The sequence below is a fragment of the Eurytemora carolleeae genome, unplaced genomic scaffold (assembly GCF_000591075.1).
Source record: "Eurytemora carolleeae unplaced genomic scaffold, Eaff_2.0 scaffold1724, whole genome shotgun sequence".
Taxonomy (NCBI): Eukaryota; Metazoa; Arthropoda; class Copepoda; order Calanoida; family Temoridae; genus Eurytemora; species Eurytemora carolleeae.
In genome coordinates, this window is record NW_019397610.1 from 1 (window position 1) to 53,476 (window position 53,476).

Sequence of the window (53,476 nt, forward strand, 5' to 3'; positions counted from 1 at the left end):
ATACCTAAGAGACATTTTTCCAAATTTCATCTCTTGCCCTAAAACAGTTAAAAATATTTGAAATTAGATTCATAACATTTCAAACCTTCTTCAATACTTGACTTTTAAGTAACATCATCATAAGAAGTGTTAAAATAATATTGTAAACATAACATTGTACTTAAGCATATCATTAGTTTCAATAGAAGTAAATATTTCCATTTACTGATAGCGCCGATTGAATGATTTATAACTCTAATTTGATGATGAGCTAGATGGAAAGATAGATGTTACCACCATACTATTTCTATTGGTTCAGAATAGACAACACATGACTGAACCCTGATTGGATCAGGCGCTAATGGAGTCGGCATACAGGAGTGGTTATTATAATTCGTTAATCTTTTATCAATAAATTAGTCTTGTTCGTTACCTGGTTTGTAATCTTCAGCGGCTGTACACTCAAGTCGTATAACACAAGACGCCTAAAATATATTTCTTGTACATTTTTGTATCAGAATCAGAATATGATAAAACCCATTACAATTTTTTCGATGCAATACTTCTAAACTTATTAAAGTGAAATTTCGTCCTCATTTAGATAATATAATTCTTTAAAAGCACAGCGAAAGCAAATTTTTCACGTTTGATACTTACTTTAATATCTAATTTTTTTATTAAACGAATTAAGTCTTTGTCACAAACTATAATATTCTAATCCTATATCTTTGCAACCTTTTTGTGTAAACCATTTAAATACTGAAAATTATGTGAATTCCACCTTAGACTGAGAAGCCATTTGCCAGAATCGTTCTGTAGATCCCGGTATGTGAGGAGAGGGTCCTTGGCTTATTATCACATCGGGAACATAAAAATTCTCAAATCTGAAATAAGATGAATTATTAAAATTATGCAATTAAAGGGACTGTACGCTCACTTTCAATTGACCCTCCATCCATAGATGTCAATGCCCGATTTACAACGGTACATATGACCAATAATATGGAAGATATTGTTGTGTTTCTAGGTTTAAAAAAGTTTTATTCTAATAATTATTTTATGTTTTCCTGCAATAGAAATGCGCAAGTCAATTTTGTAGAGACGCCACAATTGAAAATAATCAGTATTCAAAATTATTACCATTGATATATAATTTATACTTGATCAGACAAAGCTTTTAAGAGTACGCTAGTGAATCAGGCATTGACATCTTTGCATGGATGTTTACTTGAAATAACAGTTACAGTCCTTTTAATATAGAAAATGGATAAGTAACTGATGACAACCTGAATTTGTTCTGATATATCTTAGTGTATGTACATAGTACATGTACAATGTACATGTACTATGTACATACACTAAGACAATGTACAAATCTAAATTTCCGAGGGGAACGGATAAAGCAATGTTTACTCATTTGATACTTATTTAAAAATCTTATTTTTTCCAAGAAATTGAGTATTTGTCAAAAACTCAAATTCTCAAATTCCTATATCTTTGCAACCCACTGTCGTGTACCTTAGACATTTCAAACTATGAGTTTTGTTAGATCAAATAAGCTAAGTTTAAAATGCCAAAGGTTTACAGTTTACACCATCAGGTAAAACAAGTTATAGAGATTGGTACATTTGAGTTTGTGACAAATGCTCAATTCTTTTAACTTACATGTTTTTCCTGAAAGAAAATAAGTAATTTTAATTTCCTAAACTCATTTTGTGAGGTCAGGAATTCACTCAGGAACCATTTTATATATAAATTTCAATTCCTGAAAAAAATTATAAAATCCAATAAAAAACCTGAAATATGAGGCATTGATGTAATCACTTCTATTATCACTTTTCCACATAATAACTCTGTTAAAATCATAAGGCAAAACTTCTTGATCCCTAGATTGTGGAATTAATACAAAAAACGTTGAATGTTAAAAATTTCGTATTTTTCTGTATTAAAATGTGTTAAATTCTTAAATCTCCTTCATTTTTCTGCATCAAAAAGTATTAAAATCTCATCCTGTATTCATCTTCAATCAGACAAAGATTTACAGGGTACCGTTGTGAATCGGAGTCAGTTTAAAAAAGGAGAATTGCTTTAAATTACGTTTAGAATCTCTTTTAGGGATGAATAACAAGAATATCATCATTTATTTTACCAAGGTTCCTAAAACCAAGACTCGGAAAACATGTGATTTTTTTTCAAATTGATTGAGAAAGCCATGATCAAATAAAATGTTCAGGTATCTTATTATGTAACTTGAGATTTCGTAATTTGAGAGTGTCATGAAAATGCTATGTTGGTTCTTTTAAAAATATTACCAATTCCACTTTTGATTCTCTTCCTTTTCTCCAATAGATTTGGGTGACATAACAGCCTTCTCTGCTTCAAGTAGCTTAAACTCCTCCACAACTTTGTCTGATATAACATTAAAAAAGTGTCATCATTATCATCATTATCATAGTTACTATGATGTGTGCTATTGTTCAGAACTTAACCCTTCTCACTTTTTTTTTGGGGGGGGGGGTCCAATTCACCCTCATTTTTGTTTCATTAAAAACGTTTTGACGTTTATTGGATACAAACAAACAGACAGACAGACAAGCTAAATTTATATATTATAGATGGTGTTAAATGTTCATCATTAGCTTACTAAGACGAATTTTAAAAAAATGAGTTTCTTTAGAATATTTGTTAGAATCTAAAATTAGAGAAGATCTTAAACATATTGAACTTACCTTTTTCATAATGAGACTTGACTCTTCTCATGAATTTGCCGCTTATTCGTCTAACTTCTGAATTTTAATAATTTTCATATTATTTAATTAAACATTTTTTCAGAAAAAAGATGAGACCTGAAAGGTTTTCTACTGAGAGGAAATTCTTGTTTGAGGATAATTCCTTAACCCTTGAATAGTGACCCAGAGCATCATATAGAAACTTATAGTCCTCCACAGAAGGAATCTTAATTAAAACTAAATTAATTTATCAATCTGATGCGAAAGTACGAGTACATTCTTAATTTAAAGCCTAGGTATGCAAAAAGTAAATTTCTTTGGTTACATAAAAATAGTTAAAACTTTTTTGTTCTTGTCAAAAAATATATACATACCATGTTCATCCTATCCTTTCGTAAACTAAAATAGAAACATTAACTAATAAGAAATATTTTTTTAAGTTTTTAAAAGTTGTCCTTACCCCATAACCAACTTGGGAATGTTGACTTCATTCTTTTTTTCATTTTCCTGGAAATTATTTCCAATCAATAACGAATTTACATTGGACTGTATGTAAAGTGTTAAATTCAGTAAATTACATTCTTCTAAAATCTGCAAGACAGTTTTACAGCGAACATGGATATTTTTAATAATTTTTGCTACTACAAAAGTTTTAAAGGGTTCGGTTGTGAATCGGAAATGTCATGTTTTTTTTTTGCTACAAAGGGTCACTTGATCAAAATTACGCTTACAATCCCTTTTAAAGGGTTTATGCTTACCGCAATTAAAGCTATAAGAGCAATCATAACAGCTGAGTGTTTTATACCCAAATCACTGACAAAAGCAATTGCACTTTTATTGAGGTCATCTGCAGATATATTTCTCCAAACTTCTTGCACACATTCTTCAAATATAGATCACAAATTTAATATTTTCATTTTTTTTGTTTCGTTGAAATATTTTTACCTAAATATGCGGCTGTCCCTTTGATTTCTTTATAATCAGGTAAAGTTTTGAATTGGTGGATTTTCACTGCAAAATAGCACATCCTTTTTGTTTACTGACTCATGAGTCATGAACTCATGTTTTTAAAAGATTTCAATTCTAATAAAACAGATTCCAGTTTACCAGAAAGGATTGTTATTTATTGCAAGAAAAAGATTGCAGTTTTAAATTTTTTTTTAAATGTTTTTTTAAATTGCCTTTATTCTCATCTTAAATTTTTGGCCTGCAAATTGATAAGCAGGGTATTAATACTGCTTCATAATAACAAAACATAAAAAAAATAAGGACTAATAGAATATTTTCCTTTATGCATTTCCACCAGATCCGAATTTGAAGATCTCAGAGAAAAAAATGCTTAATTTTAAAATTTTACACAAGAGCTATTTTTTATCTTATATTTCTGTAAAAAAAAAACTAAAATTTTTTAAATAGTTGTTTCCTCAAACTTTTCAGTTCAACAGAAAAGCACATTTTGTCTTTATGTCGTTTTACAGCATTTTTGTTCCTGTTGGTTTGAATTCTAATATCAAAGTAATCCACAAGTTCTGCAGTTTTGGATTTTTCAGTCAGGGTCAGAGATAACTCCGGGTAGATTGAGCTCATAATATCAAGACTATTTTCAGTTCCTTTTTCTAATTCATTCATAAATAAAAAAACATTGTTATTTTTTAAATTTTGTATAATTATTTGCAACAATTTTTATTTCTTTTCCAAAACCTTAAAACCAATTAGTTCAAGAAACAAAATTATTAGCAAAAAATGTTAAATTCATTTAACAAATAATGTGAAATTTTACCATCTGGAAAAAACACTGAATGTTCTGCTTTTCTTGTATCAACGAACAAAACAATATGATTCACCTTAACAAACATAAACAATATGATTCACCTTAACAAACATAAACAATATGATTCACCTTAACAAACATAAACAATATGATTCACCTTAACAAATATAAACAATATGATTCATCTTAACAAACATAAACAATATGATTCACCTTAACAAATTTAAACAATATGATTCACCTAAACAAATATAAACAATATGATTCACCTTAACAAACATAAACAATATGATTCACCTTAACAAACATAAACAATAAGATTCACCTTAACAAACATANCAAATATAAACAATATGATTCACATTAACAAATAAAAGCATGTTTTTCATAATTCTAATTTCCAACTTGTAAATTGTCCCACCTTGTAATCCCTGATCATTTTCCAGAATACAGGAAGGGTTTCAGGGTTCTCTCTGGTAGGTAATCCAGTTATTATCAGTTCAGTGTCAAGGTTTGCATGTCTTTACAAATAAATATTTAAGTTTTCAACAATGAAAGGAACTATAGTTGTAATTCACAACGGTACCCTTTAAAGTCCTGTCTGATCAGGAATGAATGATATTTACATATTTATTTTACTTAGAATTTATTTTTTTCAATTGTGTTTTTTTTAGAAAAGTCACTTGCGCATTTTCGCTAAGGAAACATGATAGAAATTAGAAACTTTTCAAGCTAGAGAAATAACAATCTTCTTTACGTGAAAAAAAAATTTGCTGTGTTGTATAAGAAAAGAGTGAAAATTCAGTAGAAAATTATGCTGCCTATATTGCTCTGATTGAATATGAATAAGAAAATGTTATAGAATTCCTTATTACCTGACCCAAGAAGCATTCACATAATCCCCTATATCCGTATTTTCTATAAAAAAAACAGAAGTTTTGGTCTTTTTTTTGTACTTTTACGAAAACCAAATTTTAACTTATGTTCTCAAAATCATTGTTGTAATTTTGCAGTAGGAACAATTAGAGATGGGCACGACGTTCGTTCATCTTTCGTGAACAACCCATTTTGTTCGTTATTTTCGTTCGTTCATAAAAAACGATATTTTTTTTCAAAAAAAAATCGTACAAATCGTTTGTTTACAGAAAAACTATCGTTTTTCAAAAGTTTTTTTAAAAGAAATCGTTCGTTGGTAAAAAAAAAAAAAACACTGTTTTTTCCAAAGCTTTGTAAAAATTTGTTTGTTCAGTTCAGTTCGAGCGATTTTTCTGAAGGATCGATTGTGTTTGTCCTTCCTTTTATTCACAAAAATTTTGTTCGTTCAAAAAAGTATGCCCAACTCTAGGATAGGGAAATGGCGCCACTACAGTTCACATAAAACATGGTCTTAAAAAAAGTAAAGAATCTGACAACCACTTACCTGAACCTGGGTTTAGAACCACCCTATTACTGTCGTACGGAAGAAGATCAGGATCAGGATTTTTATTCTGGTTTCCGGGTTTATTTCCGTGTCTAAAATCCATTCATCATTTTAAAAAATGTTAGGTATTTTCCCAAAGGCTTTTTCCCAAGCGCCAACTTCCCAAGGGTATTTTCCCAACTGGGACTTTTCTAAATGTTCAATTTCCCAAGCGGCTACTTCCCAAGTCTGTCCTAGCCACAGCTCTCAGCAACCTTAGTTAGTGGCAGCACCTGGCCCCATTGCAGCCTACAGCGTGATGCCTCAAAGGGCCTAACCTGACCTTTGGGAAATTGAACATTTGGGAAGTTGTTATTGGGAAGTGCACTCGGAAAAATTTAGGAAAATACCTTACATCTTTTAAAAAACATCGATATGAAGAAGCTTGTATTTATTAAAAATCCTACTTAAACATTTCTTTAAGTTGGTCTGCTGTACTGGCAATGGTGTAAAACTCCTTTTCAGCATTTTTAAACAGTGCTTCTCCATCCACTTTAATCTAAACAGGTTTTATAAACAGTGTTTCTCCATCCTCTTTAATCTAAACATGTTTTATAAACAGTGCTTCTCCATCCTCTTTCATCTAAACATGTTTTATAAACAGTGCTTCTCCATCCTCTTTCATCTAAACATGTTTTATAAACAGTGCTTCTCCATCCTCTTTCATCTAAACATGTTTTATAAACAGTACTTCTCCATCCTCTTTCAACTAAACATGTTTTATAAACAGTGCTTCTCTATCCTCTTTAATATAAACAGGTTTTATAAAGACTGCTTCTCTATCCTCTTTAATATAAAATTGTTTTTAAAACAAAACAAAAATATTAAATTAAAATCCAACTATACATATACATCAATTTGGCTTAATAGTGCATCTCTTTTTTGTCACGAAAATGTTGATAAACCATAATTTTTTTATATAAATTTCTTACGTATACGAAGGTTCGTATCCTGTGTTACCGAGGGAAGCGAATTCAATATTTATATTTGTGTTACTACTCCCAAAGGTAAACAAACCAATGCTCACATAGTCACGATTCAGTAAAATTAATTGCCTAAGCTCTGCTCTTTATTCATTAAACGTTCATTCAGGTACAGAGAGAGTCAGGAAGTTAATCAAAGTTTAAATAATTCAAAGTTGTACAGTGAGAACCAGATAACAGAAAATACAATTAAAAATGACAAAATCCAAGCAACATTTCTTTAGTAAACTAATGAACACAGACGTCGTTCATTGTATAGTTTTCTGGTTCTCACAATCTCACAATAAGATACCTGTGAGCTTATTTCTACCAGAGTCAAGGGGTTTGATAAAGAAACCATATGTGGGTTTGAAGATTCCTTTAATTCCAGTTTCTTTTGATGACAAGGAGTCATCTCTACTACTCGTGAAGAACCTGGATTTTACACTTTCTTAAAGGGACTGTAAGTGTAATTTCAAGTGACCCTCCATACAAAGATGACAATGCCCGGTTTACAACGATACCTTTTAAAGCTTGTCTGAATAAGTATGAATTAGATATTCATGATTTTGTTTCTTTACACTTTTCATTTTCATTTGCGGTTTCTTTGCGAAGTGACTTGTTTAAGGGAATTCTTTGATCACCATTTCAAGAATTTCTTTACCAAATTCCAATAATATAACAAAAAAATACCCCCGACCGTGGTAAAGGAACAAATGAAAGTTGATAAATGGGGGGGGGGGGGTGTTTGAACTGTGAATATGCAGAAGAGATCTTAGTATTTTTGAAGCCCCCTGTATTGCATGCAGTAGGCTGTGTACCAAGGCAGATTCTCAAAAGTAAACCTGTCTATTTCAGGGATGAATTTCTATCCCAAGTATTTGTAAAACATGTACATGGTATGGTAAAGGACATAGTAAGCTTATGAAGAGATTATTTACATCTACATATAGTATTCCTTTTGCTAAAAGTTTTCATATAATAGTTTAGTCTTATCCAAACTCAAGTATTATAATGTTTCATCTCATTCCAGTATATGCCAAACAATTAGGTTAAAAGTTGATAAATATTATCGTTACCATGATTATGAGTCTATTGACATTTCTACAGGTATCCTTTGTATTTTTAGTTCAATAATCAACTTTAGTGTCATATAGAATGTGCTGAAGCTGAATTATTGTATGAAATGAAAGTGAATAAATGTTGTTATTATACAATTGTGTTCAACAAATAAGTGAGCTTTTAAAGGGGGGGGGGGAATTACCTTTAAGTTTACGGACATATTTTGAAGCAATGAAGAGAAATCCAAGGAAAATAAGACATCCTCCTATCCCTGTGATCACCAAACATGATTCGAAACTCACCACTGTTCCTATAATTAAAAAACCACTAAACCACTGTAAATACTCTAAACCACTACCAGAAATATAAAGGAAAAGTTGCACTGTAAAATACTCTAAAACGCTGCCAGAAATATATAAGAAATGTTACTTTAAAATACACTAGAACACAATCAGAAATATAAGGGAAAATTTGCACTGATATATGTTAGAATCACACACTAGAATCCTATCAGAAATGTAATGGAAAAGTTTAACTGTTAGAAAGCATTCAAAATTACAAACATTCAGTTAGAATGTAGGGTTTCCACTGCAAGTGGATTTTACTTGTGCAATTGTGAGCCCAATAATTTTGCGCAACTCCACATAATTCCGATTCCGACTGGAAACCCTATTTATGTGAGAAAACAAAATTTCACAACTTTTAAGTTGTACAGAAATTAGTGTCTTGGAAAATTGTTGCAATTATTATCTCAGCTTTTTTAGAATTATATAGATTAAAATAGTCTCAAGTTCGATAAAAATGCTTTATTATGGTGACTGTAACAGAATTTCAGCTAATTTCTAGCTTTATTAACAAAAGGAGTTCGAGAGACAATATAAAACGATTAAATTTCACCGCTTTTACAGAAGTAATTTTTCTCTTCCGTTGGCATTGTTCGTCCTCTCCCTAGGATGTTGACCTGAATAAAATTTCAAACAAACTTTAAAATTGAAAAGTAATAAAATTTCAGTTCTCACCCTGCTACATTCTTCTTCAGATTCAAAACATTCCTTCCAGACCACATCCTGAAAACAGAATTACAGTCATTTCAATCAATCTTCATTTTTTAAAAGAGAAAAAAAAATTAATAAAGGGTATGCCGGATTCACAATGGTACCTTTAAACCTTTATAGTGAATTTAGTCTGTAGAAAAGAGAACAAGGATAACTCTTTCATTGTTTGGTTGCAATTAAGGTTATTTTACCTTTGAGTTTACTGTGTAAAGGGTGTAGTATATAGTTCACCTGTACTTTTCATTAATAAATTAAACCTAAAAATCAGGAATCTTATATTGATGATGGCATAATAAACAGATGAAGATAACAGTAATAATCCTTGCTCTAACAACTCTGAAGAGAAGCATTGCTTTAAAGAAGAAGGAGATGGGCGCAAATAAGAACCTCACATGTAGAGCGTAGAAGGTAGATAGAGTCTATGTAATGCCTACTGTCCCGCTAGCTGGCAGCTGCAATTTGCAACGTCAGGTCGTAGATGACTTAAAACAACTACTAAACCATTTTCAAATCAGATTATTTTGCATGGACTATTTTTATTCACAATTGCTTGTATTGCCAATATAAAGAGTTCTAGAGTTTAAAATGTAAGTGGGAACCTTTAGATAAATAAAAGAAAACAAATGTATCTCTAGGTAAAATGGCTAAGAAATCAACTATAAGAGTTATACACAAAAATAAACCCATAAGGAACTGTTTAGTTTAATTTTTTACCTGTAAAAAATCACCAAATTAATCAGCTTATACAATTAAGGAGTTTTTTGTTTAATCATATCCTCTAGCAGATATGAATGATAAGGCCATACAGGTTACAGCTGAAAGACTCAAGGCGAAGCTATAAAGCTGCTATAATTGCATAAGCGCAACAGGCCAATCATTATATGTCAAAAACAATGCTAGTTCTGAATAAATATAGGTTTTAAGGGAAAAAATTTGAATTGGGATTTGCCATCTTTGCATTGAGAATCACTTAAAATTACTCCTGCATTCCCTATTATATTTGAACCCCCCCCCCCCATACCTTCCTCTCCCTTGGTCTGTAAGAGGTAACCAGCTGGTTTAGTGTTTTATCACATTTCAAAGATGATGTTGCATAGATGACCCCTCAGCCAACAGTATAAAAGGAAATATTGAACCAGGATTACTCAGTTGATATTGAAGTTCAAGGTAGAGGTTATCAACTCCATTCTACGCCTTCTACTCCAGGAAGGAGCAAGGCTGGGTCAGGAGGATAACATCAACCATCTCTGGGACTTGACCCCTGAGAGAGAGAACCCATAGTCTGCAATCTATGTAGTGGTTAGAGGCGTCTGTCTAGAGCGGTAAGAAGCAAGACCAGAGGCCAGAGATAGTCTTAAGTCTGCAAAAGAGTTGGTGTAAGGCAGGTTCCAGTGCTTATTGACGAGACCAGAGGCCAGGGTCAAGCAATGAGTCCTCCAATTGACCTAGTAAGTAGAATTGTCAATGTATTAATCTTGACAGACAGTAAATAAGAGGCGATGTTATTTTAAGATTATATTGAAATAACATGTAAAAAAAGGGGGTAAATGTTACAATTCTACTTAAAAGGTCAATTGGAGGACTTGCTACTTGACCATGGCCTCTGGTCTTGCTTCTTACGGCTCTGGACAGAGGCTATCTCTCAGGGGTCAAGTCCCAGTGATGGTTGATGTTATCCTCCTGACCCATCCTTCCTACATCCTGGAGTAGAAGGCATAGAATGGAGTTCATACCCTCTACCTCAGACTTTAATATCAACTGAGTAATCCTGGTTCAATATTTCCTTGAGCGGTCATCTATAACAATATCTGTACCTGTGGACAGATGTTGGTTGCTGTGCTAATCCAATAAGTATCCTTGGAGTTGTTATCTATTCTCCAGTAGAAAATTCCATCAGAGGGATTCAAAAATATCAGACGGCAATCCGAAGAGCTCTTGAAAGAAATTAATTATAACATCTTACACGTTTAAAAATCAGCTTGTTGGGATCATGGATTGGTGTTGGATTGTTTTTTTTCTATTAAACGTGTGAAAATTTTGTTTGAAAATTAAAACAAACAAAAAAATTCTCAAAAATCTCAAACATCAGCATCTGTAATTCAATGTAATTGAAGTAAAAAATGTTGATTCAATAAAACTGGAAATTAATATTCCTAAAACGTGTAATATTTACCTCATATGACATTGTCTCCTCATTGTAGGAAAATGTACAGTTAAACTTGTTGATAGGTTGAGTACAGATGTACGGATTAAAACCAGTTATAAAAACTAGTTCTTCAAGTAAAATAACTATGATGGGTAGCCAAAGCAGCATAGTGACAGACTGTACTAGTTTGATAAGAAAGCCAGGCCCTTGGAACTTATCAAAACTTGAAATATCCTTGAATAGTTTTAATATTCAAGGATCTTCGTAATTTCAAGGGACACTCCATTTGTAAAGTGACATGTCCGATTCACAAAAGCAAGATATTCATAATTTCCTCCATTTTGAATTTGGATTTCTTTTTAAAGTCACTTGTGGATTTCTGCTGAAGGGGGAATGGGAAAATTGTGATGGTTTAAATCAAGCTAGAAAATTGACGATATCTTCTACTTTACTGATCAAGTCAAACATTTCTTTATTTTCTACAGATGCTACTTTGAGAGTTTGGGAGCCCTTCATAACTTCTTGAATTGCACCTAAATATGAGACATCATTTATCCCAAGGTTATAATGCAAGGAAAGTTAATTGCAGTTGCGTATACTCTGCGTACATATTGAAACCAGTTCTCTCTGGGCGTAATTTGTAAACAAGAATAGATGTATCAGTGTTTGTTTAGTTTCCGAGGAGGTTAAAAGCATTACATTTTGAAAATTTGATAATTCACATATTGATTTCCTACGGCCAGAATATTTCATTGATTTTTTATGTGAAAGATTGATCCCATGTCAGGCTTCGACATCCGTCTTGTGTTTACATTACAGCCCAGAGACAGTATACTGCAGTACATCTCTGAAATAACTTAATCCTTGCATAACCTTGATTTATCCCCTGTGTGTTTAACCCTGTCAGATGAAACGTAAAATATCATATTTTTTTACATAAATCTTTCATACATTACTGGATGATGATAACCTTTACTTGTTCTCACATCTCCACCCCTCCTCCCCCCGTACATCCCCCTTTGCCCTTCCCATAAATCATCACTCCCCCCCCTTTCCTTTCCATTTCTACCGTATCTTTTTCTTGATAAATTATCTAGGGTGTCTAACCCCTTGTGACAAAAGAAAACACCTTCATTGCACATATTGCAGATGTCACTCTCCACTAAAACCTGATATTTCTTTGGCCACTGTACTGCAAAACATTGCAGTACACACCAAAACATAGTTGAGGGCAAGGAGATATTGAGTAGAAGGAGGGGGCGATAGGGTTTCCGTACACTTTGCTGTGACGTTTTAGGACTACTGAAGAACTAATTTTTGCGTAACAACAATAACAAAGGCAACCGATCTAATGTAAACAAACATGAGTTAGTAATAACAACAATAACAAAGGCAGCCGATCTAATGTAAACAAACATGAGTTAGTATACGGTGAATCTTCTAGAGATGCACCAATGTCTGTTTATCATTTGTGTTATTGTTTACAATCTTTATTATTGTTGTTACGCAAAAACTAGTTCTCCAGCAGTCCAAAAACGTCACAGCAAAGTGTACGGAAACCCTATCGCCCCCTCCTTGTATTCAATTCTCCTTGACTGGTACAACGTTGTGACCGTATAGCTCTCTAGTTTTGATTTTATGCACAAGTGTGGAATTTGTCCAGACACAGTTTAGAAATTCAATATATATTTGTTCTTCTCAATAGCTCTTGGAAAAGAGTAGCCAATAAGATTTACCTAAGTATAACGTGAGTCGTGACATATACGGATATATAAACGGTAAAATAAAATTCACTTAGATTAAAATCATTTAAAATCTTATTTATACACTATACATATTTTTGCAACCCAATGATGAAATCCTTTTATTTTTATACTTAAGAGGTGACATGAGAATTAGATAAAATAGAGTTTAAAGCGAGAAGCCGGCCAGTTACTTTAAACATTTAAAAAACAATTTCTGTCTCTACTCATTTTTCTCGCCTGCTAAGGGCTGGAACCGGTGCCATATTTTGTCCCCGAAAGTTCCCCAATATAGAGAATATTACGCTGACCCTAGGACCCCCCCCCCCACCATATCTCAAATTCCACTTCCCATATCCTAGAAAACTCTTCATAACCCAGGGTTGGCCCGTCCTTACAAATATTAAGAGAAAAGAATTGTTTTCTAAATTTTTAAAAGAAATTCTTTGAATGATTTTTTAAGATTTAAAAAAAACCGTTAATCCCTTAGTTTTTCCAATATTGAGAGATATTTTGACCAAATTCATTATGTTCATATATTGGATATTTCAGTCACAACTCTCAAATCATTTCTCACACATTTCAAATTTACATATATTCATCCACACTCATTCACACACTCCTTGATCCAGAAGAAAGGGAGATTGACCCCCCCCCCCCCAGACAACCCTCCCATGTAATGTTTACTAATAGTTTTCTGTCTGTATTTTTGTAAATCTTCTAATTAGCTATCTTTCTAGACATCTTTCTATCTATCTCTGTCTGTTTGTCTGTATACTATTGGTCTACTTGTCTAAATCTAGTAATCTATTAATACATATCTATCTATCTCGGTCTGATTGTCTACTATTTTTCTATGTACTTGTCTATTTATCTAATTATCTATATATCTATCTATCTACCTATCTATATGTCTACTTATCTATCTATCTATATGTATATCATAGAAAAATGAGGTAGGATGGACAGCAAAGCATTTCATTAATTCTATCCCATAGAATTGCTGACAAATCTATGTTATGTCTACCTATAACATGTTTTTACCTAGAATGATATGTAACTAATTATTTCTTAATTCACCTATCAATCTACTTATCTAATCATACATCCCTACTAAGTGTTGTCGGAAAAATTAAAGTCTTTTTGAAATTGTATACATTATTTGTTTGTGTTTACTCTACACGATCCTTATGTACAGTACATTACAGTTTTGTACATCAGGTGATTCCGTGCAGTGCCGTGGTTTGTCTGTTTGGTGGATTTTCAGGAAATTGGCTCTTAAAAGTGACATTGTGAGAAAAGTGGGGTTTAGAAAAAAAAATGGCCGATGTATTGGGTTGAGGGGGGGGGGGCCAGTAGTTCCTTTAATAAGGTGAAGAAGGGAGGGAATGGGAGGGGGGGGGAGTAGTCACCTGTAAATTATTGTCTCCATCCTTTCCAAGTCTAATTATAACAATTAGAAAACATTTTCAAGTTTTTACAGTTTTCAACTCAAACCAAGATTCTCTCTAGCTCACAACTTATCCTAGAACAGTTAAACAGATCCAGACTTTTACAATCGTTGGCGGGGATACAGGGAAACAGGGATACAGGGATTCAGGGATACAGGGATACAGGGATACAGGGATACAGGGATACAGGGATACAGGGATACAGTTCCAGCCTTGCAGGATACAGGGATACAGGGGTAACAGGGATACAGGGATACAGGGATACAGGGATACAGGGATACTGGGATACAGGGATACAGGGATACTTAAATACAGAGATACATAGATATGATACTCAGATAAATGGATACTCAGATACATGGATACTTAGATACAGGGAGACTTAGATACAGGAATACTCAGATACAGGGATACTCGGATACATGGATACTTATATACAGGGATACTCTAATACAGGGATACTCTGATACAGGTATACTCTGATACAGGGATACTCAGATACAGGGATACTCTGATACAGGTATACTCTGATACAGGGATACTCAGATACAGGAATACTTAGATACACGGATACTCAGATACAGGGATACTTAGATACAGGGATTCTTAGGTACAGGGATACTTAGATACAGGGATACTTAGATACAGGGATACTTAGATACAGGGATACTCTGATACAGGTATACTCTGATACAGGGATACTCAGATACAGGGATACTTAGATACAAGGATACTTAGGTACAGGGATACTTAGATACAGGGATACTTAGATACAGGGATACTTAGATACAGGGATACTTAGGTACAGGGATACTTATTTACAGGGATACTTAGATACAGGGATACTTAGTTACAGGGATACTTAGATACACGGATACTCAGTTACAAGGATACATAGATTCAGGGATACTCAGAGACAGGGGTACTTAAATACAGGGATACAGGGATACTCTGATACAGGGATACTTAGATACAGGGATACTTAGATACAGGGATACTTAGATACCGGGATACTCAGATACAGGGATACTCAAATACAGAGATACTCAGTTACAGGGATACTTATTTACGGGGATACTTAGATACAGGGATACAGATAAACTAAGAATTCATGAAAAAAAAATGAAAAAAATTAAAACCATATATTTTAATGACAATATAATATGAAAAAAGGATTAAAATCTTTTATTTCTTATTTGACCTCAGAAATTTTGAAAATCCTTTCTAGTCCCGGTTTTTAACACAGAACTAAAGAAGGACTATTATTGAGGACTGTTCTTTGAAACAGTTAAGATCTAATGTGGAGGGNCCTAAGGTAACCAGAGAAACTAACAGTTAACAGTGTAATATACATCGATAGATTGATATGTTCTGTGTTCTCAGATACTTCAATTGAGTTTAATATTCTGAGCCCTAAGGATACAAAAATTTAAGTTTTTTTTGCACCGTTTGATACTTTTTGGCAGGTTTAACTAACGAGTGATCCAATTTACTTAAATTATTAGTATCAAAATGACACTGGTGAAATTTTAGTCGAAAACAGATTTTTGCACAAAAATCTGACTTAGTTTTTACTTTAACACACTCCACACACACCCCGTCACACGCACACACAACTGCTTATTTCTGAAGGACACAAAATACGAGAAATTTAATCCTTGATCAGATTCAATCTTGAATTCAATTCACACCCTTTGAGAAAGGAGAAGGGTCATAGTCCCCTTTTTTAACAATGCTTTAAAGAAAATGAACTTTCTTGTGTCTTGATCAAAACAATATTTGAAATAGTAAACGTTTTAAATTAGATCAAGACAAGAGACTAGAGAGTGGAGTCTAGTGAGGCTTGAGAGACTAGAGAGTGGAGACTAGTGAGGCTTGAGAGACTAGAGAGTGGAGACTAGTGAGGCTTGAGAGACTAGAGAGTGGAGACTAGTGAGGCTATGAGAGACTAGAGAGTGGAGATTATTGAGGCTTGAGAGACTAGAGAGTGAAGACTAGTGAGGCTTGAGAGACTTAGAGAGTGTAGACTACTTAGGCTTGAGAAACTAGAGAGTGAAGACTAGTGAGGCTTAAGAGACTAGAGAGGGAAGACTAGTGAGGCTTGAGAGACTAGAGAGCGAAGACTAGTGAGGCTTGAGAGACTAGAGAGTGGAGACTAGTGAGGCTTGAGGGACTAGAGATTAAAGAAAAAAGACTTGAAACTTGAAAATAGAGATTTGAGACTTAAGACTTGAGACTTGAGGCTAGAGACTATAAGATAGGGACTTCAGACTAGAGACTACAGACTAGAGAGAAGGGACTTGAGACTATAGGCTAAAGACGAAGACTTTAGAATAAGGACTTTATACTTAAGACTACAGACTTAATACTTAAGACTACAGACTTAATACTTAAGACTACAGACTTAATACTTAAGACTACAGACTTATTACTTAGGACTACAGACTTAATACTTAAGACTACAGACTTAATACTTAGGACTACAGTTGTAATACTTAAGACTACAGACTTAATACTTAAGACTACAGACTTAATACTTAAGACTTAATTCTTAAGACTTAAAACTTAAGATTTAAGACTAAAGACTTAGGAATACAGACTTAATACTTAAGACTGAAGACTTAAATCTTAAGACTTAATTCTTAAGACTTAAAACTTAAGACTTAAAACTAAAGACTTAAGACTACAACTGCATACTATAACGAGACTTACCTAAGTTCTAAAGATGAGAGAAAATAACTGTTTAGATCACACCAAGGTGTAAAGCACTGATTACTTCTATTAAGTTTAATCTTCTGCTCACTGTAATTAAACACACCGTTTCCATTTGTCATTATTTCAACAATACAATATTCTGATTCAGCTTTATTCCAGCTAAAGGAATAAAAGGCGTAGTTTAATGTGAACCCCCATTGAAAGAATGGAATTTCCAATTCACAACAGTACCTCTAAAAGCATATGATCAAGAATGCATGAAATATCCGACATTTTCTCGTTCGAAAATTGATAATTTTCATTTGAGGTTTCTCTTTAAAGTGACTTGCGAGTTTCTTCATCATAAAAAATTTAGAACATGTGAAGAATTTTAAACTTTTCCATCTGAAAAAAACGACGTTTTCTCACCCATTATTGCTCTGATAAATGTTTAGATGGTACCATTGTGAATAGGGTTTCCACGAAATGACCATACTTTTGCGCAAAATTTGCGTAATTTTCACTCAAATTTTGTTTGTAAACTTTGGTGCGGTTTTGCACATTTTTTTTCGTAATTTGCGAAAAACAAGAAGTGTTGCCGGTTGCGCAAAATGTAAATTTTAAGCAATAACATATTTTAAAGCAAATTGACCAAAATTGATAGTTTCAGCACGAAATTGAACAGTTGGATTTTTATTCAAGTATTTAAATGCAAAAAAATATGATTCTGCCACTTTCAATTGGTTACTTTCAGTTATAAAGAATTCAAATTTGCGGGACAAAAATAGAATTTAAAATTTAAAATTTATGCATAGTTTTTATAGATGACTGAATCTTTGATATTTTAAATCTTGACTACTTCGTCGAATTCATATGATTGAAATATCAAAGGAATATGCACACTGAGATAAAGAAAACTCAGAAACTTGGTCATCACTGAGATATAGACAACTCAGAAACTTGGTCATCACTGAGATATAGATAACTCAGAAACTTGGTCATCACTGAGATATAGACAACTCAGAAACTTGGTCATCACTGAGATATAGACAACTCAGAAACTTGGTCATCACTGAGATTTAAACAACTCTGAAAGTCAAAGTTTTATAAAGCCTCGACTTAGAAGTGTGGCAACGCCGTGGTTTTTGGTTTTACCTCGCCAACTCACGGATACGTTTTTGTAGGTCTATACATTTTAAGAAAGCTAACTTAATTAAGTTTAAAAGCAGTAATACACAAAATACTGCTCGATTTTTGTGAAAGAGCGTGATTTGCAGTGTTCCATTATGCATCAGGTTGCAAAGTAGAATTTTAGACAAATAATCTTTTTTTAAGCATTGTAATTGTATGCAAACAAATGCAATCTCATAGATAACTAATTTATACAGTTTGCACCTTTAATCAACCCTTCAATAAGATTTTTTCCCTCAAAATTGCGCAAAAAGAAGAACGCAATAGCGGAATAGCGTATTTTTGCGCAAAATCAAGGTTGCGAATGATTGTGCAAAGTGCTATTTTTTCGCACAAGAATGTAGCGCAACGAATAATTTGTTCTTTCTTTTGCAAAAATTGCAAAAAAAATTTACAAATGGAAACCCAAATTGTGAATGGGGTATGCCTCTCTTTAAATAAAGTATTATTTGAAATAACGTCAGCAGTTCCTTTAAACAGAGGAAAACATTCAATTTATTAATTATATGTTTGTTGTTGTTCATTCTCCTAAATACATATTTATAATCTTTTATTCATTGAACATTAATAGGCAAAGCTATTGACACGAAAATATTTTTAAAACTTTTTATTCAGAACATTTTTGCAAAACATAATTAAAGTTTGAATGGGATAAACATGTATATTGTACAATATTTAAAAAAAATGTTATTTAAAAAATATTTTTATTTTAAATTTGTGTTTTCTTTAAACTAAAACCATGTAAAAAAATCATATAAATAAAATGAAAAATATTTAAATATAACAATCTATTGCTTATTCTGTTCATTTCAATATAAGTTTATAAATGTTTAATTATAATCAATTCACGACTAACATGTTGCATTGTGGACGAATAAATTAAAGCCAAAAGTTTTTGCAAAACATCAATTAAATTGTTGGTTCAGTTGAACTACAGACACTCACATTAAAACACATGAATCTTTTTAAAAATCTTTTTTTTTAAAGAAATTTGAAAATGAAAATCTAATGTCTATTTTATGATCTGATGTCTATTTTATGATCTAATGTCTATTTTATGAATGATCTAATGTCTATTTTATGATCTGATGTCTATTTTATGATCTCATGTCTATTTTATGATCTCATGTCTATTTTATGATCTAATGTCTATTTTATGATCTAGGGAGAAGTCAAAAAAATATTAATTTTTAGATAAGATATGTCTCTAACAAAATCAGAGAACGCCTTTTCTAAACCTCAAAATATAGAAAAACTGAGTTCTAAGCCAAAAAACACTCTGAAGTGGTTTAAATTTTTCTATAAACAAAAATCGTTAAAGGAAATTTTGCTAAATTTAATTAAAACAAAAAAATAGCTAGTAAAATTTTATAATTGTTTTTTTAATGCTTTGATTTAAAACTTTACTGATGTTTTTAATAAAAATAATAAAAAATTATCTAAAATTATTTCAAAAATTTGCCAAAAATTGAAGGAATCTGTGTTGAGTAGAGAAACCTTGGCAAAAAGAACACTCCAGGAACTTCTAATTTATTGGTATCATTTTAAACAAATCTATGAAAGACTGAAAAACGATTTATTTTAGAATACAAATAAATTGAAGGGTTACATCCGTTATATCCGTTTCATGAAATTTTAACGATGAGCTAAGATAATATGCATTACTTAAATTATCAATCACACTAAATTAAGTTAGTGGGTTAGGTCAAATAGGCCTATGGTAGGCCGGGTAGTGTGGCCACGCCATAAAAGTTCAAACCGAGCCGGCAAAGATATATGGGTCGGGGCGGTACTTGCCACCCGTCACTAATACCGGTAAAAAGGGATCGGGCCGGTCAGAATTCAGATTGATAATAATCTACTATGCAATACGTGATCATTTTTGTCCGTAACCAAAGTTTGATATTTTCAGCATATTCTTGTCCGTAAACCAAAGTTTGATATTTTCAGCATATTTTTGACACAATTGGTTTTTATCAACTATGAGAGGAGTAATACAAATGCTGCAGGTGAAGAATATGTATGGTTCTTTTGTAATAATCCTTGATATTCGGAGATTTTTCAAAAAAAACGCAGATTTTCCTAATTTCTCAAAATTTTCCAAATTCGAGTAAAAAAAATGTTGGGAAAAAATTGTTCTATTTTGAACCACCGTTTTTAAACAAGCAGACTGAAATCTGAAAATAAATGTTTAACATTGGCAAGAAACTATTTTAATAGGAGTTGTCAATTTAGGTTTGGACAATCAATGGAAAACATTATTCAATAGAATTGAAAAAGTGACATCTATTTATGATTTTTGGAACTTCATGGAAAATGATTTGATCGAAGGTTAGTAAGCTTACGAAGTTTTAATACTTCATCATATAAAATCCAATAATAGGAGGCAATGAATTACTGGTATTTTATATTTTTTGGATAAAAAATCTATTTCTTTAATTTAAGATATATTTTTCCGTCTTCAAACATAAAGTCAGGTTTAACATTGAGAACCTTGGTCTGGGGAACCCAAGTTCATTAATTTTAAATACATTATTCGCAATATTTTTTTCAGAAATATTATTTCAAAATTAGTTCTTTCAGAATTATGATTTCGTTTACTACAGTGCAGTGATAACCAGAAAACTCTGAAATAGGAAGACGACTTTGAAAATCAAGTTTAAAATGTCCAATGAGCATAAAGCTCAGCAATTGTGCAGTGTAAACAGACCCATTTTACTAAATTAGAGATTCAAAAAGAGTCTAGTAAAACTATTTGCTTTGTAACACATCAAATACACTTAAGTATTGCTATACTGTCGTCTTCCTATTCCATTGGTATCTGGTTATCACTGAACTTAAATAAAAAGAAAACTCGGCTGCCCAAACAGGGTTTAGTTAATCAGTATATTTAACTTTACAGCTATGTTAACTTTATCTCTAAAACAGAATATTTTTTAAAAATCTTATTTTGGTATTAATTTCTGTATTATTCGAAACTGTTTTGTTATTTCTCATGCACAAACTCCAGGCTTGCACTGGGAAACTCAATATAATGAAGGAAGCAAAAAAGCAAAGCACAGGTAAAACAAATTTAATTTTGTTATTTTTTAGGTTTCTTCATGAGGGAATGGTTATTTAAGTTTAAATGACCCTTTGTTTAAAACAATATTCCTAACCCTATCCCGATTGGGCTATTTTTGCCTAACATAGATGGCGTAGTGTGATACATGCCCCTAGTCCATCTTTTCAAGGCATGCTCATTAACCCTATAAAGGCTGGGGGGTCTGAATCTATGTAAGGCCTTAGAGAATAGGTATAGGTTTGAAATGCATGTTCGTAGCCTATTTTTTCAAGGTCAGCTCATTGAAAAAAAAATTAGATCGATAACTTTTATAGTTTGGGCGCTAGGGAGGGTTGAAAAAAATGCCAAAACAAGGTCAAAAAAAATATTTTCTTTGTTATCAAAGTGTGACACATTTTCTACATTAATTTTTTAAAGGCTTTTCAAAAAAAATAATATTTATATCTGTAGCTTTAGTCACAAAAAAGGTGTGCGCTATTTTAGATCACAGACCGGACTTTTTATCGCACTTTGCATAAAAGAAAAATTTTACAGAAAAATCCGTTAAGTTTCTATTTATTAAAAGTCAAAACATTTCACTGTGATAGTGTCAAAAATGAGAGTGCTAGGGCAAATTAGCTCTTGAAAAATATTAACATTAGCATTAGCAGACATCTGTACAAGATATCTTTACATTTTCATCTGAAGAAAATAGCAAATATTTGTCCCATCACAGAGATAAACTCTGTTTCATTATATATATTTATAATCGATGCTATTCATGGTACTTTTCAGACATCATTTTATTGAGGAACTAAACACTTGCCACAAACTCTGATTGACTAATACCTATATCTTTGCAACTTGAAGTCAGAACTTTGGTGTTGTGAATCACGGGATGAAGCATTTTCTTCATCTCAAACAAATCTTCGGATTAATTTAATTCCTCTCTAGTATGCGGTGGAGGTCGTAATTGGTAATTGAGGAATAAAAGATTAATCTTCAAATTTAATACTACCCAAATTGAATATCGTGATTTAGCGTTCAAGATTAACGTACTGACCACAAAAAATTAGTTGAAGTTTGAAAAGTCAAAGATTTACATCACCAGGTTGCAAAAATAATAAAAAATTTTGTCCTAGGTGTCCTAATGGTGAGCCGGCTATAAAACCATGTATCCTTCCTCTACCCGATCAGCTGATTATGTACAATAATATGATGTTGGGTGTACCAAGAATTAAACAAAATAAGGTGATAAAACCATGATAATAAATTCATCTTCTTTTTATTTATTTATTCCTAAATGATTGTAATTTCAAGTGACCCTCCATGCAAAGATGATAATTCACAACGTTACCCTTGAAACCTTTATCTGATCAATATGTAGAATATTTCTTCTCAAATACTTTATTAAAAACAAAAGAACACTTATACACTTAGAATATAATTATAGTTATTATAGTGCCTTGTTCTCCCTCTATAGTTTCAGATAAAATAACAAACGTGATTTCAAATATTCCATGAAAGAAGAAATAGAGATAAACTTTTAATAAATCTGCAAAAATTATGGATTTATGAATTTGTAAAGTGGCTTGGTCGCCCTTTTATTTTAGCAAAGATAATATATTCAATAAAAGAAAAACGAGAGAAAAAAAAACTTTAAAAATCAGCAAAAATTATTGATAAGGGCGTAAATGCATAAACGCCTAGAGCTAAAATGCATAAGTGCTTATCGCACAGCTCTGGATCAAGTATTATTCTCTTAGTTTTCAACAAAAACAACAGGGTTTGGCTAGCTTGGATTCAGCAAGTTGAATGTTTTAATTAATTTAGATACGGGATTCATTTCGGATGATGATCTTGTAGATGTACATGAAGTACTTGAGGCAGGATTTCCCCATGTCTAACCTCTTTTTATCACTGATATGTAGCATGTTGCAGGTTTTATCTTCTCTGTAATGAGTTTTCCTGACTCCTACCTTGGAGGCCAGCCTTTCTCTTGGACCTATCTTTACTCCTTTCTTGTTCTTAACAAGAAAGGAGTAAAGATAGGGAGATATATAGAATATATTGCAGTTTTTCTAGGTTTCAAAGTGTTTGATTCTGGTAATTCCTTTAATATTTTCCTATAGTGGAAATGCGCAAGTCCTTATTGTAAAGAACCCACAAATGAAAATAATCAGTTTTCAAACCTAGACGCAGCGCTCGGCCCCCATTGCAGCCTGTGGCGCCTCAGAGGGCCTAACTAACCTTTTGGATGTTGCCGCTTGAGAAATTGCCCAATTGAGAAGTTGCCACTTGGGAAATTGTCACTTGGGAAGTCGCCCTTGGGAAAATGTCTTTGGGAAGGTACCTAAAACCTTGCCATCTTTGCATGGAGAGTCACTCAAAATTACGCTTACAAAAATGTGTGTATTTTTCAACCGCAAATAGAGCCCTTCGTTTCTTCAATCTATGTTTTATTGTTTTTAAATAACGCGTGCATTGAAATTACAATACATTTTAGATATTGTAACCTCCAATATTATCAATATCAAAATGTTGATATTTAGGTGACAAATGATTCATGCTTAAGCTCTGTTCCTTTAGACTTTTCGGGAGCCATTAAAGTTTGCTACGCTCCATATCAAGTGATGTAAGTTTTTTTATTTCAAAACAATTATTTCGATTTTGAAATTCTAATGTTTCAGACATGAAGAGAAGCTCAGTTTTCCTCCAATAAACAGGTTATATTTTAGATCTTAAAATGTTATGTATAATGTGTGATAAAAATTCTCCTTCATGATTTAGAGTGTATACTGAGCTTAGTGTTTGGGAATATCAAGATCTGATTCAAGGAATTCCGTTTCAGGGGCAGGTATTGACTCTCTGTTTACCTTGAGTCAAAACCACCGAAATATGTTTGTTTTTAAAACGAATAATACCATTTCTTTGTTTATTATGATGGTTGGATAGAAAAATTAAAACCTGGAGCACAATTTTCCCCTCCAACCTTCATTCTGAACAAAACAAATGATACAATGATAACCAGAAAACTCTAAAATAGGCAGACGACTATTAGAATTAAGTCATGACTTGAAAAAGTCCAATGAGCATGAGATACAGCTATTGTACAGAGTAAAATGGCCCATTTCACTAAATTATTGATTTAATAAGTGTCACGTAAAACTATTTGCTTTGTTATTGTTATAATGTCGTCTTCCTGTTCAATTGTTTTCTGGTTAGAACTGTATTTCGGGGGTTTAGACCTTCTTCAAAATCCTCAGGGTATTGAACTTTTGATCAGGGACCAAAGGACTTGAGTTTTTGCCCAATTTCTGATTTTCTTCTCCCCTTATTTTTGCAACCTGATGTTGTACTTTTGATATTTCAAACTATTAATCAAGTTAGATCAAGAAGTCTAAGTTTGAAATATTAAAGTTTTACACCATCAGGTGGCAAAGATATAGGTTTAACAAATTTGAGTTTTGTGGCAACAACTCAGTTCCTTTAATGAAAAGAGAGACGAGTTGGATTAAGAATATCTTCAAAGAAGTGGTTCAACTTACTCTACGTAGTTCAACTACATCTCGTATTTATCAAATTTGGTTCGGCAACATACCTGCAGGCAAAAGTTTTACCCTCAGGTTGAAAAGATAAAGGGATTTAAAAAAAAGAATTAAAGCAGGTAATTGATTTTTTTATACAGTTTGGCAATATAATAAATTATTTTCCTTTTTAAATTAATCTTGTTTTGAATTATGTTAAGCTAACTACATATGGACAAGGGGGATATTCCCAAAATTTGAGCTTTAACAAAAGTATCAACATTTACATCATCAAAGAGTTGAAATCCTTTCGATGGATTAACCAAGGAACACGTCTGGTCACCATAGGTCAGTTTAAAAAAAATATTTAATTTTAACAAAAACAAAAACATTAAAAAAACGATACTTTTTAATCCAGAATTTTCTACTTACAATGCAAATGTAAATCTGTTCTCGTTTATTACTATAGCATGTGAATTCCCTGCAACAGGTAAAAAAAGTGTTAAATATACAATTTTTTTATTAATTTGTCTTTCAATCTATATTCTATATGCATTATTTGTCATCTTATTTTTACAAGGGTTCTCAATCAATTATAAAAGGATCAAATTGTGATTCGATTGGTTCTACTTTTATATCTATCTTATGCTTTTGTCAAGTGGTGGATCAGTCAGTTTAATTGCAAATAGCTTAGATTTTAGAACTTTTGAAAATGAATTCAATCCCTTCGGAAAGCACTGATCCCTATCTGTGTTAGTCCGACGCCAATGGATTAGGATAATTCCATTTTACGGATTAAGTACTTAATAGCATCAAATCAAAACACACCTCAGATCGCTTCATAATTGAATTATAAGATTACTTTTTCACCAAAATTTTCCTACAAGGTGGGGTCATGGGAGGAATTGATATAGAGGTAATTTTCTATTAAAATACCTTCAAATTAAATGCTAGTTTACCATCAACAAAAAAAGATTCTGAGACGACCTACCGAACTTTTGCTGACTTTGTCCTGTGGTTTTAATCATTAAGTAGATGATTAAAAGGCCAGATTTATGAACCAATGGTAACTTCAGATCTTTATATTTTATGAGCTATAGGTCGTCATTTAAGTTTTATCTTCAGTGGACTACTCTGCTATAAATTATTTTTCAATTTTAATTAATTATATTAAATTTATCTATATTCATGTTATTTTGCTCCGATTTCTTCAAATACTATGAATTAAAAGATATTAATGTTTTCTCTAAAGTGTATAATAAAGGTTATGAGTCCTCTCCATTATACCTCCACTTTGGATTTTGTACGAATGGGAGTCGAAATTCTATTTTGTTTGTTTACCATTTATTATATTTGGGAGGAAATACAAGACTTCAGGTATTCAATTCTTTAAACAGACGGAAGATGTTAATTCAAGTAACCCTCCCCTCCATTCAAAGCGTGGCAGGTTCGATTCACAATATAATCAACAATGAGGATGATGAGGATGATAGCGTCGTTTCTAAATTCGTTTTGAATTCTAACGTGTTCCCTCATTTTCTGTGTAGATTAAATCCGCAATCTATCGAAAAAGCTGAAATGAGAATATAATTTTTTTATTTAGATTTCTTATTTATTTTGATAAAATGTCAAAGAGTACTGTTGTGTATTTCACATGCAAATCTACAAATGGAGCCTCACTTGAACTTACGTCCTGATTCCCTTTAAGTATAGATTTAGTTTGCTTATCTGAAATATCTGATTTTAGAGTTTCTGGTTTGAAATACTTTGTGAACGTTGGAAACATTTTGGATATTGGAGTTACAGTGCTTTCTCTAATATATATTGTCTTAAATATTTTCCTACTTACAGGTCAGTTTGCTACTTTCTAAATTCTTTAATGCTCTGAAAAATATTCGTTTTCTGATAAAATTTAACAAACTAGGCAGCCTCAAATCAATGAATAACCCTTCAGATTTTATTTCTTGAACCCTTTTTATTTTTGCCAAATGATTGCAATTTCCTATGCCATCAAAAGGCTGGTAATCCCTTAAAATAAGTTGGCACTTTAATTGTCTTGCCAATTACTGGTCTTATTTTTTGGCATTAAACGAGCTACATAGAGCTGCTGCAATATTGATTTTTCATTTTTTAACCCCGTTGAATAAATTGCATTGTTTTAGCCCCGTTAAATAAATTGTATTGTTTTAGCCCCGTTAAATAAATTGTATTGTTTTAGCCCCGTTGAATAAATTGTATTGTTTTAGCCCTGTTGAATTAATTATTTTGTTTTAGCCCCGTTGAATGAATTGTATTGTTTCAGCCCTGTTCAATGCATTGTTTTGTTTTAGCCCCGTTGAATGCATTATTTTGTTTTAGCCCCATTAAATGAATTGTATTGTTTTAGCCCTGTTGAATGAATTGTATTGTTTTAGCCCTGTTGAACGAAATGCTAGGATTACTGGAAAGACCGTGGGAATATGTGGATATGTCTTATATAAGGAATATCAAACCGTTTGAGGCTGTTATTCATAAGAAAAAATACTTTTTGAGGGCAATTCTCTCCACTTTCAATAAAAATATTCATTTTAAAATTTTGCTTTTCAAGCCATTTTTTACATTTTAAAACTAAAAAAATTCCAGACATTCTGTTTTAAACCTAAAAAATTTGCAGACGTTCTGTTTTGTTGATAGATTTCCAAAAATAAATAATAACTTTTCATCCATAGTTAATTTTTCTATGCAATGACAACGTTTAAAAAAAAAATTTATTTCGTTCAGAAATATTTAGTTTGTTAACAAAAACTATGCCCATTTCTAGAAATATTCCATAGGCTGTGTTGAACAACTTAGATTAAGAGATCCAGCACTGTTCCATAGAATTTAAAAGTTCTTACTGTAGATATCGAGATCAAGCGTTGTTTGATTATTGTTTGATGTTGTGTGTAGATTGGTGTATAGGTATATGACATATTCTGGTGCTGGAAGCTTGTTTATGGCCTGGCTAAAGCTTCTAAAATATCTATCCTTCAACAAGGTGATCAATAGAGTTCATAAATCATCGGATATATTCATTTACTGGTTTTTGATCAAATAAGCTTATAATTTTTAACTATTTCTTTTCCATTCGTAATTTTTCATCGTTTTCCGATTAATAAAATAAAAAATTTTTGCGGATTTTTTCGTCGTAATTGGTTGATTTTAAAAATAAGAAAATGTCAACATTTTTGACCGAAGATTTTGTTTTCGACCAGTTTAAAATTAATAGTTCTAATTTTAGACAATTTTTAGACAATGCAACAGTTCTCTGGAACTTTGAAACACAGTTCTAAAAATTTGTCTGGATTCTCAGTCATGTTTTGTATTGTTTTCTTCTCATTTGCTCAGCTAGGATACCTCTTATTTGGTACACAGGTGGGAGAACACTAAAAATACACCGTAGAACATCCTGTCTGTATCTGAATATTATATATATATATATATATATATACTCTGCTTGTCTGGGCGACTGGGTGTTTGTTTGTTTGTTTGTTTGTATCCAATTAACGTCAAAACGCCTGAACCGATCAGGCCTAAATTTTTGGTGGAACCTCGCGTGACCCTAGGGATAGTCTATGAATGATTAAATCTAAAAACATTTCCCTCCAACAAAATTCGTTTTTTGAAAATTAAAATCGACGAATTTTTTTATAAAATCCGCGACATTTTGTTTGTTTTTGTTTTACATTTACAAAGATGAGGTGTTCACAATTGAAATAGAAGATGGGCGCGAAGCGTCTTAAAAGCCTAGTAAAGTTAAAAATATTTTAAAAAATTCTTAATTAATGGGTGAAAATGGGTTCTAAAGTTTAGACTCGCTGGACTTTAGCCAGAACCTCTAGGTTACTGTGGAGTTAACAATCTTCACATAAAGAAGTTTTTGTCTACACTGATCATATCATTGTGTCACCTTGCATAGAGCTTAGAATATGTGTATTACATAATTACAGGTAATGCCTGGAATGTTTTAGGCTAAAGATTACAGAAATTTCACGGAAGCCTGCTTTACCCTTCTCAGGTCACAAGTAGGGTTTGCTGCGAAAAGGAAAATCGTTTCGCGAAAACTTCGCATTTTCGCCTCTTTTCGAATTTCGTTCGTTCACGAAACATGCTAAAATTTTCGCAAAATGCAAAATTTCGCAAAGAAAATTCGAAATTTAGAAGAAAAATTTTTTGCGAAAATTCATCAAAAAAAAAAGACTACAGCTTTAATACCTATGGGTTTAGCGAAAATTTTCGCTAAAATATTTTTACAAAATGCGAAATTTCTTCGCATTTTTTCGCGAAACGTTTTGTTCGCTGCAAACCCTATAAGTTACAACTAGATAAATCAACTTTTCAGATTTGGCCGACTGTGCAGGTTTGCCAAGATTTTCCCCCTTGGTTTTACCTAATGAACCGAAATTTACTTTTTTGTAGCCATCAACATAAATATTTATAGTCTAAATTTCAAAGAAGTTTTTTGGCAAGATCTTAATATTTTTTCGTGTCAGAAACTCAGAACCTGCGTATTTCAGATTACTCAGTAAAATAATTTCTATCGAAAAGCAAAGAAAGTATAAAAAATCAAGTACTGGAGTAGACATCTCTCCGTATCTGAACAAGATGTTGCCTGTGTCCTTCTAGTATAATTTATCACGTTTACATAATGAATTAATTCTAGCTTTTTTTACGTATATTACGGACATTTTAAGGACTTTATCTTTTATTTTGTGTGATTTCAAATTGAATATTGTTTTTAGAACAACGCTGGGTGATTTCAACTATGATATGCTGATTAATGCTGACTCGGTAAATTAATTATTAAATAATGAAATAATATTTTTAATCTTTGTTTTTTTCAGACTTTTGGGGTCTTATTTTTCCTGACCTACTTGATCTTTGTCTTCTTTATCTTCATGAACGTGTTCTTGGCAATCATCTACGATTCTTACAAAGAGTTCAAAGTAGAGTTGTTCAGTCTGAAACCTAAGTTTGAGATGGGAGACTTCTTAAACAACGGCCTCGTCAAAATTCAGGTTTTCACATTAAAGGAATTTTAAGTGCAACCCTCCACGTGTGGCATGTCTGATTTACAACGGTACACTTACAAACTTTGTCAGATCATGAAAGAATGAGATATTTTAGTTTTTCTATCAGAAAATTGATTGACCTCAAATGTAGTTTCAATGTAAAAGCGGCCTGCGGATTTATGCATGATAGACTTAGACAATAAAGAATATTGTCAGAACGTAACACTTTTCCAGATAGAAAACGATGATATCTTCCTTATAAGCACTCCGATAAATGTTTGTAGGGTATTGTTATGAATCTTGCATGAACTGAAACTTGAAATAACGTATATAACAGTTCTTTAAACATATTTTTTGTTGCCATAGAAACCAATAAATAAGTTTAGATATTTTGCAGATTTTCTCAAAACAAATGCGTTGATTACTCGTCACTGGCAAAACATTTTCTAATCCTAATATCTTTACAACTTGAATGGTGTAAACCTTTAATATTTCAAACTAATAGGCTATTTGATCTATAGCAGAATTCATAGTTTGAAATATCAAAGCTCTACACTATTTGATCTATAGCAGAATTCATAGTTTGAAATATCAAAGCTCTACAACATCAGATTGAAAAGATATATATAGAGAATAGAAAATTATTATTTTTAGTATTAGTTCTTTGAAAATATGTAATTGTATATGATGTATATGTATGTATATGATATAAATAACTCTTTTATAATATAGGGTATAGTAGGGGTGTTAGATAGGAGCCATTTTGTACGAAATGCTGTGAAATTGGCAGGTAGGAAGTTTTTTTTCTATAATTTATTTCTCTGAAATTTTTCCTAATCTGATATTTGATTTTTATAAGATTTCAATAAGAATATCATATCTGACACAATTCTACTGGATTCTAGATAGATTTCAAGAAGAATATCATGTCTGACACAAATCTACTGAATTCTAGATAGATTTCAATAAAAATATATCTGACAATTCTACTGGATTTTAGATAGATTTAAAAAAAAATATCATATCTGACACAATTCTACTGGATTCTAGATAGATTTCAATAAGAATATTATATCTGACACAATTCTACTGGATTCTACATAGATTTTAATAAGAATACTATATCTGACATAAATCTACCATGGATTCTAGATAGATTTCAATATGAATATCATATCTGACACAATTCTACTGGATTCTAGATAGATTTCAATAAAAATATTATTACAATAGAAAGATATTTATAAAAGAAATAATATATTTAGCTGAAGATGATGGGTTTGTTACATATTTGGAGTTAAGGTATAAATTATATAATTATTTATGAATTTATTTTGTTAAACATCAAAATTTTAATTAAAATTTTCTCTTAAAAGATAAGTTGAAAAAGCTTGATCAATTTTCCTATTTCATATTAAGGTTTTTTATTCTATTTCCACTCTCTTTTTCAGTTCGATTATAGCACTCACACCGTACAATCGAAAAATGGAATGGGGGGGTTTCTGGAACCCCCCCCCTTGACGTTTTTTGGGGATAACTTAAAAAGCATAGGTCTGAGGCTGTTCAAATTTTTTACTTTTCTAACTAACACATGCCCCTCACTTTAGGCTCAAAGCGGGGCTTTTATACCTACTGCCCGAGTCCTCAGGCATACTGCCTTTCTTTCCCTTTACCCGACTAAATATATATTAGACCTACTTCCAGTCATTGGATTTAGACTTTTTATAGCTCTTTGGAAAGCCAATTGAGCAAAAGGAAACAGTTTACACAATTCAGAAATCGAGCATAGTTTTTTGCACAGATGCCTTTACAGAGAATTTTAATATTTTCAGTTTTCCTTGAATAAAAATTTAGTTTTTTGAAAATTTTGCAAATATTTTTGCATATTTAAATTCGCAGTGGTAAGGGCTTTTCAAAACTGTATGTTTTAACCTATTTCGCGCACTTTTTTTGCACATTTTTTGCTTAAAAATTTCCAATTGCAATAATCATTTAAAATTTTTCAAATTTGCACATTTTTTGGCAGATTATTAAGGGCTTTCCAAAAGTTTATCAAATGTTATAGATTTGTATCACAATAAGGAAATAGAGGGGGGGGTCCCCGGGACCCCCCCCCCCTTCTATTTTGGGTAAACCAGACTTCAGCCTAAATAGGGTGAAAGGGAACATAGAAGTAATTTCAAGGGACCTTTCATTTAAAGGGAGAATGCCCGAAAATACTATGATAAACATTTATTGAAAAAAATATATTTCAGAGAGATGCTGAAGCAAAGCAACTTTGGGGACATGGAGATTGATCTTATCTTTTTAAATCTTAGGTAAGTAAGGCAATCTTTGCCACAATCTTAAGTTTCTGATAAATATATCTTTGCAACCCGATTTCAAACTTAGATTATTTGAGCTGACGGCATTGGGTTGTAAAGATTTAGGGATTAGAAGATTAGGGGGTTGTGTCAAGAATTCAGATCCTCTCTTATTTTATGTAGGTCTAAAAATTCATTTTTATGTAAAATTGTTTAAATTTTGGATGAAAAATATAACAAATTTTTTTTTTCTATTTCAAGCAAAGACCCAGAGGTGAAAAAAATACTATGCACTGAGGACCTAGATGAAGAGGATTCCTCTAAACCTGGTGATTAGGATTAAAGGGACAGTAGGCATAATTTCAAGAATCTTCTATTCTGAAAGGGGCATTCCTATTTTGATTGATCAAAGATTACAGACTTTACCTGATGTATCTACAGAAATGCATGTAATAGAAGAACACTTTAAACTACGCTTACAGTCCCTTTAAACTATTTGAATTTTGTGCATTTAGATAACGTTTTCATTAAGCTAAATATTGCAAAAATGTGTGTAACGTAAAATCTAATACGTGATGGCTCATGGGTTTAGAACGTCAATAAATAATTTCCAAATTTACTGTTTCCACAATTCACCAATCAATACCTTCTTTATCTTGAGAAATGGCAAAAATGTTAGATAATTTTAAACTGTGTATTGTTTATGATATTTAAAAAAAATTGAAATATCAAATTCTAATAAATGTTTTGGCTAAAAAATTATCATTAAAAAGTCAAGATTTTGTGGACACAAATTTATCATTTTTAATCTATCGCATGGGCTGATAATTGAAATTAAAATTATAATTTTAATAAAAATAAAACCAGTAAACAACAAATCTGAAAAATAATAATAATAAAGATTTATTTAGATCACAATCTTGAATCAGTAGTAAAAGGGTAAGTTGAATTTATGAAGTTTTAAAAACTATTTTAAAATTTTTTTATTTTTACCTGAATACAGAAACGAAAGAGCTGCAGAAAATGTCAGATCAAGGTAAAAAAAAAAATACCAAGCATAAAATTTATTTATTTGCAAACACCGATAATGAGATTTAGCAATAAATGTTGGTTCTGAGTCGTTTTGGACTCACCTTGGGACATATTGGTTCCAATTTTGAATTATTTAACTTCCATTATAAGGTTGATACTTAACCCCCTTTCTAATTCAAATTTTTTTTGCCTTTTTCCCATTTTCCTTACGTTGAGCCTCAAGCAAAGTCTGAAAATGTTGTGAACCATGATTAAACATTATTTGAACCCAGATTTGAGAACCTGGAGAGAAAGATGACCAGCCTTGAAATGTGTGCCCTTCCTCTTCAGAGGAAACTTGATTCTCTCCTCATCAAGCTTTGGAGAATACAGGTACAAATTCTGGTCTAGAGAATCCAGGAAGGATCCAGGTACAAATACAGATAGAATCCAGGTACAAATATTGCTGAAGAGAATCCAGGAAGAATCCAGGTACAAACCCTGGTCTAGAGAATCCAGGTACAAATACTGGTCTGGAGAATCCAGGTACAAATCCTGGTCTGGAGAATCCAGGTACATATCCTAGTCTGGAGAGTTCAAGTACAAATACTGGACTGGAGATTCCAGGTACAAATCCTGGTCTGGAGAATCCAGGTACAAATCCTGGTCTGGAGAATCCAGGTACAAATCCTGGTCTGGAGAATCCAGGTACATATCCTGGTCTGGAGAATCCAGGTACAAATCCTGGTCTGAATCCAGGTACAAATACTGATCTGTAGAATGTATTTTCACTAAAGTTTCACTTTAAATCACGTTCACCGTCTCTTTAATGATGTCAAATCCATGATTTAGAATTATTTAATTATTAATTTGAAAACTAATTCCAAAGGTTTCTGCTTTGAGGTCTTATCGGTAGTTTAAATCTTTGTTACATTTTAATGAAAGTAAGTCTTCTTTTAACAAATGCAACAATTTTTAGAGTTAAACTTTTTATTTTCAATCACATATTTTAGTTTTATTAGGAAGAGAAGAAGAGGATGAAGACAAAGATTATATAAAGATAAGAAGATGCGAAGAAAAGAACAATTAAAAAATGTGTGCTTTGTGCTGCTGAAATAAACATAAAATGTTTTCGCAATTATGCTTGAATTTAAATAAAGATAGTTAATGTAACAACTAATTTTTTAGTGGATAAATGTTTCATCTTCAGGGGCGCACTGGGGGGGGGGCTGGAACCCAGAGTTACCCCCTAGTCTTGCCCCCCTGTGCCTTGGGCCTAATATATTAAATTTACATATATTTTATTCATTTCTTATCAATTGAAAATTTGTCCATTTTATGATAATTTCTCAAATTCTTTCAATTTGACCAAACATTTTCTTGGTACGGTTTTTTATGGGAGTGATCAACGACCGCTAGGGCTTAACCTCCAGTATGCCCCATGTTCATCTTTGAATATGGTGACGTGACGTTAAATAATAAAAATAAAAATGGACAGTGTCACTTTTCAGCCTAGGGGGTCAACGTTTGGTGAATCTTTGGTTCACCCCTCTAGAGGTCGTTGATCATCCACCTAAAAACCGTATTAAGAAAAATTGCAAATACTATTAAGGTCAAATTTAGAAGAACACACTAGGCAGGTACAACTTTTATTTGCAAATGTCAGTAAATCTGAGTTTAAAACACAAAAACCCCTGTGATTGGTTTTGCATATTTAATCCAGGGGTTAAAGCCTATTCCCTGACCCCCCCCCCCTGCCTGCAGGTAAGTATAGTTTCAAAGCATTAAATTGGCATAAATCTGGCAAAATATGTAAACCAGCGGGGTAAACAAACCATTTAGACTCCTGAACCGACCCATTTGCTAAATTATTGCAAAAAAGCGCGTAAAAAGTGGCGTGCACACGTCAACCTATTTGTAGGGGGTGGGGCAGCGGTAAATATAAAGAACAGGGCTGAATATTAACAGCAAAAACAACATTTTAAACAAATTTAGGAAAATTCATATTTTCGTCAACACTTTAATTTTTATTAATTTCTATGTGAAGCATAAATATTTTAGCAAAAGTTAAGCATTATTGTTTGAAGGTAGTAGGTGGGTGGGTACTAGGAGGTAAAGGTGGGTGGGTACTAGGAGGTAAATCCTTCAACTAATAAAATCAAAGATTAGTGTACAAGGAGGGGGGAGAGGCTGTTAATACTGGGGGTTATGTTGTGGTGTTTTAAATTACCAATGTGACTTTACCACAGTCTAACCCAAATATTCGGAGCCATCGAAAGAATTTATAACATGTCGTCTTGACAGTTTTTCAATGGGTTTCATACTATTATACCTGAATCTCAGTAATTGTAAAAATAAATAAATAGTCATGAAATATGCGGGAACATTTTTAAAGAGCTCCATTTAATTATTCATTTAAAAACTAAATATCTGCAGTATTCCATTATTAGTAGGTTAGAAAACGACATTTTATTAATTCTTTTGAAAGTTCTGGGATAAAATGTACCTTACTTTCGAACCCATTAATTGAACATTTTTTTGGGTATTGCCGATTGGAGATCTTGTATGGTTATGGGATTTGAATGGTTACCTATTTTGCTTCTTTGACGACTGTTGGACTCAAGTTAAGATTTTAAATTGCCAAATGAACATGAAACAAAATTTACACAGTTTTCAGTATATATGTAGTAAATGCCTTACTCCATAGCAGTTTCTCGAACAAGTATCTATCCAGGTACAACTCAGATTCTCTTGACTATCAATGTCAACACATGGCTACAATCCCGTGAACTATCAACGCCACTACCACTGGGCAAAATCTCATTAGTTATCAATGTCAACACGAACTCTAGCAATTAATTGATCAATGCCAATACTGTGGACACAATCTCATGAGACTATTGATGTCAATCGGACACTAGCTCAAACTCTATCAGCCCCAAACCTATAGGCACAATCTCTGCTCATATTCTTCAACCAGAACATGATTACTCTCTCGGCAGTAATCAAATCGGAGTCTCTAATGCAACTAACTATATTTCTTCTGTTTAGATTATAATTGGGTCTTAACAGCGTGCTTGCAGTTATGCGATGTTATTTATATATATAGTAGTTAAGCAAACACAATATGGGTATGACCGAGTTATGTATCTACATAATTTAACTGGGTTAATCGCAATACATGATTTACGTATGAACTAATGGGCACAAGTAGTTATATGGACAACGCAATTTACACACTACACTTGCCTTTTTAAGCTATTAGGTTGGTTTTCAATTCACTTGTTTGGATTTTAATAACGTGCAAATAAACATAAGATTGCTAAATCCTGTCGATCACATTCCAAAGTTTTATGGACAATCCTTAAAATGTCGAATTTAAAACAAAGTAAAATGGATGAATGTTAGTATCATAGATTAATTAACAATACAGATAGAATACTTGATGTCTTCTTTTAAATATTTAGGGGTTTTTCGTTTACAATAACCCTGAAGCAGAGGCCCAAAGGAGTTACATGCATGCTCTCTCTCTGTCTGGTAATTCACGCTGCCTGCGCGGAACTCCTTAGGCTTCTGCCTCAGGGTTTTTGTAAGCGAAAATCCTTAAATCTTGTAAAGACGACATCTAGTGTTTTTTTTTCTGTATTGTTCATCAATCTATGGTTAGTCCTAAGTATGAAAAAGTTTGATCGGCCTTTTTTTTAAAGTTTACAGTGTAAAGTTTCCCAGGAGGTACAGTGGTAGGCGATTATATCAATACAACGAAGACGACTTGTTTATTTGAGTTTTGTTTTAAATAAAGCTTTTTTACGAGTTACAAGTTTACAAGTATTCAAAGAGAAGGTTTTATATTGATAAATTCTCTTGACTTCTATGTTTATGTGTATCCACTATCCATGGCTGTTTAACAGCCAGATTTTAATCAAAATTGAAATCGAAAGTAGCCTTCATTGTATTGAAATAATCGCCTACCACCATAGTTTTCTGTCTTTCCCCTTTAATTTTGAAGTTTTTTATTTCAAAGTACTAATAATATACAAAAAATAGAAGAACAGAATTTCAGAAAATGGATTTGCGTCTACATTCAAAATACAAATGATATTTAGTTTGAATGAATTATTACAAAAGTTTTACATTTCCTTTACGTCGTATACAATTTTTTTTGCGTACATCAAGCTTTTAGGGATTTAAAAATGCCGAGATTCAGTACATTGTATATATATATATATATCATACAGGACAGAAGAAAAGTACATTAGAACATTTAAATTGGTACTTTGAATTTGATTTTTACATTAAGAGGTAAAAACTTTAATAATATCTCAGTAAAGACGCCGTGGACCTCCCCCCTCATATTTTTTTTGCAAAATTGGGTGATTATCTAACATAAAAAGTTCTTGAGATCAAAGCAATGATTTTGAAGAGTATTTTTTTTTGTAATTTTATAAGCAAGAGTAATTAAAATAGTTTCATATTCATATATTTTTCTTCAATCTACATTCGAATACAATGATTTTTTTGTTGGGTGACCCACAAACCTATAAAAATGTCGGTAGTAGATACTTTAATGCCTTCTAAATCTTTACAGGGCTAATTTTAAACAAATTTTTGACTTGAATCATTTTTTTTTTATCAACGACCGTATTTAAATCAAGTCTTAGGAGTTAGAAAACTGTGAGGCGTCTAAAACTTTAGTCGGTGTCGAAACATCGGGGAAAAGGTTTCTAGCCTTTAACAAATAAGTCGAATCAGAGCCATTATTCTTCCCAGGGGTCGTACATTTTCTAGACTCTGGGCTCGGCGTAAGGTTGAGTATATTTCTGGACTCTAGCGGCAGAATTACTAAGTTCTGAATATCCTCAATCAGACCCTGAAGACTTGTCTTATCAGACAAAGTGACCCTCTGAATGCTCCTAAACAAAAATTAATAAATTTTGTATCTCAATTAAAAATTTAAAGGGAATTTTAAAGTCTTAAATCGAAAGCAATGAAATTATTGGAGTGACCAAAAGAAGAAAAAAAATTTCGTTACAAAAACAATTGTTAAAAAGTTGTCTCCGCTCCTTGAAAAATGAGATAAAGTGGTAGACTACTTTCGATTTAAACTTTGATTAATATCAAACTTATAAACTTGTAATTCAAAAAAAGTTTGTTTTAAATATATAGATTAATAAATAGAGTTTATTATGATAAAATTCCGAGAATTAACATTCATATATAAAAAATAAGATATATCTACATATCAAATTTGTCATATTGGTAAAAACATATTTATTCACATTCTTCGGATATAAAGTATACATGATCTCCTAAATCTCTCCGTCCTGGCTTGAACAACTTGTTCACAATCAAAAGTCGGGTTGGGTACACCAAGTAAAAAATAAAAAATATATTTGATATTTTAGTGGCAATCGAACCTAGCTGTCAGGATTCCACTGTAAAAGAATAAAAATGTATCTTGGATTCGGCAAGTGTCCTATAAATCTTATAAAATGTTTTCCTTCTCCTCTAACTGGAATATCTTGACTCTTCGTTGAACTAAAAACAAAACATTTTGTTCATAAACGTCCGTCTATCATCCAATCCTTTTTCCAGTCTATCTGTCTATCCATCTATCAATCTATCCATCTATTTAAGTCTATCTATTACTTTCCTAGCTATCCACATATTTGTCTACATAATCCTTTCTATTTGTTTTTCTATCCCTTTCCCGTCTATCCATCTATTTGACTATCTATATTTTTCCCGTCCATCTATTTAAATTTATATTCCTTTCCCGTCTATCCATGAATTTGTCTTTATATTTCTTTCCCGTCTATCCATCTATTTGACAATCTATATTTTTCCCTTCTTTCCATCTATTTGTCTATCTGTTCCTTTCCCGTCTTTCCATCTATTTGTCTATTTATATCTTTCCCGTCTATCCATCTATTTTTTATTTTATACATTTCCCGTCTATCCATCTATTATTCTATTTATATCTTTCCCGTCTATCCATCTATTTGTTTATTTATATCTGTCCCGTCTATCCATCTATTATTCTATTTTTATCTGTCCCGTCTATCCATCTATTTGTCTATTTATATCTGTCCCGTCTATCCATCTATTTGTCTATTTATATCTGTCCCGTCTATTTATCTATTTGATTGTCTTTATTTTCAATATGTACCTTTGAATAAGTAAGACCGAGTTTAAGTTGGTAGGTTTGGAGTATGTAGTGCCGAAGGTTGGGGTGTTCTTGGGCATATACGAGGATAGTTCGGATGATGATAGTTTCTCAGAAATGTAACTGGGTAGGTCAGATGATAATGGATTCTCTATCATGGATGTGGATAGGTCGGATAATGATGGATTCTCGGTCATGTATGGGGGTAGGTCGGATGATGTAGTAATATAAGGACTCTTCAAGGCTTCAATAAATGAGGAGGGGGAGGAGGAGTCGAATGAGGATGAACACGGGGATGAGGATAGATATGACGAGGAGGGTGGCGAGGATGTAGGTGAGGTGGAGGATGGAGGTGAAGAGGACATATAGGAGGATGGAGGTAAAGATGAACTATGGGAGGTGGATTGAGAAGATGAGGTTGATGAAGGAGGGGTATCAGCAGCCATATCAGATTTTGCTATGGTTGGCCTGAAAAAAATAACAATAAATACCTAGCAAAACGTTGAAACTTTAAAGAATCATGCAGTCTAATTGACAAAATCATAAGGTAAAAAAACATTTAAAACTTTAATATAAAAGCGTTGAAAATATTAGAAAAAAATAGCTAGAAAGCATAATAATATGTATTTAGTATTTAGTATTTAGTATTTAGTATTAACTTAACCATCTACTATTAAATTTTAAGTAAAAACGTTTTTTAAGTTTCAACTTATATTAGTTATTTTTAAAAATACCTTATGATTGATACAACAGCGGCGGCCGACATTAGCTGAGGTGGTCTGACAGCTAAGCTAGGATGGATGTAACAGTTCTGAATCAAACTGACAGCGCTGTCTTTCAAATGTTGATGTGAAAGCTTTGAATCAACTTTCTAAAAATTAAAAAAGGTTTAAGTTTTAACTCTTTAATTAATGACATAATAATATAATAACTAATCTTTGTATAAAGCTTAAAGGGACTCAAGACGTAATTTCAATTGACACTCCTTTTACAGAGGGGATGAATGAGATATCCTTATTTTTTCTAGGAAAATTAATCTTTTTTAATTGATGGTTTTCTATATAATTATAAGTGACTTGCTGATCTTTGCAACAGAGACAATGAAAGAAAATTACAAACACATCACCTTTTAAGATAAGAAAGATAAAAACGACGATATCTTTCAGATAGAGGATTAAATGGTACAATTGAGAATCGAACATGCCTTTTTTTATAAAGTACAAGATGTAATGTATGAAACTCAGAGATATTATCACTTTTCAAGTCAGAAAAACGACGTTATCTTCCACATTTTTGATCAGATTAAGGTTTCACGGGTATCGTTGAAAATCTGGCATTGGCATCTTTGCATAAAGGTCGCTTAAAATTACGCTTACAGTCCCTTTAACTACAGTCGTCCCTTTTTTATGAAAAATATAGTGACAAGAGAATAAACACCTACGCTGACAATTAAGAAATTTAATCACATATTTGACCAGGGGTAAGAAATTTACTGCTACTAAGGAGAGAAGGTTACCTGCAGTATTTGAGGTAAGAAATCTACTGCTACTAAGGAAGAGAACCTGGAGTATCTGGGGTAAGAAATCTACTGCTACCAAGGAGGGAAGGTTACCTGGAGTATCTGGGGTAAGAAATCTACTGCTACCATGGAGGGAAGGTTACCTGGAGTATCTGGGGTAAGAAATCTACTGCTACCAAGGAGGGAAGGTTCCAGTTAAGTTTGGTAAGTACTAACATCTCACATTCCTACAAATACAATCAATTTACTAGAACATATTTTAATTATTTTTTTTTAAGGGGGTGGGGCTCATGGTGATTAAAATGTTTCAAGTTCTTATGCAAAATTTATCCATTTAGCCAATTACTTTTTAAAAAACTAAAGAAGCGTTTTTGAGTCATAAATGTACATGTCTAGGGTTACAAAAAAGAGTGAGAGTAAGTGAGGTACACAAAATTTGTAATTAAAGATATATAAATTGTTTATTTTGATTGTATTAAGTCTAATAGAAAAATATCAATCTAATATAAAGATGACTAGATTGGGAACCCAGCTTAGCCTGGAAACTATGTTTTCTCTTAAAGTCAACCCGTGCGTAATTCTAACATGTTACCCAATACAAAGTTGAGGCAAAAAATCCAATCAAATGATCGGGCAAACAAACAAAGATTAATTATACTACTTTATATATTATTGTATTATTATATAACATAATTGATTTAGATATCTAATTTTAAAAAAGTTAAACACTTGTGCAAAAACTAATATTGAATACTCATCTGCCATCCGTAGATTTATCCGAGCGTGCGCGCAGTCTATCTATTGTCAGTTCATACAGTACACGAGCCTGACCCTAGCTAAACAGCGCGCACAGTCAGAATTACTTCAGAGATTTCCCACGCAGAAAATGCGGGAGTAAGAAGTTTCGTGATTTTAATGACTCGAGGTTTCGTGGTTTTCTGATGTTCGAGGTTGCGTGATTTCTTACCAGTATTTCCTCTTTGAATATTGAATCTTCAGTTAGTTTTAGTAGAGATTCTATGTTCACTTCCCTCTCCCCTCGAACCTAAAATTTAAATGAATTTATCAAAAATCTTTTTCTTTATTTTAGTAATATTTTTGATTAATACCTTCCATGCTACTAAAAGGCATGATACTCCTAACAGCTGGAGCTGCGTTCTTTTAAGACTCACTTTGCACAGGAACCTGAAGCAAAATGTATTTTAGGAAATTTCGCTAAGGTCGGAAGCGTTGAAATTACCTGTCCAAGCAACTGACCGCCAGACAGAATACTTCAGGCTCCAGGTTTAGGTCACAACAAACCTTGAACACAATTATTTAAATATTTAAAAAATATCTTTTTTAAATCAATCCTGGCCTTATAATTTTCTTTAAAAAAACACTGCTTGCAATGTTTAAATGTAAGATAGAGTTATTCATAACTTCGGTTATAGATATTTAGCAAAAGATTTACAAGAAAATTTGCAATACCTCCATCATCCATTCCGCCAATGCAATCCTCATGTTTATATCGATCTCCGTCTGCATCTGCAGGGGGTTAAGCAGCTCCCAGGGCTCTAGCAGCTCCATCTTAATCAATCGATCAATCAATCAATCGATCGATTATTCAATCAATCCAGAAAAATCCTTACAATGACTTTATCCAACTTAAAAATGATTTTGTAAAAATGTTATTTCCTAATGATTACTCTGAACAATCTATATCTTAAAACAGGTTGCAGGCCATTATATTCATTCATTCTTGACATTTTTATTGCTGGATAAAAATGTTTATTCCCAGACATTATGTAATTAAGACTATAATTAGCAGTAATCCGTCACAATCTAAAGAATAAACCTTGAAAGGAATATATCTGATATAATACCTTAGTCTTGCTCTGCAATAACACAGAAACTAAATCAGGGCGATCAGTCGCCATCTTTGAAAGATTGATTAAATTAGGCTGGATTAGTCGATTAAAGCAGGATTCAGTCGGAAATGTTTAAGTAAAATCCATCATCACTTCCTCCTTTGACGTTCAGGCGAGCACTGCCGGACCGGACGGATTCAGGAGTCAGGTCAGGACTGGACCAGAGTCGGCGCGCGCCAGATTACGCGCAACTGTAGTTGACGTGGTGGAGGGCGGTTCATGAACAAACCCACGTTAAACACTCCCCAGGGATTCTTTCATCTTTGTGGGACCTGACAAGGACCATAATTGTGGACCTGACAGGGACCATCATTGTGAACATAACAGGGACCATCATTGTAGACCTGACAGGGACCATCATTGTTGGACCTGACAGGGTACATCATTGTGGGACCTTACAGGGACAATCATTGTGGACCTGACAGGGACTATCATAATGGACCTGACCCATCTTAAATGGATAACAGGAACTTTCTGTGGGAATTTTATTGTAGGAAATTACTAGAAACTTTTTTCAAGAACCTGCCAAGAACTATCTTTATCTGAAAATAATAATAATATCAACAATAATCAAATAATAATAGTAATAATAATAAAAATAATAATAATAGCAATAAGAGTAAGAGTAAGACTCTAAAAAAAGAATATGGGACCTGGCATTACTTTTTAAAGAAGTAAGAATATAAGATATCCAAATTTTAAAAATATATTGAACATTTTTTTCAGGCAGAGTTTTTCTTTCTTATAAAGTTCATCTGTTTTCTTTCAATCCAGTAATTCACCTGTTTGATTTAAATATTTATTTGATTTAGGATGAATCTAATGCAATGCAATTCAAACAATATAAATTCATTGAATAAAACCTAAAATAATTGCTGAGTACGAATGGAAGAAATGGAACTTTGTATCTGGATAGATGCAATGAGAGGGGGTCGTTAAAAATAAGGAAAGGTAGAAAAGTATTTCCCCGAGTCTGCTTCACATTTGGCGGGTAATATTTCCCCGCCAAATTTTACGCGTCCCTCCTTCCTCTTTCCTACTACTGCGCACTTAGCAACTACAACCGTTGGACTAGACAACATATACTTCAGGATATATTTTATACAGGAGGATACAGGCTGATACAATTAGGGGATTAGGAGACTAGGTGGATACAATCATACAGAACGATATATGGGGGATGAAAGCGAGCAGAGCCGTAACTGGGGGGAGGGCACAAGCCCCCCTCCCTGTGTTCCTACAGGGGGGGGGGCGCCCCCCTGTTGGATATCGAAAACTATAACTGAATTATAATCTCAATTTTCAGAAAATGCCACCTAGGGAATTTTCCGAAAATCCATTTTAAAAATATCTGAGAAATAAAGTACATTTACAGCATACGTAGGTCTATACTCAACTGTAAATATTCTTTTTAAGACTTTAAAATGCTTCTTCTGGGTTTTTTTCACAATATTTTTTGAAATATGAATGGCAGGGTCCCCAAATTTTGTAACTTTCATTAACAGTCAAAAGACATATTGTATTTAAAAAAATTAAAGTCCATAGTCAACTGCCTGACTGACTATATAAGGCCTGAAAAACTCTTTTTGATGTGATTTTTAACAATTCCACTTCAGGCAGTGCTTAAACAATCATACAGGTAACTTATAGCTTTCAATGATTGCTAAAACGTGTATTGAGACTGTTAAGCAACTCACAAAATTTGGAGACCCTGCCATTAACAGTTCAAAAAACCAGAATCAGCAAAATCAAGTCTTGAAAATAAAAATACATTTGTTTTTAATACTCGAAAATGTACTTGATTTCTACAATACATTTGTTTTTAGGCTCGAAAATGCACTTGATTTCTACAATATCTTAAAAATGGATTTACTCAATACACCATAGATGGCATTTCCTGAAAATTGAGATTATAATTTAGTAGACTGCATATATTCCAAAGAAAAAGTTTAGGTGTTTTGACTTGAAACCTAATTGGTCCATTTACAGTAGTGTGAACTATTAACTTGAGTCTAAAAGTCAACTTCCTATTCCAGAGTTGTCTGGTTATCACTGTATTTCATTTCTTCAATTATTTAACGATATCTGCCCTGTTCCGTTTTGCAAATCTTAAGCTATTTTTTTAGTTTTTTACATATAAAAAATAAAAACTAAGTAAAGAAATTCAAATCAAATCATTTATGTATATATAAATAGAATAATTCTTTTTGAATAATTTTTAATAAGGTAAGGGTGGTAAGACCTTTTAAAAATTTATAATTATTAATTAAAAGTTTTTTTGAAAACCGGATACGGACCCAAAATAAGAGAAAACGGACCCAAAAAAAGAGAAAACAGACCGAAAAAAAGAGGAAACCGATCAACACACTGAGAATTTAAAACTTTTTTTGAAAACCGGAAACTATAACCCAAAAAAGAGGAAACGGGTCCAAAAAACAGGAAACGAATCAAATGAAAATATAGCGGAAACCGTGCAAAATATTCGGAAATTCCTCAACACTCATCAGTTTTTCAGGGATTTCCGATAATTCTTGAAAAAAAAGAAGGAAACGAAACCAAACTCACTTTTTGGGTCCTTTTCTGTGTTGAGACGTTTCCGTGTTAAGGCGTTTCCATAGCATCATCAATTTTGTACATGACCACTTTTTCAACAATTTTCAACAAAATTATTATATATTTAGGGTTAGGTTAGGTTAAGACACTTTCTGGGCCGAGCGCTACGACTAGGACAGGCTAGGGGGCCGAGCGCTCAGTTAGGACAGGCTAGGGCGCCGAGCGCCGCGGTTAGGACAGGCTAGGGGGCCACATGGTCAATTATATCCCTGTCTTACGTATAAAAAATCGTATCTTAGGAAATTACCGAATGGATTTACGTAAAAGTTAAAGAAATGGCTGCAATCATGCAGTATAGCCCTATGGTCCTAACATCACATAAATCATAAATATCAAGATTAAATAATGTGTTATTGCAGGTAGACAATCAGTGGCAGTAGACAAGAAAAAATGAATTTCGAAAATTAACTTTCATTCACTGAATGGTGGTAATTTGGTAAAGAACGAATAGGTCACAGAGTACACAGAGTACAGATTCTACTAGTAACCGGTTTTTATGTGAGACACTTTTCCATATAAAAAAAGAATTTAATAGAATTAATGGAATTCTGAACATTCTAATTTCTAATTTTTAAGGTTCAAAACGTTTCTTATTTCACCCATTTCAAAAATAAATACAACGGGGCCGGAAAGTTAGTTATATGTACGTTCTTACTTCTTACAATACAAATTTTGGGTTGCGTACACTTGTACTTTTCATCGTTTCACAGACAGAATTTACTTTCAGAGTCAGCTGAACATCTCAGTTATTTACTGTTGTTTACCTTACTTGTGTAATGTGTATTGTCTGTTGGGAGTCCGCGTGGAATTTGTACCAATAAAAAATGCTTACATCCGTATTTTAGGAATATTTAAAGCTTAAAACTGAACTCATTATATGCATATTTAACACCCGTTGGAATTTTGTCTTTTTAAATATTAAATCATAAACTTTTTTTCATTGTTGAAATTATTATTAAAAACAATTAAGCAACTGAACTTTTGTATTATGCAGTCAAATGTGCGTTGTTAATTATTGATTTATCTCGTGCATAATTTGAAATAGAAATAGAGAAGTGTTGGTAAGTTTCTAGAGAGGACGATTTTTGGACACCCACTATTGATAGGAGGGGGGGGGGGTCCAAAAATCGTTCTTTAGAACAGAACCGATCTGTTGGTCTTTGAAATGAATCCTAAGTTTCAGATTAACTAAAGAGTTATTTCATCGGATAATAGTTGACTGAGAATGTATGTGAACCCTTTTAGAAGGAAAAGAGGTAAAAATAACCTTTGTTCCGTGAGAACAATTTTAGAGAAATAAAAAATAATAAGTTTGTCATATATAAAGTTGATAGGAAGGGGGTTCAAAACTTTTAAAGAATCAAAGGAACATATTTTTGAAAAAAAAAAACCTTTTTTCGGCCTGGTGATAAATGTAACAATGTCACAGTTTCTCTTTCTGGGGCTTTGCCTCCAAGTTCAAGTAAAATTCTTTAAACTTTTGGCAATTCCCGTCCAGATCTCAGATGATTTCCTAGCAAACAATTATTTATTCAATTATTTAACGATATCTGCCCTGTTCCGTTTTGCAAATCTTAAGCTATTTTTTTAGTTTTTTACATATAAAAAATAAAAACTAAGTAAAGAAATTCAANGTCTTAACCCAGCCTAAACCTAAAATAATATAAAACAAATAATTTTGCTGAAAATTAGTGGTCAGGAACAAATTGATAGGAGGGGGATGGGGACGGGGCGGAAGGAGGTCCAAAAAGTGTTTTCTAGGACGGACCCCAGATCTCGATCAAATGGATTTCTAGGAGGGGATAATGATTTTTCTAAAATGAATATAAACCCGGTGTCAGGTACTTCAGGAAGCAGTGGAAGTAGTTCTGTTAGTCTTAAAATAGATGAAACTAGAAGCATTGGATCAAACCACAGTGAGGTCAGGAACAAAAAAAAAAAAAAAAAAAAACACAAAGTCTAAAATTATGTAGAAGTCTAACAAGCATAAAATGAATGAGAAAAAGATCCCAAAATTAAGGATTGCAACCTGCAAACTATCTTCCATTTTTTTGAGTTTTCTGCTAAAACAGTTGTTCAAAATATTGCATTTTCTCACAAAAAATATAGTATTTTAAAATGTTACGGATCGAAAGCACTGCGTACATTAAAATTATTTGAAAAGTAAGCCGTACAAATTTTGTATTAACTTATTAACTGCAAAAAAATATTTGGATGCAGTAGGGGAGGAAATGATAATTATATTAGAATGCACTGATCTTGGTCTAGGGGTTCCTTGTCGGGTTCTCTTATAGATCTTATTTTTTATACAGGGTGCCCCACGAAACAAGACAATAGCAAGACGAATTGAAGATCGTCTTTGATCCTTGAAATAATTTGCGACATTTATTCGAAAACCTAATCTTAGAAGTGAATTTATCTAGCTAATAATTACTAAATCCCCCTAGTTTTGGCATTTGAAGACAATTTTGGTTTTATTTAATAAAATTAAATCTGAACGAAATTCTCAATATCTCAGGTAATATTTACAGCACAAAAATGGCTGACCACATTTTGGAAATGCCATGAATCAAAGATGAGAAAATAGGTTGACGGCTGAATGTCTCAAATAAATTGTAAGTTCAAACACGCTTTTAATTCATCTTGCTATTGTCATGTTTCGTTGGACACCCAATTGTTACAGGATCAGGAGTCGACTTCAGGAGAGAAGACATCATGCAAACGGGTTCTAGCTGCTGTATCATCATCAGTATCCTCATCAAACACTCCAGGTAAAGGGTGTACCAATAAACATGGGAATAAAATGACGGCTTTTATTCGTCTTCGATCCATGCGGCATGTTTTCATGAGTATTCCCGTATAAACATAAAATAGTTAAAACATCTGATCTTGAGATTTTCTAAATGTGGTCTACTATTTTTTTTAACTTCAAAACTGATGGAGATATTACAAAATTTGTGCAAATTTCAATCATCCAATAAATTAAAATTGTCTTAATACTATCTTTGTCAATTTTAAATACATAAGAAAGGTAGACAACTTTATGTAAAGCTTGTAAGACGTACAGCCTCATTTTATACTTTATTTGTTATGCATAAAATATCAGATATCAAAACAAAATTCCTGATTTTCAGATTTAAATATTTTTTTTTTTACTTTCAATCTTTCAATTCCCATGTTTATTGGTACACATTGTACACACATATCACTAAAGATGCTGAACGTAGAATTAGTTAAACCTCTTCTAAAACTTGAAGCAAGGCCATAGAAGTGGTTGAACTTTGTCTACTAGTTCAGCAACTTCTTGCATTTTTAATTTGGATTTTACGAATAATTTTTACATAAAGAAGAGACTTAAAGATAATGTTGTCAAGGATGCAAATGATTTTATTTTACCTTGCAAAAATAAACCTCAGCTCTATTATGTGATATAATTTAGAAAAACTGTTCTTTTGTAACGCTTTTTTTGGGAGTTTTACATGTGAGTCCTAATAAAGTTGTCTAATTTGCGGATTTTCTAAAGCTGAACATTATATCCTTTGAAAAAGCTTTTCTCCTTATTTTACTAGATAAAAAATTTAAAAGTTTGTGCAAAAATTTTTTACGCAGAAATTGTAAGTATCTACACGTATATTGAAAGTCAAAGTAAAAAATTCTAACTTAGTTTAAATAAAATATGATTTTGGTTTTTAACGATAGAATGTTTAAAAAAATATTTAACTGAAACTTCAATTTCTTTGTTATTACTATTTTTTTGTCTGTTATAGATCGATCAAATATGAGTTTTAGACTCGGGCAAGGAATGATTCCAGGTACTGTTGAAATCATCAATATTTCTTATTTTGGGGAAAATAAAAAATATATTTTTGTTTTGGTAAATTAGTTGTTTTTAAAGTAAAACGATCAATTTTTTAAACTTGACTTTTTTAAATAAGCCTCGTGACCAAAGAGAATAGAATATATATTAGAGAGGAATTTACTAGAAAAAAGTGTAAAACGGCCAATTTGTTGTACTTTTTCCATACTGCAGATGTACTTCACATATTTGCGCTATATAACCTTTAGGGCCCCATCATCGCCTGATAGGAACTTGATCTCCATTCTTCATGTCCATGATTACCAAAAGAAAAAAATTATAAACAATATTTTTGCGCTTCGTGCAGATCATTTTACTGAATCAACTTAAACAATGTAACACAGATAAATTTTAACAAAAAATCGATTATGGATAGTTGATCTAAGGTTGATAATCCCAGTGAACTTACTAGTATTAGGTAGGTAGGGGAAAATGAGGGGTCGATAGGATCTGGAGAATAAAATGTTTTGTGACTACTGTAAAATAAATACCCGGTTGGTTACAAAAATTATTGTTTGCAGCGATAATCACGAATTTTAAGTATTACTACGCCCCTGCACAAGATCCATTAATTGTTTAGTGTAAACAGACCCATTTCACTAAATTACTGGTAAGGAAAGGAACGCAATTTGCTCTGTAACAGTATTAAATTGGCACGTCTCCTTCCCATCCCATTTTTCCGCTTATCTCTGTATACACGTAATGGTAATATTTAGGCTATACATTACACTACAGGCAGTAGATTATTAACGCTTAGATTTCATTGGTGTAAACTACAGGGTTATTTATTTGTTAGAATTGCCCCTGCCCAGGCTGACTACTTTTTAGGACATTAATATTTTTTTTACTATTATTTATATCCCTGGTGAACTTTTGTTGGACACGATATAAAGATAAGGATTGATTCATTTAGAATTAGTAGGTCTCGCTCTAATGTTGAATATTTTTGTTACACAAAAATTGTGGATATTGATATACCAAGAATATAAAGAAGAAATTAATAGATGTCGTCTTAGGCTTATGTTCATTTTCGCCCTTACGGTCGCTGAACAGGAAAAGAGTTGTATCGACTAAAACTAAAAGTTTAAGTTTTTTATTAAAACTTTTAAGAATAGATGTTACAGCGTATGATAATGAAATATATCTTTTCCACATATTTCAAACCGTGACTCTCTTTCTCTCTGATATACATTACTTCGACACGACTCTCTTCTTCTTTAACAGTGATGTTAATGTCCGGGGAGGGGGGGGNTTAAGGATGTCCCACAAAACATGAGTCTAGCAAAAACGAATCGAATGTCGAGCTTTCATTTATGAAAACAAATGCGGCATTTAAATTCGTAAACCTAATTATAGAAGTAAAATTCTTGAGTTAATAATCAGAAAATACCACAGATTTTGGTTTTATTCAATAAAAGTGAAATTCCAGGACTAAGAGAAGAATCATACATGTGAAAGTAGATTGACGACTAAATGTCACAAACAGTGCTTAGGATCCATTTAATTTTGATGCGGCTGAGGATCCTGGATCCGCACTGAAAAAAATGGATCCGGATCCAGGTCATTTCTGATTTACTGTATCTTTTAAACCAAAAATAATTTTCAATTTTTTGTTTTATTTTTTTCGCATATTTTCATCCTAAACCTTGATGAACCATTCAGAAATGGGGAAATTTTTATAATCTCTCTTTTTTTTCAAAAGTGCAGATTTTGGTTTTACGGGTAAAAAAGTTTTTTTTTCTGCAGTTTTTGGTTGATATTTTACCCCTTGGACCTGGATCCGTGAATCTGCACATTTTTGCGGATCCAGATCCAGGAAGCCAAAATCTTGCGGATCCAACGAATCCGGATCCGGATCCTACGCACTGGTCACAAATAAATTCAAAGTTCTATGACGACTTTCAAGTCGTCGTGCTACTGTCATGATTCGTGGGACCCCCTCTTTACTATAACTAAACTTTGCTGCAGTAGTGTTAAAAACGTTGAAAAGATTACGATTTCATTTTTAATATTAATTTGTTTATAAAAATCGTTTTGTATTTAAGGTTCTATAAAGAGCAAGAATATCTGGGATGAAGACGACGATGCTTTCTTACTCCAAGAGTAAGAGAATACTTTTTTACCTTATTAACATGATAGTCCTGAAGGACTTCTTCATCTATATATAAATTTGGCTTGTCTGTCTGTTTGGGTGTCTGTTTGTTTGTATCCAATAAACGTCAAAACGGCTGAACTGATCGGGCCCAAATTTTTTGTGGGACATACGTGACCACAAGGAAGGTTTATGAATGATAAAAATTAAAAAAAATGTATTTTAAAGGTTTTAATTTTTAAATTCTTGAAAATCCGCGAATTTTTTTTTTAAAAATCCGCAAAATTTGTTTCTTCTTTGTTTTAAAATGTAAACAAAAAGAACATGTTCACAATTTAAATAGAAGATTAGACTATTTAAAAATACGCATTAAGTATAATAAATATTAATAAAACTCCTTTTTTCACAAAGCCCCCCTTGTAATCCATGACATATATGCAGGGTGTCCCTTGAAAAACTGGTTTTTTTTTGAGGCATTGTAGCACTTAAAAATATATAAAGAAAACTAAGTTAAACGGATTTCAAGCACTATATTCTGTAAGTCTGGGCTCATGTGATTTTAGGAAGACGACAAGCGTTGTCGTCGAGAGGCGGGGTGAAATATAAATATCATTTTATGAGACGGGAATTTCTTTGAATCATCATATGTTATTTTAATTTTTTCATTTTAATTTCTAGTCAACAACCCAGTGTTCTATTTACCCCTGAAGATCGGATTCTAAAGCAGAAAGTGACGATTAGCCAGGAAGCTAACACAGGTACAGTGTTTTTGGAAAGAGTGATGATTTTGGGATGAGAAGATATTAAGTTGCTAACTGGAGAGTTATTCACTGTTAATAAATATGTCCCCCTTAGTAACTACTAATAATATAGGCGTAGTCAGGTTGGCTATGAGGGCTATGACCAATGAAATATATGGGGGTTTTCAGACCCCAAGGGGTACTTGCCCCCNTATTATTATCACTCTATTTAATTGTTGTTTTGATTATCATCATTTTCTTGTTAAGGACGAATACTGGAGCAGGATATGGCGACAAAGCTCAAGGCATCAAAAACCAGAATTCGATTGCACATTTTATTATGTTATTATGTTTATATTGAGGAATATTAAAAATGTCGTCTTCTGAATTGTTAGAACTTAATTAATTAATTGAATTAAACATTCCTATGTAAACATACCAAGGGAATCTTAATATAATGGGTAGTCAATTTGAATATTAATATTTTCCCCCCTCATTCCTTCCTATTCCCCCGATTCCCTCCTATTCCCTTGATCTATTCCCCTAAGTCCCTCCTATTTCCCTGATACCCTCCAATTCCCTACTTTTCCCCTGCCTCCCTCCTATTCCCTCGATTTCCTACTATTTCCCTGATTCCCTCCTATTCCCTCGATTTCCTCCTATTCCCTTGATTCCCTCCTATTCTAACGATTCCCTTCTTTTCTCCTTATTCCCTCCCATTTCGCTGATTCCTTCCTATTATCCCTCATATTTTAGTAATTCGCTCCTATTCCCCTAATTCCATCCTATTCCCCTGATTCCCCGTTTTACATTATTTCCCCCTTTTAAACTTATTCGCCTTTTTCACCTTTGTTCCTGATTTTCTTCCATTCTCCATTATTCCCTCCCATTTACCTTATTCCCCATATTTCCCTTATTCCCTCCTATTCCCCCCGCTTCCTTCCTGTTCCTCTGATTCCTTCCTATTTACCAGATTCCCTCCTATTTCCATGATTCCTTCATATTTACCTGATACCTTCACATTCTCCTGAATTCTTCCTGTTCCTTTGATTCCCTGCTATTCTTCTAAATTATTGCTATGCTCCTAATTCCTCGTAATTTTCCTGAATTCTTCATATTCCCCTAATTCCCTCTTATCCTCTTGAATTATTACTATACCACTGATTCCTTCCTATTCTCCCTAGTTTCTCTTATTCCCTTCTATTTCCTCCCATTCCCCTTTGTTCCCTCCCATTCCACTTTATACCATCCCATTTTCCTCATTCCCTATAGTTCTACTTATTCGCTCCTATTCCCCTGGTTTAGCAAAGACAGGAGATGTTGAGGATCCAGAGGATGAAGCTGGAGAAGGAAGAGGCTCAAATCAAGCAGGTTTTTATTTCCATGTCATAAGAAATAAGAAATAATATGTTGAATCTGAAAGCC

General features: G+C 32.6%; 4 protein-coding genes across 8 annotated transcripts; 2 read left to right on the forward strand and 2 right to left on the reverse strand.

Annotated features, from left to right (window-relative positions):
• Positions 1–4: 4 nt before the first annotated feature.
• Positions 5–11,363, reverse strand: LOC111715171 (receptor-type tyrosine-protein phosphatase alpha; the record flags this gene model as incomplete). Of its 3 annotated transcripts, XM_023490447.1 has the most annotated exon segments (24): positions 5–38; positions 413–464; positions 761–863; positions 1,776–1,865; positions 2,292–2,388; positions 2,709–2,765; positions 2,826–2,934; positions 3,083–3,107; positions 3,169–3,215; positions 3,467–3,591; positions 3,654–3,719; positions 3,996–4,030; positions 4,198–4,324; positions 4,489–4,552; positions 4,901–5,000; positions 5,355–5,397; positions 5,900–5,991; positions 6,346–6,437; positions 7,214–7,335; positions 8,165–8,272; positions 8,860–8,923; positions 8,982–9,029; positions 10,832–10,951; positions 11,191–11,363. In XM_023490447.1, coding segments are annotated over 24 exon segments (1,961 nt in total), but the record flags the coding sequence as incomplete, so codon positions are not given.
• Positions 11,364–19,439: 8,076 nt separating this feature from the next.
• Positions 19,440–34,304, forward strand: LOC111715172 (polycystic kidney disease 2-like 1 protein). 3 transcript variants are annotated; one of them, XM_023490451.1, is made up of 28 exons: positions 19,440–19,562; positions 19,716–19,777; positions 20,192–20,250; positions 20,477–20,572; positions 21,252–21,303; positions 22,427–22,535; positions 23,837–23,919; positions 23,975–24,010; positions 24,075–24,141; positions 25,033–25,159; positions 25,230–25,301; positions 25,699–25,727; positions 26,076–26,188; positions 26,559–26,662; positions 27,226–27,292; positions 27,740–27,827; positions 28,082–28,204; positions 28,801–28,847; positions 29,572–29,620; positions 29,674–29,847; positions 30,574–30,631; positions 31,107–31,143; positions 32,097–32,159; positions 32,406–32,473; positions 33,056–33,083; positions 33,148–33,180; positions 33,449–33,548; positions 34,169–34,304. In XM_023490451.1, the coding sequence occupies exons 1-28, from the start codon at positions 19,443–19,445 to the stop codon at positions 34,175–34,177; spliced, it is 2,073 nt and encodes a 690-aa protein (XP_023346219.1). In that variant the 5' UTR covers positions 19,440–19,442; the 3' UTR covers positions 34,178–34,304. The 3 variants fall into 3 exon arrangements, with proteins under 3 accessions (XP_023346219.1, XP_023346218.1, XP_023346220.1); XM_023490450.1 differs by having other exon boundaries at positions 34,178–34,304; XM_023490452.1 differs by lacking the exon at positions 33,148–33,180 and having other exon boundaries at positions 34,178–34,304.
• Positions 34,305–38,572: 4,268 nt separating this feature from the next.
• LOC111715169 (cyclin-B1-1) lies at positions 38,573–43,302 on the reverse strand. Its single transcript, XM_023490445.1, has 9 exons — positions 42,706–43,302; positions 42,311–42,409; positions 42,081–42,142; positions 41,950–42,025; positions 41,808–41,885; positions 40,984–41,067; positions 40,056–40,192; positions 39,325–39,789; positions 38,573–38,693 (listed from the first exon to the last, which is right to left on the reverse strand). The coding sequence occupies exons 1-9, from the start codon at positions 42,757–42,759 to the stop codon at positions 38,573–38,575; spliced, it is 1,176 nt and encodes a 391-aa protein (XP_023346213.1). The 5' UTR covers positions 42,760–43,302.
• A 3,216-nt stretch (positions 43,303–46,518) lies between these two features.
• LOC111715170 (uncharacterized) lies at positions 46,519–53,422 on the forward strand (the record flags this gene model as incomplete). Its single annotated transcript, XM_023490446.1, has 8 exons — positions 46,519–46,619; positions 47,205–47,284; positions 48,047–48,134; positions 49,131–49,175; positions 51,265–51,322; positions 51,990–52,069; positions 52,319–52,356; positions 53,357–53,422. Coding segments are annotated over exons 1-8 (486 nt in total), but the record flags the coding sequence as incomplete, so codon positions are not given.
• Positions 53,423–53,476: the final 54 nt, after the last annotated feature.

What these genes read in the sequence shown, in the direction of transcription:
- LOC111715169 (XM_023490445.1), bottom strand. Translation starts at nt 42,759, where the DNA reads ATGGCGACTGATCGCCCTGATTTAGTTTCTGTGTTATTGCAGAGCAAG. An exon ending in GCCTTTTAGTAGCATGGAAG is followed by an intron (nt 41,886 to 41,949) that starts GTATTAATCAAA and finishes TTTAAATTTTAG; the next exon opens with GTTCGAGGGGAGAGGGAAGT. An exon ending in TCTTACCCCAGATACTCCAG is followed by an intron (nt 40,193 to 40,983) that starts GTAACCTTCCCT and finishes TTTAATTTTTAG; the next exon opens with AAAGTTGATTCAAAGCTTTC.
- LOC111715172 (XM_023490450.1), top strand. Translation starts at nt 19,443, where the DNA reads ATGTCTCTAACAAAATCAGAGAACGCCTTTTCTAAACCTCAAAATATA. An exon ending in ATAAACAAAAATCGTTAAAG is followed by an intron (nt 19,563 to 19,715) that starts GAAATTTTGCTA and finishes CAAAAATTGAAG; the next exon opens with GAATCTGTGTTGAGTAGAGA. An exon ending in TGCTGATTAATGCTGACTCG is followed by an intron (nt 29,621 to 29,673) that starts GTAAATTAATTA and finishes TGTTTTTTTCAG; the next exon opens with ACTTTTGGGGTCTTATTTTT.